Source organism: Eurytemora carolleeae, unplaced genomic scaffold, assembly GCF_000591075.1.
Source record: "Eurytemora carolleeae unplaced genomic scaffold, Eaff_2.0 scaffold566, whole genome shotgun sequence".
Lineage (NCBI taxonomy): Eukaryota > Metazoa > Arthropoda > Copepoda > Calanoida > Temoridae > Eurytemora > Eurytemora carolleeae.
In genome coordinates, this window is record NW_019396457.1 from 142,382 (window position 1) to 212,020 (window position 69,639).

Consider the following 69,639-nt stretch of genomic DNA (forward strand, 5'->3'; position numbering starts at 1 on the left):
GACATGTGCACTGTTTATAGAAAAGAAGAAGATACGAAGATGGAAAATACAGAAACGAAAGGTAAATTTTAGATTTAAAAAAAAATAAGAAAAGAGAAAATCTTGTTAACAAATAAATATCCAAATATGAATTTTTTGTCAGCATTTTTAGATTGATGTAAGTATTTTTAGATGAAATTGAGGATCCACTTCACCTAAGGAATAAGAAGAGGAAACATGATGGAGTAAGATATACCTGTTCTCAGTGCGAATACAGAGCAGCAAATCGAGGAAACCTTAAGATACACATACAGAGTATACATGAGGGAGTTGGGTATCCTTGTAATAAGTGTGAATACTCTGCCAAACGAGCATCTCGTCTTAAGAAGCACATGCAGAGTATACATGAGGGAGTTAGGTATCCTTGTAATAAGTGTGAATACTCTGCCAAACGAGCATCTCATCTTAAGAGGCACATACAGAGTATCCATGAGGAAGTAAAATATTCTTGTATTCAGTGTGAATACTCTGTCAAACGAGCATCTGATCTTAAGAAGCACATACAGAGTATTCATGAGGGAGTTAGGTATCCTTGTTATCAGTGTGAATACTCTACCAAACGAGCATCTGATCTTAAGAAGCACATACAGAGTATACATAAGGGAGTTAGGTATCCTTGTAATCAGTGTGAATACTCTGCAGCACAGCCAGGGAACCTTAAAACACACATACAGAGTATACATGCGAGAGTAAGAATTCCTTGTGCTAAGGAATATCATTGTGATCTATGTGAATACGCTGCAACAACAGTAGGAGATCTCACTGTACACATTAATTAACATTTCAAATAAAACTGAAATTTGAATTAGTGATCTTAGAAAGCTTCTGAAGAGTAAGCAAGGAGTTAGGAATCAATGTAATCTACGCAAATATACCGTACAAGATCATACACTCTTAATATACACATATGACTTATACTTATGACATATAAAACCCTGATTTGAAGAATTAACATTATATTTAAACTTGAAGATTATCTCCATGTGAAGATTAATTGTTTACTGACCCTCCCTTTTTATAATGTCATAACAAGAAATACTTATTATGGTAATCCTTTTCTTGTAAGATTAAAGTTCTGGTATACGGAATATAAATTATATTTTAGATATTGTTTTTAAATTTTGTTTAATAAAAAAAGAATTAATTGATTTTATGATCATTAATTTCAGATTTGATATCCACGAATTATTTGAAAAATTTGAATTTGTGAAAACAATATTTATTTTAATTTTTGATTACCCTAGATTGTAAGGTTCGTCATATTATTAACCTTTTTTTAATCAGATTATAATTCTTCTTAAAATTGAAAAAACTGATATCTTTTAATTGTATTTCTCAGCCAAAGTACTATAAACTCGTTTTTCTGAAAATTAAATTTTTGAAATTATAATTTTGTAATATATTCGAATTATTTTTAAATTAGAATGTGAAATTATGATTTTTTAAATATTTCAACTATATGAATAAATCTCAGAATGTATTTTTGCGTATATTTTTTAGTATTTTATAAAAATAATATTCTATTATTTTTGTATAATAATACTAATTTTGTTTTAATAGATAAAGGCTTATATTAAAATGGATGGAACCCCATTGGAAGGAGTAAACATGGAGTTAGAAGAAGACAAAGTTGCCATTAAAGAAGAAATATCTCCTGTAGAAGATATGTGTACTGTTTATATAAAGGAAGAAGACAAAGTTACCATTNGGTCCAAAAATCGTATACTATGAAATTACCAAAAAAGTGGTCATGTACAAAATTGTTGGACCCCCCACCCGGCGCGGCCCTCCTGTCAATTACCTAGATGTCAACTATTTTCAACAAAAAAAGATTGGTAATTTCCTAGTGAGCGATTTTTAGAGGAGGGGGGGGGGTCCAAAATTCTGTAGGACAGACCCAAAATATTAGGGCCGAGCGCTGCGGCCAGGACAGACCTTCACTTTTACAATTTTCAACAAAATTTGTATATATTTAGGGCTGAGCTAAGACTTTTTGGGCAGAGCGCTGCAGCTAGGACAGGTTATGGAGGGCCGATAGGCATCGGCTAGGACAGGCTATTGGGCCGGGCGCTGCGGCCACATGAATAACTTTATCCGAAATGTTTACAGTTAATGATAACATTGCTATTCAGATCTACAGCATTAACATTATTGTAAGTCCGTCCTAGTAATCGATTTTTAGACCCAGGCCTCCCCTCCCCTACTCGCTCCTTTTAAATTTGTACATGATCACTTATTTTTCATCAAAATCAATATTTTTTATTTTTTATTATTTTTAGGTTAGGTTAGGACAATTTCTGGACTGAGCGCTGCGACTAGGACAGGCTAGGGGGCCGAGCGCTGCGGCTAGGACATAATAGGGGCCGGGCGCTGCAGCCACATGACCAATTACGTTAATGTGTTACATATGAGGTCCACGTACCAAATTGATAGGAGGAGGGGGGTCCAAAAATCGTGTACTAGGAAATGACCCATTACTATTTTGATCTATATAAAACGTTTACAATTATTAACAATTCATTTTTATTTCAGATATATATCAAATGTGAAAGATAATGAAGTCCTCTGGACAAACCCTCCCCCCAGGTAAACCCTCCCCGCCTTTTCGAAAATTATTTATTTTTCAGAAATTTGGTACTTAGTCAGGATTTTTTCTTGCTGAAATGGGTAGCAAACGATAAATAAATAAATAATTAGATTGAAATAAACATTTAAAGAAAAACTTGAGATTTATTATTTTTTCCTTAGCTCTTCAAAATTCATTTCTTACAAGTATGCAACCCTGAATAAACCTGTAGAAAGCCCTTCTGGATGAAATATCTAAAGCGGAAACTGGGAATTTGTCAGATATAACTATTAGAATTCTTTTAAATTTCGACCAAACAGGATGTTTAGATAAAAGCCAGGAGTAGACTATTGAAGTTGATTGTTGCAAGAATAAGAGACGAGACTGAGCTTAATTTATTTCTAACATTAAGCTGTTAGCTATAAGCATTGACTTAATAGTAGTTATATAAAGCACTGGTTTGGGTACCCAGCTTTGCCTTGAAATTAATTCAATGAAGAACTATTAAACCTAGTTAATAAAATTCCCGTGGTTCTACCGAGTTCCCGAATCAAATTTTGATGCAAATTGGTCAAAGGGTTCATGAGTTATGATCGTACATACAAACAGACTGACATAAAGAGATTACTACTTTATATAGATGTATAATTATTTAGGATTGGATGGAGATGCAAAATGTTATTTGTTGGTAACAATTGATGAGATTCTCTGGGTATCTACCCCACAACCTGTCCAGGTTCGAACTTATGCTCAGGGTTCACTGGAAATTCCGAACTTATGCTCAGGGTTCACTGGAAATTCCAAGGGATTGAACTGGAGTAAACTTGTCATTTATTCTGAACTATTTTTATTGATTTGAGTTTTTCCCTTTTCTTAAGAGAACGTTTTTTATAATTTGTCATTGACCGAATTTAATGTATTTGAGCAACGTCGTTGAACTACTTGCTGCTGGCTCAAATTTTGTTCCACCGAATCGAAGTTAAAGAGTCGGAATGATTAAATTCGGTTCCAAAGATTTTTGTCAATGAGTTTTCTGTTTTTGATGTTTAATATAATTGAAGATTGTGAACCCCGGCTAAAATATTTTTTTAAATATTTGGACATAACATCTTTCACAAAGAAATAATTTCTTTTCTCTCTAGAACCAATTAAGCGAATTTTAAAAAATTTAACATTATTCAGAAATTTGGTGGGAATTTTTGTTATCAATTAACAATGTTTAATTTAAAACTTTTTCACTATTTTTGAGCGTCGACCTCTATTTCATTGAATGATGGGTTGTCTGTTAATAATGATAATACGTAGGTACAACTGCTGTGGTGGGGTGAGGAGGAATCCAATTCTAAAACCTTTACTCCGGTTGACGTGAAAAACTTCCACAAGAGCAGTATAGGAGACATCCTTTATGTTCGCTATGAAATCCGGACAAGTCTGCCAAAGTTTCGAAAATATCTTGAAGATGCAAGTCCGCTTAAGATAGACGTTGTTAGTTCAGATCTGACTCCGATAGCGTTTACTGTAGTTCAGAACCTGAATGGTGTCACTGAGAAGGGCGGATTGGAAGGATACTATCCTGTGATTGATCTTGAGACCAGAGAAACCGTAGCAAATCTCCGAGTAGAAATGAAGATTGAACCCCTAAAGAAGATCGGAGAAACAGAACCCCCGGAGAAAGCTAAACCCAAGATCACAATCAAATCCAAACCTAGAAAGTCTATTTCCGACGCTACGAAACCACAAAAAGTAACTTTCTCCGATCAAACCTTGGGTTCTGCGAGTTCCAGAAAAACGCCTCTCGCGGACTCACTCGTCTCAGAGCTTCTCAATCAGAGTCAACAACTGAGAGAGTCGATGCGGAGCAAGATCGAGTCAAGTTTTAAAATCTCCGAGCGTAGGGAATCAGAGCAGTATCATTTCCAACCCCAATCCAAACTTGAAGAGAGAGGAGAAAGTTCTGATGAATCTCTGTATACAGTTGAGTACTCGGAGAAGGAGGACGGATTATCTAAACCGGTTCCTGAGGAGCCAAGAGAAGCCGTTAAACCCGTTATTAGAGAATTTGTCCCTACCTGGAACCTACCAGTAGAGAGGATGAAACATTTAGTCAAGGTGACAAGACTGCTTTTATATGTTTCCTCCGTGCAGTTAAACCCCCTGGTTCTCAGAAAAATTATGCAGAAAGAGAATAAAAAACTTCTCCCGAAGTTTAGAATGAAAGATGTTTCTTTCTTCGTAAAGTTTAAATTCCCAGACGAAACTTCGGAGACAAGTCTTTGCTCCAGGAAACTAAAAGACAACTTTGTAGATTTCAATGAAAAGAAACTGTATCCGATACTTTTCAATTCACAATTGTTAGAGGACTGGTGGAACTACAAGCTAGAGTTTAAGGTGTACTCTAGAGAATTGAACCAACGTATCCCTTTTCTACTCGGAGAATCAAGTATAGGATTGAAACATCTTCTGTTGTTTGACAAGTACTCCTCGGGAGATTCATTATCTCTCCCTCTCTACTCTTCCACATCTTTATTCCGTGATCTCAAACTTCCGTTGGACAGCCATGAAATTATTGGAAACGTCCATGTTTCCTTAAAGTTTGAGTTTGGCCGATCGGCCGTAGGTTCTAGGATTGTTAATCATAAGAACATTGGTGAAAAACCTAGTAGTTCCAAGGACCCTGAGCAAACTCTTGAATCTAGCTCTAGTCCAGTTAATGAAGGACGGAATTCGGTTACAATCAACTCTCGAACGGAAAACGAAACAGGATTCACGGAACCGATCCTGCTCCAGCTCCGGGTTCAGTTACCTGACTCCAACAAGGACGAAAGGTTGATAATCAAGCATAGAAACCTTGAAGGGACTGTGTCCGAGGGTGAGGTCGGAGACGGACAGGAACTTGTTGTTACAACCTCTCTCTTTCTACCAGGTCAAGAAGGAAACATTCATAATAGGTAGTTATTCTATCATTTAAAGAAAATCAATGCTTAGGATCCGTTGGATCCAAAACATTTTGGCTTCCTGGATCCGGATCCGCAAAAATATGCGGATCCACGGATCCGGATCCATTAGGCAAAATATCAACAAAAAACTACAAAAAAATTTATTCTTAAAGTTTAAGCCTCTAATCTGAACTATTGAAAGAAGAGAGATTATAAAAGAAGTCAATTCGTAAAAAATATCCTTCGCAAAACGCACATACGCTTGCGGTACGGTTTTTGCGTATTTCGTCAATTTATACTTTTTTCTATACCATATACAGGGTCTTGAACAGTTGACAGAAAATTTAATATTTATGAAAATGATTTTTTATTAGGAATGTTTTAAGGTTGATGTTTTCACGGTTAAACAAGAACTATCTGGTTCTAGAGGTTTGGAAGGATGAATCGCTTCTCGGAGTTTCAAAGATTCAGACGGATATCCTTCATTCGGGGTTCAAACAGCTCAGGGTACCAGAGATCATAGAGGCGTTCAACGGTAGGGTTCCAATCATGGATTTGTTTACGAATACGTTAGTTGGAGAACTCCAGGTGTCGCTTAGAGCTGGTACAAGTAAATATATACTACCGGAGCAGGATAAGGTTGGAAACCTGAGAGGGACGGATGAGAAAACTGACAGCGGATCATTTAATCAGTCTAGTGTTGCCATCCAAACTTCATTCATAGGTAATACATTGTACAGAGTCATACCATCATAAAATTTTTCAGTATAAGTCCTGTGTAAGAAGATTGAAATCGTTTTTTTCAGGCATTGAAAAATTATCATAATCGAAATAATTAATTTACATTAATTTTATATTTACATTTTTAAAGGATTAATTTTTGATGATAAAACAGTGACAGCAAGTTGTTTTAAACTTTTAGTCCTCTATATCTACCAATTTATCATTAATTTTAAATGTAATTTATAATTTTATTCAGATTACGAGGTTCCCATTGAGGATGAAGAAAGTAAAGAAAAGATTTCGGAGAATGAAAACATGAAAACCCGGGACGCAGAGAACAAAATGGTTGATTCAATCGAGAAGGAGCAAGATAGATCCTTGGATGCAAACCCGGAGAAGTCCTCTGTTGAAGAGCCGTGTTTATCCGACCACCCGGAGAAGAGAACCGAACCAACATTCCAAGAGGACGGAGTAGAGAGAGTAGATGTAAACTCGAATGTTCTTCCTGGACTCCGGGTTCAGATTGTGGTAGAAGAAGCAAGAAATCTACCAAATGTTAAGTCTAAAGGTAAATATTTTATTCAAGCGACTTAACTATTTGAAAATACTTGCTGAAGTGACCGGCGTTGCAAGTGAAATAGAAAAAATATCGAATTTTGTTTTAAAAAAATCTATTTTTGAAAGAAAAAAAATTAAGTTTTAGTCTTTGTTACCTTAAGGGTACCCACGGTTTTTTTTCCAAAAATTACAGCCAATTCGGTCACAGCTGTTTAGCCAGCTATAGCTAACCTATAAAGATATGTATTGTATATGAGCGAAGAGCTTTATCTATATATAAATTTAGCTCTCTGTCTGTTTGTTTGTATCCAATAAATGACAAAACGGCTAAACCGATCAGGCCCAAATTTTGTGTGGGACCTCACGTTTCCCCAGGGAAGGTTTATGAATGATCAACATTTCAAATATTTGTCTCCATCAAAATTCGATTTTCATTAAATTTTTGAAAATTTTGAAAATCCATGAAACTTTCTGTTAAAATCCACGAACTTTTTTTCGTTTTGTTTTACGATGTACACAAAGAGAACATGTTCACAATTAAAATTGAAAGGCCAATTATATGTATATACTTTAATATGATGTTATTCGAGAAAAAATTAATTATTGATTTTTCTTTTTTTGTTTCAAAATTTTTGTATGTCGAATGGAATACAATAAACTCAGTTTGGAATCATTCCAGTCTGTATTATTAGAAAGATTTCACTAGAACTTTCGCGTAATGAATTGCATGCCTGATACCCAACATTTATTCCAGCTGGAGATTGATTTTTTAAATCCTTAATAATAGTGAAATTGGAATATTTGGAGCAGAGATACGAAAGGAATTGACAAATTTAAAGATTTTCAGGAAGAAAAACGACATTATTTTCTCTTCGGTATTCAGATAAAAGTTTCATGGACACTGTTGTGAATTGGACCATTCGATAAATGGATGATCACTCGAGATTACGTGAACAGTCCCTTTAATCCATCCCTGTTCTCTAGGAAGTCAAGTATATAGTCCCTGTAATCCATCCTTGTTCTCTAGGAAGTCTATTATTTAGTCCCTTTAATCCATCCCTGTTCTCTAGGAAGTCTAGTATATAGTCCCTTTAATCCATCCCTGTTCTCTAGGAAGCCGAGTATATAGTCCCTTTAATCCATCCTTGTTCTCTAGGAAGTCTAGTATATATTTCCTTTAATCCATCCCGGTTCGCTAGGAAGTCGAGTATTTTAGTCCCTTTAATCCATCCCTGTTCTCTAGGAAGTCTAGTATATAGTCCCTTTAATCCATCCCTGTTCTCTAGGAAGTCGAGTATACAGTCCCTTTAATCCATCCTTGTTCTCTAGGAAGTCGATTATATAATTCATTTAATCCATCTCTATTCTCTAGGAAGTCGAGTATAAAGTCCCTTTAATCCATCCTTGTTCTCTAGGAAGTCTAGTATATAGTCCCTTTAATCCATCCATGTTCTCTATGAGTCGAGTATATAGTCCCTTTAATCAATCTCGGTTCTCTAGGAAGTCTATTATATAGTCCCTTTAATCCATCCCTGTTCTCTAGGAAGCCGAGTATATAGTCCCTTTAATCCATCTCTGTTCTCTAGGAAGTAGAGTATATAGTCCCTCTAATCCATCCATGTTCTCTAGGAAGTCGAGTATCTCCGTGCTGCTACGTGACCCTACTAGAAGGACACCTGGAGTTGGAAACACAAATGGTAGAAGGGAACTCCCCAACCTGGAATTATTCAGTTGAAACCAGAATCCCGCAGTCATATGTCACAGATCCGAGGGAAAAATCGAGTTTTTTTTCTTAGTTTTTTTCAGGTTTTTTTCTTGAAAAATCGAAGATTTTTTCTACGCTAAATTATGAATAATATATCGATATTTTGGGGAAATATGTATATAAATTTTTTGGGGAAAAGAATAAATTTTTCAATTTTTGGGTAAAAAGCTTATAAAAGGTGTGTGTGGGGGGCTTTGCAGTTTTATTTCCCTCTAAATCTTTAAGATATCATTTTCTTTAACTGCGGGGGGGGGAAGGTAATTCCAAAAATAAAAACCTTCAGCGTACAATTTAAACTTGATTACTGAGTTACAGGAGGTACCTGATTTTCAAGGTCTGGCATCACAGGCCGGCTCCGGATGTTTCCGAGTCCGCCGAGCGGAAACGAAATTCTGAATTCGATCAGGTTCTAGGATTTATAGCAGTTGATCTCACCCCCCTCCTCTCCTGCTTCCCTAGTATCCGGGGCTGGTACAATATCACGGACTGGTTGGGGAAATGCCGGGGTCAGGTGAAACTCTCCGTGACCCCCCTTGAGGACGTGAGCAGAGAGAACATGCTGGACCAGGGGGATCTTAATGAGTCCCATCAGTCAAATTTTAATCCTGGCATTGAGTTTGTCACCAGCTCCGTGTATACACACTATCCCAGTCATCTTGTAAACCACCCGGAGCAAATTGTTAGGTCTCGGGACGGATCAAACTCGTCCTGCTCCTTTGTATCTGAGAATCAGGACGGAGAACAGTTCTGGAAAATTCCGGTTTTACCGAAAAACCAGGATAATCCTAACTTATCTACTCTGGAGAGGACCCTGAGTAGACACCTGTCCGATCTCAGTAACATTACCAAGAACCTTCTCCGGGGTGACACTAGCACTAGGAGTGATAAAACCTATGTGATCCAGGGTGGGAGAAACCAGGAGAACAAGGAGAACAGAACTGAAATATCTCTAGCTGAAGAACAGCTAAGATTAAACCTAGACGGCTTGAGAAGCATGAACCAACGAGGGTTGGGTGCGAACGAAAACGAAATGAATTCGTCCCGAACTTCCCTGCAGTCCTTGAGCGTGGAAGAACTTCCTCGGGACGATCTTCCGAACCTAGCTGATCTGGGACTCGTCCTTGAAGATCTCGGACAATATCTCGGCGTCTCGGAAACTGATAGATCCAAAATGGAGTCTCGCCAACAATTCCTTCCATAGAAACTATGCAAATTTTGCGTATTTATTAGTTTATCAATTCCTTCTTATGAGATTGCGCAAATATTGCGTAGGCATTAGTTAACAAATTACAAACCAACAGTCGATCTAGTTCAAGTAAAACCGTACCTGACACAAATCACTTAATGAATTTGTAAATATCTATGTAAATGTAAAACATCGTTCATTTTTGTTTTTACAGCTCCAGAAAACATTTAAATTATTTCGACACAACTTTAGTAACTTCGGCACAACCTTATTAACTTCAGCTGTTACATCTTTAAAAGGCTCCGAAAAAAACGTACCTTCTTCGGAAAACGGTGCTTTCTTTTAAGAAAGTTTTTTCATTTATATGAAGTTTTGTCTTTTATAAATTCTTGTTCCATTTGATCTTTGGATCTAGTTGATCTTGATCTTCTGAATGATACAGATAAGCTTGATCTTCTGAATGACATAGATAAGCTTGATCTTCTGAATGATATAGATAATCTTAATTCTCTAAATGATCTAGATAATCCTAATTTTCCCAATGATTTAGATAATTTTGACATTCTTTATGATGTAGATAATCTTGATTTTCTGGACGATGTAGATAATCTTGATCTTCTGAATGATATAGATAATCTTGATTTTCTGAATGATTTAGACAATCTTGATCTTCTGAATGATATAAATAATCTTGATCTTCTGAACGATGTAGATAAGCTCGATCTTCTGAATGATATAGATAATCTTGATTTTCTGAATGATTTAGACAACCTTGATCTTCTGAATGATATAAATAATCTTGATCTTCTGAATGATTTAGATAATGTTGACATTCTTAATGATGTAGATAAGCTCGATCTTCTGAATGATGGAGATAATCTTGATTTTCTGAATGATTTAGACAACCTTGATTTTCTGAATGATGGAGATAATCTTGATCTTCTGAATGATATAGATAATCTTGATCTTCTGAATGATATAGATAATCTTGATCTTCTGAATAATATAGATAATCATAACATTATCTTCTTCGAATGATCTTGGTCTAAATGTACCAGTTAATCTTATTCTCCAAGATTATTTAAATAATCTAAATATTCCAGATGATATAAATAATCTGAAAGATGGAAATACTAGAGAGTAAGCAGAGGCTAAGAAGGTTGGCGGAGGCCGCCGATATTTCAATAGATTCAAATATACCCATCAGGTCAAAATTAAATTGAACTACTGCTATACGTTTAGAAACATATGTAAGGATATTAAAAATAACCTAGTCCCTCCCCCCCTTGTGTCAAATCTCGAATTCAAGTTAGCAATTTATTTATTTTTGCAAATTAAGTTTAAAATATTAAACTTTTGTAGCTTATTATTTTTACACGTTTGATCAATTTCTTGATTGGAATTGGTTGGTTGGTTGAGATTGATTGATTGATAAATTAATTAAATGATATATTCATTGGTTGATTATTTCATTGTGTGAAGAAGAAAGAAGATTGACTTAAATTTCCAGAAGTGTCTCCTTGTTCAAATTAAATATGATCGATTGATTGGACGATCGATTGATAATTTTTTTAACTTATTTATTATTTGATTAATTAGACGATATTACCGGTCTGGTACAGAGATGCTGAGGATGGCCAAGGTTCACTTGAACGAGGGTAACCTCGAGGCTACTTATGTCCTCTACATGAAATATATTACTCTCTTCCTTGAGAAAATAATGACGCACAGGTTAAATCCAAATATGTCATGGCATTTTTAAAAACTCAAATTTATGTTTTTTTAAAAAATTTACTGAGCGAACCTCTTTTTTTTATAGTTTAGCTTTTGGATTACTCCAAGGACCCCTATAGAAGTGTAGTAGGAGTTACAGTGGTTAACATAATTAAACTGCATTAAAAGTATCCTGTTATTCTCCTGTTATCTTATCTTATCTCATCTCATCTCATCTCATCTCATCTCATCTCATCTCATCTCATCTCATCTCATCTCATCTCATCTCATCTTAAAAGAAAAGAAGGGGTTTCTGTTTTATAATCTAATTGTTAATTTTTTTTTTACAATTTTTTTGTGTGTTTTTTTTGATTGATTCTCAGCTATTTTGCCAATATTTTTTAGTTTTTATTTTATGACGGGGTTTTTCGTTTTTTTAGCCATATTCCATCTTATATACATGAAAATAGAGAAAAGGTGACTGTCGTCCTTACAATAATGGCAATAATGCATCTTTAATCCTAGAAGGAAGACTTCTTGTTTAATGCGTTACAGTATTTTTACGCTTTGTAAATTTTGTATGACGCATTTTCTAGAGATTTTGGCCAGGTTCTGCCAGCGGAGAAAAGGAAAACTAAAGAAACCTTGAAACTTGTTCTTTCATTAACAGAGGAAACCAAATCCAAACTTGACAGGTGGGTCAGTCAGGGGTGTGTATTTTTAAGAATCTCGCTGTCGAGGGGGGGGGGATGTTTTTTGGAGATCCGGGGGGGGGGGAGGAATTAAAAACCGGGCTTGAAAAGGCCAGTTTTTTCATCCTTTTTCATACTTTTAAAAAAAATGTGATTTATAAAATTATTTTCTCTCTTATTAACTACTAGATGAAGGGCCTAGCGTTGCCTGTGGTAAAAATAATATATAGATAAATTATTAAAAAAAAAATTTTTTAATTCAATCATTTTTAGCCTATGCTACTCCCATGCTACAAATGAGTGTCCACAAATAATGTCAGCCCATTCGTTCCAGCCGTTTGGCCGGCAATAGGGAACATATATACGAATGTCTTGTTTTAATATATAGGTGAACGAGATCAACCTAATTTATGTATGGTTTAAAAGGAAATTTGTCAAAAAAAAGTATATAATTAAATGTTTTACTTTTTAATATATTTTTTAGAATATTTCAAGAAGAACATGAAGATTGGTTGATCAGAGAGGAAGAAAGAATTAGAGACGAAGAAATAAGGAAACGAGAAGAAGAAGAACTGAACAGAAGACGGTAATGAACACAATGCACATTTGAACAAAATATTAATTATTAACATGAGTCAGAACTTGTGTGTGTTTAATCTCGGTATAAAGTATTGATCTCCATCCTATGCAGATCTCCGGATATTCAGGGTATTCAGAACCCTACAGGGATAGCGATCAAGCATTAATCCTTAAACTTTAAAGTGCCCAGATTGGATATCGAGATCAAGCATTCAAGATTAAGAATAATCTACACAAAATTTTCGATCTTTCCATGGTTTACGAAGGATTTCTTTTGAAATATTTTTTTTATACTCACTCATTTAAATTGATAGTATTTTACATTGATGTGTCGTAGGGCGGCGGAGAATTTGAAGCGATTAGAAATGATTGAGAAGGATCGTCAGTTCGCGATCCTAGCTCAGGAAGAGATAAATAGAGAGCTAGCTGGAGAAACATCGAAACCTGCAAAATACAATCCGGAAAATTATCTTCCCAGTCCTTCCCACGAGGCTCCGCCATCCTATGCTTCCGTGGCAGATCAATATTCGCCTCAACCCAGCTCAGCTCCGTCTTATGAAGAACCAAAGGAAGATTTTGCCTCAGCGCTGGACCGGTTTCGTTCAGATGCATCCGCCCCGGCTCTGCCCCCTGCCTTTGATAGATCCGCCAAACCTAGCTCCAGTATTCAGAATAATATCGTTTTCGACTCCGGGTCCCATATCCGTCCCGACTACGGGTCCCAAATCCGTCCCGACTCCGGGTCCCAAATCCGTCCCGTTATCCCGGATAGATCCAAGAAACCTGATTTTGCTCCGAAAGATCTGCACGGAGTAACAGTTCCGGAAAAATTAATTCAAAGATTTCTAGCTTTAGCCAAACCAAACTCAGATAAGAATATTGAAACTCTTGGAATGCTCGGCGGAAAATTGGCGAAAAATAGGTAAATAATTATTTGTTAAAATTTTGAAACCGCCCCCCCCCCCCAAAAAAAAAGAAAATAGTCTCCTGTGTTAGTTATCTGTCTGCAAACATTTTTCGCTCTATTTTCGACATTAGTTATTTTTGGACTATTTTGTGATTGGAAACGAAGTCTAGAATGTGTAAAAACGCACTTTTTTCCCACCTAAAGTATTTATTCTAGGTTTACGGTGACCCACCTACTGATCCCAAAGCAAACTGGAAAATCTGATAGATGTGATCTTGAAGGATATGAGGAACTATTTGATTTATACGACAAGTAAGTGACATACTCTCTTTTAAGACCTGCGACCCAGCTAACATGACATCTTCGCCAGAGTTGGCTGTCTGCCGTCGTACAATGTACCGCTGTAATATCACAGTCCAATATTATGTTGTACGTCATAAGATAAGGTAAGTTAAGAACATTTTCAAGTGTTAACAATAAGTTAAAAAATAACTGATTACTATCTTTTAAAACCTGCACGGTCCAATTATGATGTTATACGTCTTAAGATAAGGTAAGGAAGAACATTTGCAATAAGTGTTAATATTAAGTGAAGAGAGAGACTGGTTACTTTTTCTATAAACCTGTGTCCAACTTAAGTCTTAAGATAAGGTAAGAACGTTTGCAACAAGTGTTAATATTAAGTTAAAAAAGAGCTTGATAACTATATCTATAAACCTGCACGGTCCAATATAATGTTATGTGTCTTAAAAGGTAAAAAGAGACATGTGCAGTGTGCAATGTCCATATTTTATTATTTTTTATTGTAATTACTCCCGAAGCTTATAGATGTGCAATGAAATCGTTAAAATGTGGATTCTTTGCAGAAGTGACTTGCGCATTTCTACCGCAGGCTCAATGGGAGGAAAATTATCATAAGTAAACACATTTAAAGCTAGATAAATAACGATACCTTCCAAAATATTGATCAAATGAGATTATACACATTAGTAAAAATTGAGTAGCTTTACTTTTAGAAATAAGTATTACTATAGTTTATCTTAAATGAAATATAAGTTGTGCAGTGCTGTTAAAAGGACTGTAAGCTTAATTTCAATTGAGCCTCCATACAAACATGGCAATGCCCGATTTTTAACTGTATCCTTAAATGTGTGTCTGATCAAAAATGAATTATGAATATCCATGTTTCTTTAAACGGTGAATTAATTTGCGGTTTCTCTGCAAACGAGACTTGCGCATTTCTTGCGCTTCAGGTAAAGGTTTCAAAAGTACCATTGTAAAACAGGCATTCCATCTTAAAGGGGCAATTGAAGTCTTTTTAAATGATAGATTAGAATTAAAGTAAAATGGTTTTCTAATAAACTTCAGAAAAACAAATTAGATTTTTTCCTCGGCCAAATTTCTTTCTCGGTCAGGAGAGAGCGAAGGCAGGTCTCAGCTAAATTCTTTCCGAACCACAAATGACGTCACAAATTCAACAGAAGGAGAAATTAGTGAGCGCCATGTCGTGATGTTGATCTTGTGACGTCATTTGTGGTTCGGAAGAAAAACTGATGTGGTTGCCTTCCCTTCCTTGGGTCAATGAAGATTGCAAAACAATCGGGGAAACATTTCTCAACTCGGAATTTTGATCGAATTAAATTCTTCTTCATTTTTACCTTCTAGTTTTCAAGATCAAAACTTGAAAGGCTTATAAACTCGTAAACTAATTGAACTAAACACTTTCATTATCAAACTCTTATAAATCCTTTTATCTTTGCAACCTGATTAAGACATTTGATATCTAAATTTGTTCAAAAACAATTTGGTTATATTTTCACTTTTTTTACTGAATGTTTTCTTGTGAATTGTCTTTGAATGATTTACTGCCACTTTAATATTTGACTGAATTAAGACACCTTGGTTTTAAAATAATTTCTTTTTTTTTTCGCACAACTGCATTTTCGCTAAGAAACTGAAAATGAAAATAAACAGTTTAAACAAACTAAAATATGGAAATCTAATTTATACTTGATCAGAAAAAGCTTTTAATGGCATTTGTTGTGAATCGGGCATTGTCATCTTTGCATAGAAATTACGCTTACAGTCCCTTTAAGAGGTTGCTTAATTAGTTTAGTGAACTATGAAGGTTTACAATATTTAAAGATCTGAAAAAATTCTTATATCTCCTGAATGAATGTTGGAACAATTGAACTGGAAAGAATTGAACCCAACCTGATAAAAATCTACTTTTCATTCTTCCAACTTTTCTATATTGTATTTGCAGTGCCAACTTGTTTTGCTCCGTCTAACAAAGTTGAGTTGAAACTTTTTCAAATTCCGACTCCAGCTGGAAAAAGATGAGAAATCATTTTATTTCTATCAATTTTAAAACTATCCTTTGTGAAGGGAAAAACTTTTGAATGAAATTTATTTAATTTGGAGGGGGGGGGGGGAGTTTTTAAGCAAGGGTCATTTTGCAAAACGAATTTTTTGTTTGTAAGTAAGTATACGAAGCTTTTTTTTCTACAATGAAAAAAATTATTGGGAAAATGTTATTGTCTTTGAAAAGTATTTAATTTTTTTCTTCTTCAATGTTTAGACAGTCCTTATTATTACGTTACCGTTCCAAGTAAAAACTTTTCTAAAATATGTCAAAAAATATCAAAATTACGAGTTCAGACAATTTCAATAATTTTGATAATAATATTTTTAATTGATGTAAACATAATTAATGATATTTATAATAATTATAGTAATAATTATAATGAAAATGATAGTAATTATAATAAAACAAATCTTCACTGTCTAGGGAGGATATTATAATGGTTGGTTGGATTCACACCCACCCGGCCTACGACGTGTTTCTCTCCAGTGTGGATATGCACAACCAGTATGAGTACCAGAAGATGCTGAAGGAGTTCATCGCTATCGTCTGTAGTATCAAGTAATTCATTTTATTCGAACTTCGTAAATAGTTGAAATTGAGTTTGTTTTACCTAACCTAACCTAACCTAACCTAACCTAACCTAACCTAAATTAACTAAATTTCCACAATTTTGTGTTAAATAAGCCTAAAAAGCAGGTTCGGAGAAACTGGATACCTATCATTAACCAGTTGATATTCAGGTTCGGAGAAACTGGATACCTATCATTAACCAGTTGATATTTAGGTTCGGAGAAACTGGATACCTATCATTAACCAGTTGATCTTGTTCGGAGATACCTATCATTAACCAGTTGATCTTTAGGTTCGGAGAAACTGGATACCTATCATTAACCAGTTGATCTTAAGGTTCGGAGAAACTGGATACCTATCATTAACCAGTTGATTATTAGGTTCGGAGAAACTGGATACCTATCATTAACCGGTTGATCTTTAGGTTCGAAGAAACTGGATACCTATCATTAATCAGTTGATATTTAGTTCCGGAGAAACTGGATACCTATCATTAACCAGTTGATCTTTAGGTTCGGAGAAACAGGATACCTATCATTAACAGAACAAGGACTCCAGGAAATAGGAAACTGCAACCTGGAGAACTTTCATCCACACTCAAAGGAATAATATTCTTTCAATTCTAAAGATATATACCCCCCCCCCCTACACACACACACACTATAGTGAAATACTTGTAAAAATAAATACATCGAAGTATTTATTTTTATATCTAAGATTTGTAACCAATATTTTTATTTTGAACTTAAAATTTAATTTTTTTTTTAATCCCTTTGCAAATTTTAAATTTTCATAAAATACAAGAATGTATATTTACTTGAAATTCACCCCCCCCCTGTAAAGGGTGTGGGAAAAATTTAGTTTTTTCCTGGTGTGGAGTGGAATATATTCACCACTGTAAGACGATTATTTATGACAGGATCCTCCGCTGTTCTCCGAAGCTTCCCACGTTACTGTAGATCCTACACTGGAGATTCAAGTCACAGATCTCAGATGAAATATTTATAGTTTCAGGTTTCACAATTTTAAAGGGACTGTAAGCGTAATTTCAAGCGAAACTGTGCAAAGAAAGGCATGTCCGATTTACAACGGTACCCTTGCAAACTTGATTTGATAAAAGTGGAAGATAACGTCGTTTATCTCGTTTATCTCGTTTATCTGACTCGAAAAGTTTTTATTTCTGTGAATTCACTTATGCATAGAAACTGCAAATGAAAGTTAACAAAAACATGGATACCTAATTCATTCTTGATCAGACAACGTTTTTTAGGGTACCTTTGCGAATCGGGTATTGCCAACTTTGCATGGAGGGTCACTTAAAATTACGCTTACAGTTCCTTTAAGTGTTCGGTATCCTGAACAATCCGGTTTCGAACATTTTACCTTTTTTTTTGGCTGTCAGGTAGATTCATCATGTCAAATATTTACTTTAAGAGAAGATATAGGCGTGAAAAAAGAAAATCAATATAATAACTTTTATGCAGACATCTTTTGTCAGAGTCGAAAGCCATAAAAAACCGAAATGTTTTTAAGCTGGATCAACTTCATTAATAAGTTTTTCAACTAATTAAGCACGAGATATTTTCAATTTTTGTATTTTCAAAATTCTATTGATTGCATATTTTTAACAGCACAAGAAGTTTTTAGGGTATATCATCTACCAAAAATAGGATGAAAAAAAATCGACCAAAAATAAATCTTCAAACCTTTTGTAAAGGAATCTGTTATAATCGTTTTCATCTAGTCAAAAAATTTTCATTTTCCTAAAGTTGCCAAATTTAACTTATTACGACATTTTTAATTTGATTTTTCATGCTCGCTTTTTTAAAGTGCTAAATCTAAATTTCTCGGTGATATAATAAAACTACTTATACTCATATTCTTCATGTTTATCTTTTTTTTTTTTTTGATAATTTACACGCATTTACTGTAGACGAGATTTATATATTATTATTATTCGAACATTGTTATATTGATAATCAGAGCTTTATTATCATTGAAATTATTTGAAATTACAGATTAAAAATGGCTGCCAGTCTAAGCGGAGTTGTTAACAAGTTCTATGATGAGTACGCGAATAATACGCCCAAGAAACTCAAGATTATCGATGCGTACCTTGTCTACGTCTTCTTCACCGGGGTGTTCCAGGTTAGTCGGAGAGAAAATACTGGAACTGTTCTATTTGATACTTTTTATCCAAAAATTAATATATCTTCCTCAAAAACCGAATACAATCTTATAAAACGTATGTAAATTCCTGCCTAAGGGGGAAAATGAGTTTTCAAATGGAACATGAACTGAACACAAAAGACAATGAATGAAAAATTGAATTTTAATGTTTTTTTTTTAAAAATGGGATTTTTTTCGAAAATTGTGCTGATTGTACAGATTTTTAAAAAAAATGTACGGATCTTTAAAAAAATGTACGGATTGGTTTAAAAAAATGTACGGATTGTACGGATTTTTAAAAAAAAATTGTACGGATTGTACGGATTGTTTTTCAAAAATTGTACGGATTTCTTCTGAAAATGTACGGATTTTTGTACGGATGGGTTCAAAAAAGTTTTGGCCACCCTGCGACTGCTGAGATTAATTTGAATTATTTGTCCGTTGGTGGTAGTACCGAAGTAAATGAATTGGAAGTCTAGTCCCAAATTTAATTTCTCTTATATTTTAAAAGTTAAAGTACATGTCTGCGATTGATTGATTTATGTTTTAGTTTGTGTACTGCTGTCTCGTGGGAACCTTTCCCTTCAACGCATTCCTCAGCGGATTCATCTCATGCGTTGCATCATTTGTCCTGGGAGTTTGCCTTCGGCTCCAGGTAGATATTATCTGGTCATTTTGATCCGGGTTAAAGGTCTCCAGGTAGTTATCCGGTGAACCTGTCCCGGGTTAAAGATCTCCAGGTAGATATCCGGTCAACCTGTCCCGGGTTAAAGATCTCAAAATAGATATCCGGGCAACCTGATCCGACTCAAAGGTCTCCAGGTAGATATCCGGTCAACCTGTCCCGGGTTAAAGATCTCCAGGTAGATATCCGGTCAACCTGGTCCAGATCAAAGGTCTTCAGGGAGATATCCGGTCTGTACCGGGTTAAAATCTCCAGGTAGATATCCGGACAACCTGTCCCGGGTTAAAGTTGTCCAGGTAGACATCCGGTCAACCGGGTCCAGTTCAAAGGTCTCCAGGTTGATATCTGTTCAACCTGTCCCGGGTTTAAGGTAGATATCTGGTCAACCTGTTCCGGGGTTAAGTTAGATATCTGGTCAACCAGTCCCGGGTTTAAGGTAGATATCTGGTCAACCAGTCCCGGGTTTAAGGTCTGGTCAACCTGTCCCTGATTTATGGTAGATATCCGGTCAACCTGTCCTGGATTTAAGTTAGATATCCAGTCTAAAAAGTCTTTGGTTAGGCAAGCTTTATTTTCTTAGTGAATAGTCTGGATTTTTTTCACATTTTGAAAAATGTTAACATTTTTATTTATTTAAAAAAAAAATATTTTTGAAAATTTTCCGGTAGAAATGTTCTCTTTAGCTTCCTTGCAATTTTGTAAATTAGTTCGTTCAAATCTTAGAAATACTGATTAATTATAAAATTAAACTTTTTAAACCTTAATTTATCAGAATTACTCTCAAACGTAGATCCACTGAAGTTGCATTTTAGCCTTTTTTATACAATAAATGAATTTGAATTATATGTTTGTTCAGGTAAACCCGGCAAACAAAGTACAGTTTGGTTCAATATCAGCTGAACGTGGATTCGCGGATTTTATCTTTGCTCACGTCATCCTTCATCTCATCGTCGTCAACTTCCTGGGCTAGAGATAGGAAGATGGGACAACTCCGCATATTTTGCATTTATTGTTTTGTTTTATTGAAATAATTAAGTTTTTCAGTTTTCAAGTTTGATATTCTGTTTTGCACCCCCCAATGTGATGATTTTTTTATGGTTTCAGAAAAAATGTTGAGTTTACGAAATATAAAAATGATGCCCATACACAATCATCCGCTTGGAGACAAAGCAAACCTTCATACAAGTTTTGTGCTGGAGCGAAGGATGGGTAAAAGACAGAGAACCGTCCCTCTGTGGAAACAGGAAAATTTTGCGAAAGGGCCGTGGTGGAAGAAACCGGATATAATTATGACGGCACCTATCGCTAAAACTTTTCACCCAACTAATCAGGAAACTACTTAACAAATAATGTTTTAATAAGAATATATTTCAACTGACACGTGACAAGTCAAAACAGAAAAGTTTAATTCATAATTTAAAAAGGGTGTTTATTTTGAAAACTAAGTGTTCACGAAATTAGAGTCTCTAGTTAAGAGGTGCATGGAATAGAATTTGTAGTGGTCAAGGGGGTGGGGCGTATGGGGGCTCAGGCCCTCCTGGACCAGTGAAATCTATGGATTTCAGGGGGTTTTTAGGCCCCAACAGGGGCTAAACCCACACCCCTGGAAAGAAAAATGCAACCCCCCCCCCCTAGACAAATTCCTGAATACGCCCCTGAATAGAATGGGTCGCAATTTTTTAATGTCAATCCTTGGAAGGCAATAATCCGTTTTCCGTGTTTTACGAAGTATTAAGAAAGCTTAATGAGAATTCGTAAGATACATTGTCTGTTTTTAAATAATTAAACATGGGAACCCTGATCACTTCAAATCATGCCGCAGGGGTGTTAAGAATTTTAAAGATCTAAATTAAAGATTGGACTATCATAAGTTTTTCAACCTTTTCATACTTTAAAAAAAAATATTTATTTCCTCCAATTCAGTGAAAGAAACCCTTTAAAAATGATTTTCCCAGAAATTTTTCACCCCTTAATATTTATCTTGCTGAAGGCTGAATATGAAAGATAATCCTGTTGTTAAGTTTGTTTATGTTTAGTTTAAAGATTTAGAAAATAAATTTCTTGAAGAAGTGGCGAGTGCTGCTAAACCAGATCTTCCAGTAGATATTGATGATCCGTATAAAAAGGTAAGTAAGAAACAAAAGAATAAATCTTCATGGTACTTAACGTGATTTAAAGTTACTCTTTATGTCTTCAAAGGAGAATTTAAAGAATTTGAGCCGCGGCTTAAATTTAAGCCGTGGCTCAAATATGGTTGGTTCCACTTAAATTGTATTCAGTTTTTCAAGAATTAAGCCGGTGCTTAATTGAAACCGGTTTTTGGGTGATTTGAGACGCGGCTTGAATTAATTAAATTCCGACACAGTACTGAAAATTATGAAATAAAATAAGTATTTACGAGAATGCTTAATTACGCATGATTACATTAAATTAAATAGCACAACTATTTGAATGAGTAGGTCTAGGAAAAGGAAACCTATATCTGGATCCCTATCTTGTGTTAGCAAATTAAATTAAATAGCACACCATTTGAATGAGTAGGTCTAGGAAAAGGAAACCTATATCTGGATCGGTATCTTGTGTTAGCAAATTAAATTAAATAGCATAACTATTTGAATGAGTAGGTCTAGGAAAAGGAAACCTATATCTGGATCCCTATCTTTTGTTAGCAAATTAAATTAAATAGAATAACTATTTGAATGAGTAGGTCTAGGAAAATGAAACCTTTATCTAGATCGGTATCTTTTGTTAGCAAATTAAATTAAATAGCATAACTATTTGAATGAGTAGGTCTAGATTGGTATCTTGTGTTAGCAAATTAAATTAAATAGCATAACTATTTGAATGAGTAGGTCTATGAAAAGGAAACCTATATCTGGATCTTAGAAAATCTATAAATGTTTTAAGTTCTTTTTGCTCTTCCCGTAATTTTCTTGAGTGACACATTTTTTATTTATAATTAAAAAGTGCTGAATTTATCCGGCGGTGTCCTGTGAACTCAATCTCCAAGATTGATGGGGGGGGGCAAATCTTATACTTTATAGCTCGTTATATAACCTAAGATATGTTTAGGAACCTAAGATGTGTATCCTGTGTCCTCGAAGGTATGAGGAGAAACTGGTTCCTAATTATAAAAACCCTAAACTCTTATCCCAGTTTATATCCCCGCATACTGGCAGGGTATATCAGTCACATATTACAGGGCTTTGTGCTTATATGCAGGTAGCTATGAACGTTTTAACTATTATTTCATAATCAAACCCCCCCNTTTAAGAGAGATCTTTTATTGAATAATAAATTCCATGCGAATTTTGAGTTTTTGAAGCTAAATGTATTTTTACCCCATCTTGAGGGTTAAAAATATTAATAAATTTCAAAGAATTTATAAGATTTATTAACAAATTCTTGTGCAAACAAAAACTATTTTTGTACAGGGAGAAGGAGGTGGGGGGGGGGGGATATTTTTTAGCAGTTTTTTCCTTGAGATTTTTTTTAACATCACATTTAAGTTCTTTCTTCATGTGTTTTTTATTTTTTTATATTTTGCTCTTTTCGTCCTTTTTTGTTTTGTTTGTAAAACTGAAAGTTAATGTACACACTCCTGTGGGTAAAGTTAGGTTGAGATTTTGTTAAATCCTTTCATAAACTCTGTTAACTCTTTAAACTTGATTATCTTCTGGTTTCTCACAATTTAGAATCTTCACTGTTTGTGTCTGTTTGATTAGTTGTATTTTTTCCTCAAAATCATTGGAACATTTCATAAATTTAATAGTTTTGTAAATTCTAGAAGATAGGAGCTGTGTTTTTCTTATCAAATCTGAGGGTAAAAATTTCCAAAAAAAGGGGGGGGGGAATTTTGCCAGTTGATGTTGAGTTTTTCACTTTGTTTTCTTAGTAAAATTTTCGTATATCAAATCTTGTTCCTAAATTTTTCGAGAAAAAGCCTGAGACTTTGTTTGTACGATTTATTTTTATTTTAGTTTTTAACAATATGTATGAAATAAATTGATGATGGTCAAATTAATTAAACAGGGTGCTCACACGTCTGCACACACCCTGTTACAGTTCTTGTACGTCATTTACTGCACTACAATGTTCTTTCCTGTGTTCAAGTTTTCATCATGTTCTTGGTTAAATTTTAAATTAGAAGTTTTTTGGACGTCCCGATAATCACCAATAAATTATCTGTTCTAGAATTTTGTTGTAGACACCCTGTTCCTACATTCTATGATTTATGATTTTTGTTTAGATTCTACAGAAAAAAATACTTTTAATTTATTAATTTTGTTCAGAGGTTGGTGGAAATTGAAGTTAGGCGCTCTCAGGACGCAGGCAACGGGTTCAGTTTAAATCTAATTATTCAAACTTTCAAATATCAAAAGCACAACTTTTCATTTATTAATTAATCATCATCAGAGTCAGACTAAAATTTAATTTTAATCCTTCCTAATTTTAAAGATTTGTCTGATCTTTTATGAATGAGATATCCTTGCTTTTTGTGGTGGAAAACTGATCTTTTTCATTTGTGGTTTTCTTTAAAGCTTTCTTGCTTCAGAAATAATTAAGAAAATATCAGAATTAAGCGCTTGTACAGTTAGAAAACACATTGATTGTTCAGTTAAAGTTTGCAAGGTTACCGTTATGCATCGGACATACCATTTTTGAAATAGAGGGTCGCTTAAAACTACGCTAACAGTCCCTTAGGAGTAATGTTTAAACTGTATCCGGTGTTTAGGGTTTCTATCTACTCGTGTACGGAATCCTTTATATCTGCAGGACCCCTCACTCTTCAACCCTAGTCGTCCTATTCGACCTAATTCATACTAAAATATAATATTTTATAATTTATAGTTTTCAGATCAACTATGCCGGAGAAAAGATCTGGAGACATGATGGCCATGGTTCCCGTGGCTAAAAAGCCAAGAGGAGAAATGGTAAGATTGTTTAATGAGAAGTTTTACTAACATCATTTTCGCGGATTTTCTTCATTTTTAGAGGATTTAAGGATTTTATAAAGATGATGAATCAAAACGTTGTTTCTTTTCTTAACAATTGTGATTTTGAGAGAAGAGATATTTGTGAATTATTCTTGACCCCCCCCCCCCTACACCCACCTCCTTTTCACAACGTCAACGTTCACCCTATTCAATGCTAATACTTATTTTCTCTTCGTTTAATTACTCTTTAATTTCACTTTTATAACTTATATGTGAAAACATTATTTTGGAACTTGAAGTCAGATGCGTATATTGTATCCATGGTCATTGCGGTTTCATAATTAGGGCCAATATCAAAGTAAGACCACTCAATCCAACTAAATGAAATTAGGACATTTCTTAATTAAAAAATGGGTTTTAAGGGACAAAGTAACTTCAAGTGATTCTCCATTTGTAGAATTTGACATCAAAAGGCAACGCTGTTAAGTTTTAAAAACATTTTACCTAAAAATGTATTGATTTTCCCCTTTAAATCACTTCAACGCTCCAATTTAACGAATAAAACCCTAAAAAAATTCGCTCCGCGCAAACATAAATAACCTCAGGGGAAGAAGATGATCTCGAGGGGGAGAAAAATTATTATTCCAGAAAATATACACCCCTGCTTGGGATTTATTAATGCGGAACCAAATATGTTACCCCGGGGGACTTTTATATTCCGATTTATTAAAGTTCATTTTCAGACTTTCTTGGATATCTTATAAATGTGTATATTAACTACCTTCCATGCGACATATTTAATATTAAATTACTGATCCTATTGGGAACATGATCGGGGGGGGGGGGGGGGGCTTCCATGCGACATATTTAATATTAAATTACTGAACATTTATAATAATTATCTTCCTTCGCGTTCCTGGCGAGAAAGTGTTTTAAGTCGGATTAAAAAATATTCACCACTTTTAAAAATTTATTTTCATGATAAACCCATTGCTTTATTTTTTATCACGTCTTTTCCACAAAGAATTGTCTTAAAGTGATTTTCCACAAAGAATTTTCCTAAAGTGATTTTCCACAAAGAATTGTCTGAAAGTGATTTTCCACGAAGAATTGTCTTAACGTGATTTTCCACAAAGAATTGTCTTAGAATGATTATCCACGAAGAATTGTCTTAAAATGATTTTCCACAAAGAATTGTCATAAAATGATTTTCCACAAAGAATTGTCTCAAAGTGATTTTCCACAACGAATTGTCTTAAAGTGATTTTCCACAAAGAATTGTCTTTAAGTGATGTTCCACAAAGAATTGTCTTTAAGTGATTTTCCACAAAGAATTGTCTTTAAGTGATTTTCCTTAAAGTGATTTTCTACAAAGAATTCTGAGATTATTCCTATGGACCGTTGTAAATCGGGCTTTCTATCTTTGCATGGAGGGTCACTTGAAATTACGCTTACAGTCCACATTTAGCATCGATAACTTTCTTTTTTGAACAATGTTGTTTTGCCCTTGGGGTCTCAATTTCTTGGTTTTAACTTTGAAATAGTCCTGCGCCTGATTTGTCCATTTTTTCGTGATTCAGATTATTGGAACTAATCGTATATCGCATATGTCTCGGATTTTAATTTCTGCCTTGTCGATTTGATTGTTCTACATTTATAGGCATAATCTTTTATTGGCATTTGCCTCATATGCCTCTTGATGCCTTCATTTTGACTCTCTTGCAAAACAATTTGTTTGTCTTCACCAACAGCTTTTCTCTTGGTAGTACAGTGAGATTCTTGAAACCAGTGCTTAGGATCCATTTAATTTTGATGATCCTGGTTCCGCACTGAAAATAAATGGATCCGGATCCAGGTTATTTCCATAAAATTTACTGAGTTTTTTAAACAAAGCAAACTTTTCAAATTTTTTGTCTTATTTTTTGCTAAAACTTGATGAACCATTCAGAAATCAGAAAATTTTTATAATCCCTCTTTTTTTAAAGTAAGTTCAGATTTGGGTTTGAGAGTAATTTTTTTGTGGTTTTTTGTTGATATTTTGCCCCTTAGATCCGGATCCGTGGATCCGAATATTTGACGTATTCTATAGAAAGTAGATTGATACAGTATAGGTTTGTGTAAGTCTATTCTCTGTATTCTATAGAAAGTAGATTGATACAGTGTAGGTTTGTGTGAGTCTATTCTCTGTATTCTATAGAAAGTAGATTGATACAGTGTAGGTTTGTGTGAGTCTATTCTCTGTATTCTATAGAAAGTAGATTGATCCAATAAATCAAAATCACTTGTGAATTCTATGTGGGAGAAATCTCTAAGGATTGGTCCAATAAAGTGTTAAATAATTCTACAGGCGTTTGTTTACAGCTCTATTGGAACCTGGCAAGAAATTCAAAAGACTGGATTTAAAACCTTGAAAATAAGAATCTTAAATTTGTATTTTACTAAATCATCTTAAAGGGACTGTTCACTAGTTAAGAACAAAAAGCGCTGTAGGTGGAATTGGGAAAGTTTATCTTAGGAAATCCCTCGTGGAAATACATTTGAGGAGATACATACGTAAATTTGGAAATAAAAATAAAATCTATTTTTTTTTTATAATTTAGGTTATTATTGGGAACCGATCCAGGGCCATAATGGAAGCTGGCCCTGCCAGAACATCCAACATGGAGGCCCCAATCATGCTACTCACGTAAGTTTTAATTACTTAACTATGTCAAATTCCCCTCTCCCCTCCCCCCAAGACGCCAGTGTTTATCATTAGTTTGCTGTGGGACTGAATTTAAGGAATTTAAGCTTAACTATACCTTCTCCCGGTTCAAATTTGAACCACTGATTTAAAGTTAAAGATTCAGAAATGATTCAGGAAGTTCAAATTCATTAAATTTGGTCTCTGGCGAAAAAAAATTAAACATTATTTTTAACATTTTCTAAAAATTGTCTTTACTTGGCAAAGTAAAATATTTATATTCTAAGAATGAACGAAATAAATTCCATGAAAGAAGTCTGAAAGTTGTAAGTCTAAGAACCATTTTCCTTGGAAAAGATAAGGAAGAAAATATTATGTTATTGTTCTTGGCTGGCGTATATTTCCTGTAAACAAGTAGGCAATAAGGAAAAGTGTACAGTTGGGAGCCATTTTCATCCTTAACGGGATTGTCGATATAATTTTAAGCACCCCTTTAATTTTATTTACTTTCATTCTGAACATTGATCATTTTCAAATGCGGTTTTCTTTTAAGTAACTTTTGGATTTATGCACTTGTGCAGCGGAGGTGAAATTTATCTCTTTAAGTTAGAACAACAAACCATACCTAAATCTTTCAGGAGAGCTCTCGTTAATAAATATAAGTTATGAAAACCATGTATGCCGCTAAACATTTTTTGAATTTCTCATAATTCGGTGTGAATTGAAAACTTAAGGCGTTATCAGGTAACACTGTTGGACCAGTAATAATTTGGTTTTTAAACTATTTATTTTCTTAAAATGTGCTGAGATCTGTTAATTTCCTGCTTAATAAAGTTTAAAGAACAACCACAGTTGAACATTTTCTTTAGAAAAATAAGAATATCTTTTGTAGAGGGCACAAGAGTGAGATATACACTGGAAAGTTCCATCCAAGCGGGAACTGGGTGGCTAGCGGAGGCATGGAACGTCTGCTCTACCTTTGGAACGTTTACGGGGAATGTGAGAATGTTAGCATTATGTCGGGACATACGGGACCCATACTTCAGCTAGCTTTTTCAGAGGTAGGGATACAATAGTTATAGATTCCTAGTATGTTCGCTGTGAATACAGGGATACCCACAGATGACTGTACGGAACTTAAATTCATGATTCCCTGCTGAAATCATGAAAATAGCCATTAAAAGACTGTAATTAGCTTAACTTGTCGTATTCACGGTCTCATACTTTCGGTAATTTAGATTAAATTAATAATACATGGTGTCTCACATCATATTAGATCGTCAATCGGTCTAAATTACGATTTTCGGGACTAATGAGAAAATTTAAGAAGAATGAATCATTTTTAAAATTAATTAAGGCTAATATAAGAATTTTCTTGTTGAGAATGCTAGGTTTTTGGAGTATTATGGGTTTATTTTGGCGTTAAAACTTGGAGATAATCTAATATGATATGGGACGCTCTGTATATAATTAAATCAAGGTTTTTTTTCAAGAAACAAGATTAATTTCGTGGATTTTTTTCTATGTTCTAAAAAGCATTTTTGCAATTGTTAAAAACATTTCAATATCTATAGACCAAAACACGAACCCTGAAAAAAAATGATTTGTGTCAAAAAAGCGACTCATTTATATATTAATTTTGTTCAGAGGTTGGTGGAAATTGAAGTTAGGCGCTCACAGGACGCAGGCAACGGGTTCAGTTTAAAGCTAATTATTCAAACTTTCAAAAATCAAAAGCACAACTTTTCATTTATTAATTAATCATCATCAGAGTCAGACTAAAATTTAATTTTAATCCTTCCTAATTTTAAAGATTTGTCTGATCTTTTATACCAGTTCCATTTTGTAAATTTTGATTTTTATGTATCCCATGTACTCCACTTCCTTTTTGTAGAATTTGGTTTTTATGTTTCCCATGTACTCCCATTCCTTTTTGTAGATTTGATTTTTATGTATCCCATGTACTCCAGTTCCTTGTTTGTAGATTTTGATTTTTATGTATCCCATGTACTCCAGTTCCTTTTTGTAGATTTTGATTTTTATGTATCCCATGTACTCCAGTTCCTTTTTGTAAATTTTGATTTTTATGTATCCCATGTACTCCAGTTCCTTTTTGTAGAATTTGGTTTTTATGTTTCCCATGTACTCCCATTCCTTTTTGTAGATTTGATTTTTATGTATCCCATGTACTCCAGTTCCTTTTTGTAGATTTTGGTTTTTATGTATCCCATGTACTCCAGTTCCTTTTTGTAGATTTTGGTTTTTATGTATCCCATGTACTCCAGTTCCTTTTTGTAGATATTTGATTTTTATGTATCCCATTTACACTATTTTTTGTTATTTTTATGTATCCCATGTACTCCAGTTCCTTTTTTGTAGATGTTTGATTTTTATATATCCCATTTACACTATTTCTTTTTTTGTGTTGATTTTTATGTATCCCATGTACGTACTCCACTTCATTTTTGTAAATTTTGATTTTTATCCATCCCATATACTTCATTTCCAGTTTTGTAGATATTTGATTTTTATTTATCCCATGTACTCCAGTTCCTTTTATGTATCTCATGTACTCCAGTTCCTTTTTTGTAAATTTTGATTTTTATGTATCCCATGTACTCCAGTTCCATTTTTGTAGATTTTGATTTAAGATAATAGATAACAAAAAGAGAATAACAAGAAACCAATAAGACCATATTTAAGACCATTTTTATAACAAAAACATTTTTAGCTACATAACTGTCAACCCCCATTTATGAAACCGGAGCTGGGAACTTTAGAATGGTGGATATCGAGATTAATGCTATATCATCTCTATTTGCTAATCTCGAGACTAACATAATCTCGAGATTATGATTATGTTAGTCTCGAAATTAAATATTTAGATCAACAAATTTGATTCTAGGATTGCCAGATTTGTTCGTTTTTTTGACTGGAAGGGCCTTCACTTAATTTCTCACCCCTGTATTTATTAATAAATTAGTTAAAATTGGTAAAAAAAGAAGAATCTAAACGTAATTAAATATTTTTCTACCGATTAATTTACAAAATGGCCGACAACATATTCTTTATTTGTTAGAAATTGCGGTTTTCTCTCATTTCAAAGGCTTGTCATAGGTCAATACAATTTACGAACTTTATTCCTGCACTCTCATTGGAGAAAACAATGTACGGATATCCAAATAGAGAGAAAAAGAGTGGATTGAGCTAAAATGGAAAGTTTCCACAGTGGATATTCGGATTAAGAAGTTCAGATTTAAGGTTATCCATTCTAAAGTTCCCAGCTCGGGTTTCCGATACTGGGTTTCATAACGATACTATGTCTTAAGTTTCCAGTGGCTGAATTTAAAGAATTTCAGCGGCGGTTTAAATTCAAGCCGCGGTTTTGGTTCCACTTAGAATTGTATCAAAAGTTTCAAGATTTAATCCGGCGCTGAATTTAAACCGGGTTTTGGCAGATTTAAACCGCGGCTCAAATTCTTTAAATTCCATCTCAGGTTTCAAATCACTACACAAATATCGAAAATATTACATACCAACTTTAAATAGATATCTTAACTCCCTGGATTAAAATTAAAGAAGGTGGGGTAATGGGTGGGTATTGTATAAACTGTAATTAAGAGTATGAATGAAAGAAATGTTTCGTTGAATAAACTTCGATAAAAACCCATTCTGAGAATTTATAAAACTTCCCTGGGGTCATTTGAGGTCCCACACAAAATTTGGGCCAAATGGTTCAGCCGTTGCCGTTTATTGGATACAAATAGGCAAACAGATAGAGAAGCAAAGTATATGTTTAGATTATTAATATATTTGTACAGGTGAGCGTATAAAGCGGATGAAAGGACACACTGGAATGGTTAACAGTGTAGCTGTGGCTAGGAACGATAAACCTCTTCTTGTATCTGGGGGAGACGATTGTCATGTTAGAGTCTGGGATAGGTTAGTAAATATCTATATCTGGGATATGTTAGTAAATATCTATATCTGGGATAGGTTAGTAAATATCTATATCTGGGATAGGTTAGAAAACATCTTGTATATGGGATATACGTTAGTAAATATCTTTTATCTGGGATAGGTTTGTAAACATTTTGTATATGGGATAGGTTAGTAAATATCTTGTATCTGGGCTAGGTTTGTAAACATCTTGTTTATGGGATAGGCTAGTAAACATCTTGTATCTGGGATAGGTTAGTAAACATCTTGTATCTGGGCTAGGTTAGTAAACATCTTGTATCTGGGATAGGGTAGTAAACATCTTGTATCTTGGATAGGTTAGTAAACATCTTGTATCTGGGATAGGTTAGTAAACATCTTGTATCTGGGATAGGCTAGTAAACATCTTGTATCTGGGATAGGTTAGTAACAATCTTATGTCTGGGATATGTTAGAAAATATCTTGTATATGGGATAGGTTAGTAAATATCTTGTATCTGGAATAGGTTAGTAAACATCTTGTATCTGGGATAGGTTAGTAAAAATCTTATGTCTGGGATATGTTGGTAAATATCTTGTATCTTGGGGAGACGATTGTCATGTTAGAGTCTGGGAAATGTTAGTAAATATCTTGTTTCTGGGATAGGTTAGTAAACATCTTGTATCTGGGATAGGTTAGTAAATATCTTGTATCTGGGATAGGTTAGTAAATATAATATCTATCTAGGAAGGTTAGTAAACATCTTGTATCTGGAATAGGTTAGTAAACATCTTGTATCTGGGATAGGTTAGTAAACATCTTGTATCTGGGATAGGCTAGTAAATATCTTGTATCTGGGATAGGTTAGTAAATATCTTGTATTTGGGATAGGTTAGTAAATATCTTGTATCTGGGATAGGTTAGTAAATATCTTGTATCTGGGATAGGTTAGTAAATATCTTGCATCCGGGATAGGTTTGTTAACATCTTGTATATGGGATAAAGGTTAGTAAACATCTTGTATCTGGGATAGGTTAGCAATCTGAAAGAGGATATCGTGAAATCTAATATAACTAAGAAGGAAGACTACTATTGGACTCGAATTATGACTAAAGTTACTGTCCATAACGATCGGTTTCGGGGATGAATAAAATACTTACTTACTTACAAAATTATTTTTATGTGAAAAAAAAAACATAATTAACTTTCAGCTCTCATTTTCTTTATTGTACATTTAAAACATTAATCAAGTCCAGACACATTTATTTTAAATATTAAACCTGAAATTAACCTTCCATGCTAGATATATAGAAATTAAGTTTTCGAGAAATTTCTGTTTCTAAACTTAGATTTTTAAGATTTTAATGCCAAGTTGTTTGTTTAATATCAAATAATCCCTCATTTACATAGTTTAAAGGCAGATTCACAACCGCTATCTTTAACCACTTCTCTGACTAGTAATGATGAAGGCATCGTCTTTTTTGAGAGAAAAACAAGGATATCTCTTCACCTTTTTTGTTAAGACGAAGGTTTAACGGGTGCTGTTGTGAATCGGTTTGTAACTCCAAAATTTGTGGATAAGTTATAATTTTATTGCTTTCACTTTAGCCTGTAGCCTTTGGAACGTGCATTTCTAAGAATTCCCCCCCCTTTAATTTCGAGTTTGGGTAAAGGGGAACAATAAGGCTTGAATTTGTAATTTTTTTTCGTTTTCTTAAAATAGTATTCTTTTTTTGTCAGAAAAAAAATTAGTTCTAAAGCTCTGAAAGAATAAATTTATGTTGGTATGAAAATGATATTTTGATAAACCCGTGTTTATGAATGTTATAAGTTAAGCATCGGACGTCATATGATCTTTAAATTGGGAGATTTTCTATATATTAAGGATCGGACGTCATATGATCTTTAAATTGGGAGATTTTCTATACATTAAGGATCGGACGTCATATTATCTTTAAATTGGGAGATTTTCTATATATTAAGGATTGGACGTCATATGATCTTTAAATTGGGAGATTACTCAAGAAAGTTTATGTTAAAAGAATTGCAATTGTAATCCTCCAATGCAAAGATGCCAATGACTGACGCACAAAAAGCTTTGTATAAGAATGAATGAGATATCACTGTTGAGAAAATTAAAATGATAATTTTCAATTGTGGTTTCTGTACAGAAGGGCATTTCAACTACAGAAAATATATTAATTTTAATAATTGGAATTAGCACTAAACCTAGAAAAAATACCACATCTTCCACATTATTGAGTAGTTTCAAGGGCACCGTTGTGAATCCGGGATTGCAATTTTTGTATGGAAGGCCAATTGAAATAACTCCAACAGTCCCTTGAAGAAATATTGATGATTTCCCAGTAGACGGGATTAATCAGTAATCCCTGAATTTGATTACATTGGTTAAATTAAATTGAAACCAGATCTAATTTCTATATTTGATACATCCTAGATTTCAGATTTTTTTCCTAGGTTTCTTCTTAAAATCTTTAATATTATTTATCTTTTTGATTACCAATTTCTCTCCGATCCCACCTTATTTTTCTAGTATGCTAAATAAACAATATCTATATGTCATTTTAATGGGTATTATTAAGTGCGAAAAAGTTTTTGCCGGGATTTTTATTTTTTCTAGTTTATTTAAGATCAAAATGAAAGTTTTTACATAACGAACGTTGTGAGGTGTGAAAGTACTTTTATTTTGAACGAAAACAAACTAGAAAAATTAAAAATCATAGCAAAAACCTTTTAACACGCATGATACCCATTTCAATAACATATGTAGTTTTATTCAGTTTTACTCAAATCATTTAAAAGCATGTCGATAAAGTTACTTAATGACCCTGTTGTAGGGTGATTAAGTAACTTTATCACCCTACAATGAGACAAATTAGGTGTGTGAAATTTGAAATTTTATTAGCAAAGTTACTTTTTCACCCTGTTGTAGGGCGATAAAGTCGACGGGAAATATTAGGTGTGATAAATTTCATCAAAATTGAATAAAAACATTAGGTTATGTTCGCTGAGTCGGGGAAAATATATGATTTTTGGTGAAAAATTTACCAAGTTGATGTCAAATTTTTCATTTGTTTCTCCATATTTTCGTAATCATCACCCCCCCCCCTCTCATTCTTCAAATAATCTTGATATTTTAAAACGAGAAGTTTTTTGATCTCTTGATCTGTACAATCTTTTGATTATCTCTTAATAATCTTGTTATTTTTATATTTATAAGTTTTCAGATCTCTTGATTGTATCCAGTTATCTCTTCATTCTTTTGATTATCTCTTAATAATCTTGATATTTTTATATTTACAAGTTTTCAGATCTCATTATTATATCTAGTTATCTCTTCATTCTTTTGATTATCTCTTAATGATCTTGATATTTTTATATTTACAAGTTTTCAGATCTCATTATTATATCTAGTTATCTCTTCATTCTTTTGATTATCTCTTAATGATCTTGATATTTTTATATTTACAAGTTTTCAGATCTCTTGATTGTATCCAGTTATCTCTTCATTCTTTTGATTATCTCTTAATAATCTTGATAATTTTGTATTTATAAGTTTTCAGATCTCTTGACAATATCTAGTTATCTCTTCATTCTTTTGATTATCTCTTAATAGTCTTGATATTTTTATATTGATAAGTTTATTGATCTCTTGATCTGTTTAAACTTTTGATTATCTCTTAATAATCATATTTTTAAATTTATAAGTTTTCAGATCTCTTGACAATATCTAGTTATCTCTTAATTCTTTTGATTATCTCTTAATAATCTTGATATTTTTATATTTATAAGTTTTTAGATCTTTTTATTATATCTAGTTATCTTCTTCATTCTTTTGATTATCTTTTAATAATCTTGATATTTTTATAATTATAAGTTTTCAGATCTCTTGACAATATCCAGTTATCTCTTCATATTTTTGATTATTTCTTGATAATCTTGATATTTTTATATTTATAAGTTTTCAGATCTCATTATTATATCTAGTTATCTCTTCATTCTTTTGATTATCTCTTAATAATCTTGATATTTTTATATTTATAAGTTTTCAGATCTCTTGACAATATGTAGTTATCTCTTTAAACGTTAATTATATTGAAAGTTTTTTTAATTATCTCTTGATTATCTAGGAGACAAAGATTGCCAGTTCACAATCTGAATTCAGATTTCCAGGTTACAGCGGTCAGCTTCAATGGAGATTCAACTCAGGTACTAGATTTACCCTGGATGTACAGGTTTACTCTCAAAGGATGAGTCTGTAAAGACGACCTGAAACACGATTTCAAGGTCAATTTAACTCTTCTGTCTTTAATATAGTCTTTAATTGCCTTTTTGTTAAATGGGAAAAGAAAGTTTATAGTATCAGGGAATCATGAATATAACAAATTAGGCAGTATAAATTCGGTACAGTCATCTCAGTAACCCTGTGTGTATGTCACATTTGTGTACGTTCTCAATTAGCATCCATAATGTGCCTCATCAAAATGCGTCCTGGATATTATTGATGGGCAACGTTTTCTTTTTGAACGAAAGACATTTTTCGTGAAAAATGAACAAAACGAACGATGGAGGAACGAAATGATCGTTCAGAGAAAGGTATAAATAATCGATTTTTAAAAACATCCGAAAAAAATACAAAAACGAAATTGAAAAAACGTTCGTTTTTTACCGAACGAACAATTTTTCCAAAGAATTGGAAAAAATATCGTTTTTTAAATGAACGAATGATTTTTTGGAACAAACTTTTTAAAAAACGATAGCTTTTTACTGTTCAAACGATTTTTTTGGAACAAACATTTGAAAATCGATAGTTTTTTCATATTGAACGAACAATTTATTGAATTAACGATTGTACGATTCACAACGGTACCTAAGGCTTTATGATCTATCTGATAAATGATGTGGAAGATATTGACGTTTTTCTAGCTTGTAAACTGTTAAATCGGACATTTTCTGCTATTGTTTCTGCAGCAGAAATCCGCAAGTTACTTGTATAGAGAAACACAATTAGTTAGATAATAATGATAAACAAAGCTTAGTTCAAATAATTGAAAATGCCATTAATGATATTACAAAGAAATAAACCATCCTCGGCACGGGACCTTTGTCTTAATAGGGGATGGGTGGGTTGGTGGATGTCAACCTAGGGACTAGGCTTCCCGTTCATCCCAACACCCGGTGCGCTTACATCCAGGGTTCAATATGATACACGTATCTTTAGGCGAAGTACTGATGGGTGTGGCTTCATAGGGGACCAGAATATCCCCAGAAGTTTTTTTTAATAATAATAATAAAAAGGGTCAGTTTAAATTGAGTATTACTTGGAATCGCACCGACAGTCCATTTCTTTGACATTGTGCGTTATTTTTGTAATTATAAATATTCCTAACAATAGCTCCAGATGTTAAGTTAATTATATCTACCATTATTTCTTCCTTGATATGGTAATTGCATTATATATTCATCTAGCTCTGGTAATAATTGTCTTATTAGGTTCTTCAATAAATGCTTTTCTATGTTGTCGTCTCTCAAGCTTTTTTTTATCAAATTGTCCTCCTTTTGTACACTTAAAGAACAGAAAACGTATTTAAAGGACCGTGAAAACTTTAAAAGTACTCTTGAAGGCTTTGTATGATCAAAAATGATTACTATATCCTTATATTTAGCTTTATTAGTTTTTTTTCTTAAAATACGACGGATTATTGCCCAAGAAACAATGGAGGAATTTGTCTTTTCAAAAGCGTGGTAAGGGTCGTAATCTTCCATATTGATCAGAAAAAAATGTGATGGTCACTTAAAATTGCTTGGAAAGTTCTTTTAATGGTTATCGCGTATAAAAGATCCATACTCCATTCCATAGCTAATATTAGTCCTACATAATTCAACTCGGTAAATTTACAAATAATTATTCATCATTTTCTTACTCCCAAGGCCTTACATTAATTAATTGGAGCAATAAAGGGACTGAAAGCATAGCTTCAATTGACCCGCCGTGCAAAGATGGCAATGTCCGATTCACCTCGGAACATTTGAAACTTTTCTCTGAAAAATATTGTAGAAGAATTTGTTGTTTTCTAGGTTTAAAAATGTTTAATTCTGATAATTCCTTCATGTTTTCCTGGAGCATGAAAAAAAAAATTTTAAATTTTTAACCTATTTTTTGCTTTATAAATATTCCAAGGCAATTTTTAATAAAACTTAAATTAGAATTAATGTTATAACTAGGATATCTCCATCACTTTTTTAGAAAAAGGTGTCACGAGTACCGTTGTGAATCTGGCAAATAAATCGAGAAATTTCTTACAGATTATTATCTAGGTTATTTCTGGGGGGATTGATAATGATATCAAGATTTGGGATCTACGTAAAGCTGAACTGCAGACCAGTATTGCTGGGCATATGGATACTGTTACAGGTAAGAGGCCGGGCTGGTTTAGCAGTAAGGGTCGGATACAGCAGTAGGCGGTCTGGATTACCTAATCGGGGGTTTCTTGCAGATTTAATTCTCGTATATGAATTGTTAATTGTGTGTAGTACCCCCCCCCCCCACATCCTATATAACAAAACACCTTCTGTTAAATCATTGAAAATATATTTTACTTAAATCTAATTGTGCAATACTCTGTACTCAGGATCGTATTGATAGTATGGTTTGAATATCAAATATTTTTATATTTTTTATTTTCTAATTCATTTTTTTCTTTATTGTGTTGAGCAACATTTTGATCTACCCAAAAGATATAAGGTCAAAATTATAAGCGATTGGTTAAATCTTTTTGGTGTCATGTTTTTTCCTCAGATTGATATTTGCGCTTTTTTTGGCCCCTTCAAACTAAAAAAAAAAAAAAATTTTGAAACAATTTTAAAACAAATTGAAACAAATTGAAAACAAATTGAAAACAAATTGAAAACAAATTGAAAACAAATTGAAAACAAATTGAAAACAAATTGAAAACGAATTAAAAACAAATTTTAGACGAATTGAAAACAAATTGAAAACAAATAAATAACAAATTAAAAACAAATTGAATTATAGAAATAAATGAAAACAAATTGAAAACAAATTGAAAACAAATTGAAAACAAATTGAAAACAAATTGAAAACAAATTGAAAACAAATTGAAAACAAATTGAAAACGAATTAAAAACAAATTTTAGACGAATTGAAAACAAATTGAAAACAAATAAATAACAAATTAAAAACAAATTGAATTATAGAAATAAATGAAACTTAAACGAAATTTAAAACGAAATAAAAAATAAATTAAAAACAAATTGAAAATGAGGAGAAAACGAACTTTAAACAATCTATATTAATATTAAGGATTATCCCTGAGTCCTGATGGAAATACTGTTCTCTCCAACGCTATGGACAGCACAGCTAGAATATGGGTCAGTTCACATCCTTTATATTATTTTTAAATCTTAATATTATAGGAAAAATCTCTTACAACAATAAGGGGTTGGCCAATTTTGAATTTAACAACACTTATCTAGCTCTGTATGTTCAAAGGTAAAACTGGTCCTAAAGGTAAACCTCCCCTAAAGCTACGTGATTGTGAATGACTTCCATGTAAAGATAAACATATCTGATTCAATCATAACACCCAGCCTTGTACGATTAAACATTAATCAATAAGGATTTGTTGCCATTATTTTATTAAATACAAGCTAAAAGGACGGCGTTGCCCGTACAATTTTTTTTTTAAATAATCGAATTTTTTAGTCTTTGTCACAGGCTACCTTTGAGTTCCTACATAAAAATTCAGCTCATTCGGTCTAGCCGTTTGACCGGCCAGAGGGAACATAAATACGAATGTCTTGTTATTATATAGATTCTCAATTGTGGTCGCGAGTTTTTTATGCAGAAACATTTGTCAAAGCTAGAAAAATAACTTTAGTTTCCACATAATTCCACATTGGAAGATTAAATGAAAGTAAAGAATATAATTTTTAAACTTGCATTTTTATTTCTTATCTTTTAGTTAGACTATCATAGTAACTGACAAGAAAAAGAATGTGCACAAAGTTTATATAGCCAGGCTGTGTGCGCGCAGATTTCAAGGTTTGCACACAGGGCAATATATGTTTAAAGGGGTAAACCTCCAATAATATGTAGATGCGTATTGATCAGATAAAGGTTTACAGTGACCCTTGTGAACCGGCAGGTCCCTTTTTATATATGGGGAGCACATGAAATTCCTTCAATAACCTCTTTACTTCCTCTGAAGTAAATATAAAAAAACTATTTCAAATTCGGTGATGGTGATGGACCAAACCTCGGTAGAGTAAAAAAGGAGATGTTACTTCCACATTTGTTGAAAATATATTTCGTTTTGGGTTGACCCTCGTCAGTTCTTGGGATTGTTTCTGTCAGGAAAATTAAAAACAAATTAAATCTCTTTCATCGTGTAATAGTACAACCTGGGGAACAAAGATTTGTATTTGCTGTTGATACAAGCAATTCTGAGAAAATTGTTTGTAACCGCGTTGGTTTTTTTCATTTCAAGAAAACTAAAAGTTATGGAAATGGATGATATTACATAATATTTAACATAAAATTTAATTTTCATTACGTGACATTTTAGTTTGAATAAATTAAGTTTGATTCCTTGGATTTTAGGGAAATCACTCGATTAGAAAATGTTTTAAAGAAAAGGTAGTAGGGCCAGTCGGATTTAATTATAGGAACTATAAGTGTAATTTCATGGAACCCTCCTTGGAAATATCTCAATTTCCGATTTACAACGGAACCCTTAAAATCTTTGTCTGATCAAGTATGAAATGTATATCAATGTTTTTGTTTATTTCCATTCAAAAGTGACTGGCACATTTCTTGCTTGTTAGAAACAATAGAGAAATATCTCGAGTCTGAAAAACGAAAGTATCTTCTTATTTTTGATCAGATTAATGCTACGGCTAAGGAGGAGATGAACCGACTTAGCGCGATAAAATCAGATTTAAAAGTTTTGATTTCAGGATATCCGTCCTTTCTGTGTCGGTGAGAGATGTGTCAAGGTGTTTAAGGGACACACTCATAACTTCGAGAAGAACCTCCTCCACTGCGCCTGGTCTCCCGACGGCAGCATGGTGTCGGCCGGCAGCTCAGACAGGAATGTCTACGTGTGGGAAGTCGCGTCTAGGTAACATTTTGGTTCTTCATCTATTTTAGGAAATCTGTAAATCTTAAGGAAATTTTCATTCCAGGGCTGAATCCTGATCCGGTTTCAAATCCGGATCCCTATTTTTTACAGGTCGGATCAAGGTCCGGATCCGCATCAAAATGAAATGGATCCTAAACACTGTTCTAAAAGATAGTTTTGAAATTGTTTGAGATAATTATAAATTTATGTTACTTTCGAGAGTAGTTTTTCTTATTTAAATATTAAGCTATTTTTAGTAGAGCCTATGAATAATATATATATTTTCTCTCTCCCCCCCCCCCCCCCCCCCTCCCTCTTCCAAAATTCTCCACAAACTTTGAAAATAACTTAAAGTATCCAAAGTGTAGTTTATGTGCTAAGAGGCTGGAAGTTTAATACAAAGTACACACAGATTAGATATAGTAGTATCTAATTGACGTAGGGTATAGCTCTTAAACTGGTTTTATTGTAAACAAACACTTAATAATGAGTAGGCCTCCTACCAACAAGTCTTGTTTACTATCTTTGTATTGCTTACATAGAAACTAGTTAGTTAGCAATAAGCAAACCAGTTACCGTTCTGATTTTCCTCTAGTTCTCTAGATTTTTCATTCTTCTTCCTTATAATGCCTATCTCCGGATTAACTTGTATTTGGTTTCCCTATCTCTGGGTTGCCCTGTATCTGATTCTCCTATCTCCGGGTTGCCTTGTATCTAGATCCCTTATCTCCTGGACCCTGGTTGCCCTATCCGCTTTCTCTGGGTCCCCTAGTACCTTGATCCCCTTTATCCAGGTTCCTTTGATCTCTGGGCTCTTCTTGCTCCCCTTTCTACTGGTAATCCTATCTCCTGGTTACCCTTTCTCTGGGTCCCCTTGTAACTGGATTCCCTATCTCAAGGTCCCTTCATATCCTAGTTCATCTAATTTCTAGGTTCCCCTATCTCTGGGTCCCCTTGTAACTGGATTCCTCATCTCAAGGTCCCTCCATCTCCTAGTTCATCTAATTTCTGGGTTCCCCTATCTACTGGTAATCCTATCTCCTGGTTGCCCTATCTCTGGGTCTCCTTGTAACTGGATTCCCTATCTCAAGGTCCCTTCATCTCCTAGTTTCTCTCATTTCGGGGTTCCTCTATCTCCGGGTTGTCCTATCTCTGGATCTCCTTGTAACTGGATTCCCTATCTCAAGGTCCCTCCATCTCCTAGTTCATCTAATTTCTGGGTTGTCCTATCTCTGGGTCTCCTTGTAACTGGATTCCCTATCTCTAGTCCTCCTATCCTTGTGTTTCCCTGTTTCCTTGTCCTAGTTTTAAACAGTAGACCAACTTCTGGTGGAATTTACAGTTTGTGCTATCTGCTCTATTCCTAGTTGCTTAAACTTCATACTATGAGAGGGTGGGGGGNTAAGAATATACCTTTTAAAATATTTTAACCGAAGTTATTAAATGAAAGATATCCAGGGGTCCAAATAATTTCATTTCTGATCCCAAATGGGATCCGGGTTGAAAGTACACTTGGGCGCGTGAAAATACACTCTGTGTGTCCTTGTGAACGCGTGTACGTGTACTACACTATAGAAATTTAAACTGCAGTTGGGTCGGGTGTTGAAAGATGTAAACAAGGTTGTAATGCAAGGAAAGTTAATTGGAGTTGGGAATACTCTGCGTTCATATTAAAACCAGTTCTCATTGGGCGGAATTTGTAAACAAGAATAGATGCATCAGTGTTCGTTTAGTATCCGAGGAGGTTAAACGCATTCAGTTTTGATAATTTTGATAAATCACATAATAGTTTCCTGTGAGCAGAATATTTCATTGTTTTTTTTATGTGAAATATGGATCCCATGTCAGTCTTCGACATCCGTATTGTGTTTACATTACCGCTCAGAGACAGTACACTGCAGAACAAAAAATGCGCACACCTGTTGAAATAACTTTCCTTGCATTACAACCTTGGATGTAAATATCAGTAATCAAAATCAGAAATAAAATAAGATATACCGAAAAATAAACACTCACTTGCAGTATACATTTTGCAGTATGGAATTTTTTCTTCAACTTGATATCATACTTCCAATTGTTCACAATAACAACATGGCTAATTTCTGCACCTAATATCAATCAATCAACATTTGGTATCGTATTGGATGGAATAATATGGAGCCCTGAAAATATCTTAACAATTTCTCTTGTTAAAAAAAAATGTTGTAACATACTCTTGTATGAAATATTTTGTCTGAACAATTTCTCTTATGAAAATTCTAGCGCGTTCCAAGTTTTTGTTGGGTAAACTTTAATAATGAAAACATTTGGAAAAGAGCGAATCCAGCTTTTTTCCTAGGATTTAGAATTTATTAAACCTGACAGTAGCAGACGAAAACAACACATTTCTATTTCCCTCATCAGATCAGGAATAATATTTATTTTCTCAACTTCTTATCAAATATATATTTCTTTCCTAGTTCTGAAGCAATACTGAGACTGCGATATAACTAATTAAGAAAACAATTGTCTTAAAGCAAGGTTATCATGCAAGGAAAGTTATTTCAGAGGTGTACGCATTTTTTGTACTGCAGTGTACTGTCGGGGCGGTAATGTAAACACAAGTCGGATGTCACAGCCTGACATGGGATCCATCTTTCACATAAAAAAATCGATGAAATATTCTTGTCAAAGGAAACTATTATGTGAATTATCAAAATTATCAAAATTAAATGCTTTTATCCTCCACGGATACTAAACGAACACTGATGCATCTTTTCTTCATAACAAATTCCGCCTAGAGAGAACTGTTTTCAATATGTACGCAGAGTATACGCAGCTGCAATTAACTTTCCTTGTATTATAACCTTGTCATAAAGAGACTCTAAGCGTAATTTCGAGTGACCCTCTTTTTTAGATTGACATATCTAATTCACAACGGAAACCCTAAAAGGTTTGTTTCATCGAGACTAATGAGATATCCATCATTAATTGTTTATTTTTCATTGTGGGTTAAAATGACCAAAAATTCTTTAAATGCAGTGCTTAGGATCCATTTAATTTTGATGCGGATCCTGGATCCGCACTGAAAAAAAAATGGATCCGGATCCAGGATTTTTCTTTAAAATTTACTGAATTTCTTTAACAAAGCAGAATGTTCAAATTTGTCTATTTTTTCGCTTATTTTTATGCTTCATCTTGATGAACCATTCAGAAATCAGGACATTTTTATAATCTCTCTTATTTCAATAGTTCAGATTTGGGTTTTAAGTTTAAACAATTTTTTTGCAGTTTTTGGTTGATATTTTGCCCCTTGGATTTGGATCCGTGGATCCGCATATTTTTGCGGATCTGGATCCAGGAAGCCAAAGTCTTACGGATCCAATTGATCCGGATCCTAAGCACTGTTTAAATGGAAGTGCACTAAAAAGTTTTCATTAACATTACAGTAAAGCTTTAGTCTTAAAGATATGTAGAGACTAATTTTTCTTGATCTAGGATTTAGAAATCACTTGGACTAAACACACCAAGTCGGGTCAAACTTGAAACACTAGAAATTGAGACCAAGGAAATTAGAGTCGGGACTAAGAAATAAGAAATTTAGACTCGAGACTAATAAATTTAGACTTGAGACTAAGTATCTTAGACTCGAGTCTAAGAAATTTAGACTCGTGATTAAGAAATTTAGACTTGAAACTAAGTAATTTAGACTCGAGTCTAAGAAATTTTTATTCGAGACTAAGAAATTTAGACTCGAGTTTAAGGAATTTAGACTTAAGACTAAGAAATTAAGACTCCAGACTAAGAAATTAAGACTCGAGACTAAGAAATTTAGACTCGAAACTAAGAAATTTAGACTCGAGAATGAGTAATATAGACTAGGGTTTTAAATCGTGGTCTCTGTTATTTAGAATTAAATCTTGATTGCTTGTGTTTAGGAAGATACTGTATAAGCTCCCTGGCCACCTTGGATCAGTGAACGATGTGGATTTCCACAAGATTGAACCTATCATCCTCTCCGTCGGCTCTGACAAACAGATTTATCTAGGAGAGTTCGAACCTTAATCGGAACACAAGCTTGGTTTCAAACTCAGAGTGGTGAAAGATTAAATCCTATTAAAATCATAATTTTGATGATGTGTAATTCACTATATGGATGTACATTGTACCACAAAGTATATAGCGTAAAATGTGTAGTGTAACAGTATACAAATGTATACTGTACTCCGTACATTTCACTATACTGTGTACAATGTGTACTGCATATGTACACTGTACACTGTACAAACACTAGTAAATAAATCCAAAAACTAAAAACAATGTTACCATTTAAGCAGAAGTTTCTTTGTTTTCCTAAACCAAATTCAAACATTGGATTTTGCAGTTAAACAAATATTGACATTTATATGTTGCGTCAATATTTGGAATCTTACTCTTTTTGTTTGAATAAATTTTTTTGTTGAAAATGCTTTGTATATTGTATTTTTGTTATTTTCGCAATTTCTATTTCTTACATTTGAATTTTAAATACATCAAGGAATGGAGTTAGCTCTAGAATTTGCAAGGAAAAGGGGGGGGTATTTCCTAAGTTCAATTTAAAAAGAAAGTTCATTTGGTCCGCGACCGCAACCCACCTTTAAGAGCAAAAATGACGATTTTTTACCATTTCTGTTGAAAATCGAATATATTTTTGTGTAAATATGGGCAATGTTTAGTTTAAATGATAATGAAGAGTGGANCAATGTGTCGCATATAATTTATGTATGAATGAGGGAATATAGACGAGGGAAATATTTATTAATGGATGAATATATGCATCAAAGAATTATATTTTCTCCAATTCTAAATATTGTGTAAATTCTAGCTTCAAAATAAATATGTACATTGTTCAGTAAGTGTAATGAGTGTAATGAATGAGTGTAAAAAAGAGTTTGAACTCCGTAAAAATTGCGTAAAGGATATAACGACTCACTAACGAGTTTAGAAGGACTATATTTCGTGGATGCTATGGGAACGCCTCACCACGGAAATGCCTCAAAAATGACTTGAAGAATTTCCGCAATATTTCTGGAAATCTCGAAAAGTTTGAGGGATTTCCGAATATTATTGAGTCGTTTCCCAATATTTATGGTTGCGTTGTTTCCTCTAATGCTCTTCTCAAACATATTTAATTTATTGGGGGGGGGGGGGGGGACTTGAACGAGGGAAAGATGTTCAAGAAAGGAACTAAGTTTTTGCCACAAACTCAAATTATCTAATCCCTATTTCTTTGAAACTTGATGGTGTAAACCTTAATCAAATGTATGCTTTTTCCTAGTTCATAGAATTAATAGTTAAAAAATATCAAAGATCGACGACATCGGGTTGCACAGATATAGAGATTAAAATTTTTGAGTTTGGAAACGCCTAAAATTAAAAGGAAATACCTCAACTAAAAATGGGGTTCCAAAAAATACGGAAACGCCTCTGAATTATTGGAAGATCCCTTAAAAATATGTGTCAGCCAAAAAGCGGACACGCCTTTAAAATGCTAGGAAACGCCTCTAAAACTAAGTTTTGAGGGATTTACGAAAAAATCGCGGAAGCAACTCAAAAATGTGGACATTTGAGTGGTTCCGTTTTTTTTGAGACATTTCCGTGGCGAGGCGATTCCATAACACTATTTCGTGGTAGTGAAGGATGAGTAAAATGGCGGGGGTATAGAAATAGTAAAATTGGCCGGAAGTTAAGAAATATTGAAAACGGTAGATTAAGAAATATTGAAAAAGGTAGATATAGTTCAGAAAAAAACATGCCGTTAATTTAGAAAGAGTAAAAATGGCTGGAGTCGATAAATAGTAAAATTATCGCAAGTTTGTTTTGGAGGGAATGTAGAAGAAGTAAAAATATCGCAAGTTTGTTTTGGAGGGAGTGAGAAGAAGTAAAATATCGCAAGTTTGTTTTGGAGGGAGTGTAGAATGAGTAAAAATATCGCGAGTTTGTTTTGGAGGGAGTGTAGAATGAGTAAAAATATCGCAAGTTTGTTTTGGAGGGAGTGTAGAATGATTAAAAATATCGCGAGTTTGTTCTGGAGGGAGTGTAGAATGGGTAAAAATGGCTGAAACTCGTCAATATATTGTTTTGATGATATTGAGAGAGTGCAGAGGGTAATTTTATAATTATATAATGGGTAGGGAGTAGTAGTAGGAGGAGGATTAGTTCATGGAGTATAAAATATAATAGAGCTCTCACGTAAACCAAACAAAATATTATGAATTAGAATCAACCAGAGTTAGTCTTTGTGTAGTATTTTTAATGTTCTTGAAAAGTTACTAAAGAAGTTTCACTGAAAGTTCTGTAAGTTTATATTCAAGATGTTTATAGGCAATTAAATCTAATCACTCAGAGAGAGATAAATAGATAAAAGTAACTCGTCTGGGATTGTACTGGAAGAATTGGAACTGACCAATAAACATTTTTTTTATTTCAGATAAAATGTTTAAGTTGACCAGAATATTGATGTTAGGTTTGTTCAATGTTTTCTTATGTGCAGTTTCCTTTTTTAACTTTTAAGAAAATCCACCATTCCTAGATAAAGTTTAAAACTTTAGTCGCTGTCGTATATATCAATACAATGACGACAACTTTCTATCAATCTTTTGAAGAGCAGTACATAAAGCTTCTCATTTGTTTATTTGTAAACTTGTAATTTGAAAATTGCTTCTTAGGAATCAAAGCATTCTTCATTAAAAGTGTCATCATTAATTGATATAATGGCCCACCACTGTAGGAAAAGGGCAGTTCTGCAATGTAGTTTTTCTTCATCACGGGTCACAAATTATTTTTTTTTTATAGCAAAAAGTGTTATAATAAAGTTTTGTTAGTCATTACGGAAAATTAAGCCATGGCCTCGTTGGCATGGATTTTGTAAATTTCATGCATATTTAATTTTATTAATTTGCCATAATTACGACTAATTTAAATAGCGAGATCAATAGATGAAAAAACTTAATTTAGTTTTGTTAAGAGAAAGATTGACTAAGGTTGAGAGAGAATGATGATGAAGGGATACCCACAAAGAATGAAACTTCAGTGACGACTGTACTGAGCTTATATCGTCTGTTTTCTTATATTTACGCTTTTCTTCAGCTGTAAACCTTGTTTCTTTCTTTACGAAATTATTTTTTATTTACATTTTTTTTCTAAATTTTAACATTATTCTTTAAATAATAATAAAATAGCAGATGCAAATATTTTGACTTTTCTATATTTCTTGTTCTTCTTTTTCTTCTTGTTCGTACATCTTTACGAAATCAGAATAGGCAGAAGTCTCAATTCAACTATGAGATAGTCATGTGTTTAAGTTTCAGGTCGTCTTTACTGTCTCATTCTTTGTGGGTAACTCTGAAGCACCCATCCTCAATAAGCTGACAGAAGGGATAAGAGATCTTAGAAAATGGCAATCAAATCTGAATGTAAATCACTTTTCATTGTTTAACATGTATTATAGAATGTTCTTGATGAAAATGAAAAAAGCCGCAAAAGGCCGATATTTTTAAACTCATTTTTAAAAGGCACCCTGATAACGAAAAAGGGACGTGGTTACTTAAACAATATTTCACTTTAAATAAAAATAGAATGTAACCCTTGATGAAAAAGAAGTCCTATATTTTCCAAGACTTGAGGTTTGGAAAATTGAATATCTTTATAGATTTAATTGGGGCGTGGTGGATAGGGTGGGTTTACTTCTTCATTTTATCTTAAAGAATAAAGGATTAGTCCTGGTGGGAGGGGTAGGATTACCTTACCTTGATTGAAGTATGTAGGATCAGTCCTGGAGTCAAAATAGGTGTTACATTCCTTATTTTCATCCTCAAGTGTATAGGATCCGTCCTAAATATAGAAGGTTTGTATTGTCAGGAATATCAAGAAAGGAAAGTAACCCCCCCCCCTTTTCCAAGTTGGAGACCATCATCAGAAGAAGGGGGGGGGGGGTGTTTACCCCCCTATTTTATCTTAAAGCTAATATAGGATCAGTCCTGGTATTGGTAGCGACAGGAGAGAAGAATTATTATAAAATCCTGAATATCGATGAGAAATCCACCACAAAGGATATAAAAAAAGTAAGCATAAAACGTTTTTTTTGTTGTTTATTTTAATATTTCAAATAGTCAACCATACAATTTACTATAAAAGTGTTCCAAGCATTCAATTTGGGATTTTTTTCCGATGTGTTATATTAACGATTCAGAACGATTTCTTTTTAACCTTTTTCTTTCAAAAGATAATTCCTAATTTTTATCTGGATTTAAAAAATATTTATCTATATTTTTCTCGGCTGAGGTCTAGAAATCCACGAGTTTGGTTTATTTCCTGGTTTATATAGTGATTTAACAGAGATATTCCCTGGTTAATATACTGATATAACAGAGAAATTCCCTGGTTTATATACTGATATAACAGAGATATTCCCTGGTTTATATACTGATTTAACAGAGATATTCCCTGGTTAATATACTGATATAACAGAGATATTCCCTGGTTAATATACTGATATAACAGAGATATTTCCTGGTTTATATACTGATATAACAAAGATATTCCCTGGTTTATATACTGATTCAACAGAGATATTTCCTGGTTTATATACTGATATAACAGAGATATTCCCTGGTTCATATACTGATTTAACAGAGATATTCCCTGGTTTATATACTGATTTAACAGAGATATTCCCTGGTTCATATACTGATCCGGAAACGAGCAATAAATTCCAGAAATCAAAATGTGCCCGAGAAAATAGAACTAGTATCTAAAATCAATATTTCAACAAGGGTAAAAACATACTTATTTCTATCATCTTTAAAAGCTTTTCACTACATTTTCCGGATATTTTCACAACAGTAAAATATTTTTGTTTTTAAATGTTTTTATTCTAAAGCAAGGAATTTAAGTATTTCGAAAATTTTTCTAATTTTACTTGGAATTTTTTTAAACTGGGACCATATGAGTTTCCATCAATAAAAAGTTTATTTGGGTCATTTGCAGTTTTGACGGGTATATAAGAAGAAGTTGTTAAAAAGAAACCAGTCAGGTTAGGGCATAAAAAGAATATTGAATTTAAAATATCAAAATATTAACGTTGTCTGATTTTTTAAAAACAGCCAGAATTTCCCAGATTTTAAGAGAATAAACGCATGGATGAGGTGAGGTTTTGGAGACGGTTCAGATGAGAAAATAACGAGAATGTGGTTCGGATGTAGAAATGATGTTGGCCTTTTTTTACTTTTTATTGGAACCCTAACTGCTGAATAAGTGTTTCGCAAAAAAATGATTTTAACATGATATAGGCATTCCGTGACCTGGCGCGAAAATACCATCCTGATAAGAACAGTGCTCCTGGAGCTTACTCAAGGTCAGGGGCGTATGCAGGAATTTGACATTCAAGGGGGGGGGAGTTCAGCTAATGTTTGGGACTTAATTTCCCCTTGAAATCTAACGTTTCACTTTTCCTAGGAGAGGCTTAGCCCCCCCCCCCCCCCCCCCCCCCCCCCCCCCCCCGTCTGTATACGCCTCTACTTAGGTTTACCCAGATACAGGAAGCATATGATGTACTCAAAAGGAAGAATACGAGAAATCTTAGTAATTCTAAACTTTCATTTTAATCTTAAAGATTCATAACAACTTCAAAAACAAATTTAATGATAATATTTCAAAGATATGTTTTTCTTTTCTATAGCTTGCTGGGAACTTGAACGACTTTTAGACTGGTAAATTTTGTAGAAAACATAATTCAATTAATAAATATTGCTTGAGAAGGCAAATTTTTTTCTGATTTTGGTAAGATTGCAAGGGAGTTACTTCGGGCACCTCCCGTTTTGAGAACCTATGGGATAATTATTTTAACTTAAAATTATTGATTTATTACCTTGACAGAAAGTTTTGATTATTTCGAACAAACATCTTTTAAGAGATTATGTGTTTTATTATTTATTTGTAATTTTTTATAAGCGGAAAATCCTTTTATCTTTCATAAGTAAGACTTCGAATTTGATTATCTCAAAATTAATGTAGTCCAGAGTCCCGACGTCGGTATGATATGTCCCGACTAGGTCATCTTGGAGGTCGCGGTCGTGGTCCTAATGCTGGTGGTGGTGGTGGGGCGTACGGGCACCCGCCTGGCTACAAGATGAACAACGCCATGAAGAATAAACCGTTCAAGTTCAACTTTGACAGCATGTTTGACGACGACGACATTTTCAAGGTCTACTAGAATTTAAATGTTTTAAATAAAAATCCTGTTTGAAATGGTTGTTTTTTATTTCAGGATTTTGGACAACATTTTGGAAACTTCTTTAAGTTTTCCGACGATGATTTTTTTGGACAGGCAGTTCCTTCTAAAGGCAGAGAATGGCGTGTAGGGCGTGGAATGAAATGCAAGACTGTTGTCTCAAATGTCGGAGGGTTTAAATCCTCTGTTACGAAATGCTCCTGAATCAAGGAGTCAAATCAAACTATTCATCCAAATACAAGGGGTATGGGTAATGGGGGCTCAAATCCCTTTCTTTAAAAATGAAAACTATGATATTCAGGGGGTTTAACAAATCTGAGCCCCCCCCCCCCCTAAATGGTAAAAAAATTGTTCAGATATTCATTTTGTCCGTCCAAATTCTTGTTTTATTCTGTTTATATAATTTATAATTTATCCTTTATTTTGTGTAATTTTGGTGTGCTGTGTTTAAATCATTTGATTTCATGTATTCAAGGAATTAGTAACTTAATTTTAATGCTCCTTTGGTGATTCAAGGAATTATTAACTTCATTTTAATGTTCCTTTGGTGATGAGTGATAAAAAGTAAATAAATTTTTTTTCCTATAAACAGTTAGGTATAACTGGCAGTTTTCCAAGTCTTAAAAATCTAGTTTCGATAAATTTCGTTTTACAAAACTCCTAGTCATTCTCTGGGAAGGATAACTGAGTGCTTCAAGGCAACTGAAACATACTGATTCTTATTTTCTCATCACTAAATCGTTTATTAAAATCATTTATTTCTTAAGACTTTACCGAATGACGGCTAATGAGGGGGGTTTACATTTTACTCCTTTGTACAGGGTGTCCCAATAAACATGGTAATAAAGAGACGACATGAAAATCTTCATTGATGTCCGATAATTGATTATTTGGAAATCCCAATACTTAGTAGTTTTAGTGTTGAATGTTTCAACTAAGATACTAGTAAGTGTCACCCAAATAATGCCGCGTGGAGCAAAGACGATATGGAAATCGTCACTTAATTTCCATGTTTATTGAGACACCCTGTATGATTTAGTTATGGCTTAAAACCTTTACTGGAATTATACAATCTGAAAGCTCTTAAGGACATTTTTCATTAGGCCAGTAATAAAAAAACAATATATTTTTATATAAAGACAATCAAATATTGCAAGAGTTAACAAATTAATAATACTCCGACAGCCTCAAATTTCTTTACTTGTCCCAATATTCGGTTACAAATAGTAATAAAGTAGTTGCCACATAACTCAAATTTTCTAATCTCTACATCATTGCAACTTGATGGTGTTTCAGACTTATATTATTTGATCTAACAGAATCAATAGTTTGAAATATCTAATGAAATTGGGTTGAAATGATAAAGGGATTAGAAAAACTGAGTTTGTGACAAAGACTTAATTCCTTTGATACCTAGATTAATAATAACAACCTGAGATGAGATTCTAAAAACTTAAACCTGAGTAAAACCCGGTCTTTACGTCTACTTAGACCCAAGTAAAGCTCAAGTCAAGACTCGGGTTTTGGATGGCCTTGAGTTTAGTAAAAACCAACCACCTTGGGTTTTTCGCTTTTTAAGGCTCAGGTCTTCAACAGCTGATGATCGTAAGTTTCGTAAAAACTATTATATTTGTACATTTAAAATCTCGCGAACTATTTTTAGTGTCAAATTTGATCAAAGGTATGAAATCAACATACTATGCAAATAATGTATCTACGTTAAGTTCGAATTTTCGAATTCACATCTCCTTGTCACAGCTGATCTGCCGGCAATCTTTCTGCTACGGAGAGAAAGCTTTCTGGGCAATCTCTAATTGGTCGAATCAGAACCAATTCAGACTTGGGTTCTATCTGAGCCCGAGTCCGGGTTTTACTCGGGTTCAAATAGATTCTAGTACAATTTAGATGGCAACGTAGAATTTTTACACTCTGAGTACACCTGTATTCTGACGTCACAAGTGTCAACTTAGTTTTTGTGACCGAAAAATTATTAATAATAGCGATCATTTTAGAATAAAGTGCTTATCTTACAGTAAAATAAGTGCAATTTTATGTGTTCTTTATTTTCTGTTTTTACACTTTGGTTTTCCCTGTTATATTTGCTCGGGTTTAAGTTTTTAAAATCTCAGCTCTGGATTCCTGCCGTAAAATATCGTTTGATGGATTTAAGAGTTGTAACACTTCTAAGGTTCAAGATTTTTCAACATTGTAAAAAGATAGTTTATTCTATTTTTAATATAGATGTCGTCTGTGATTCCGTTGTTGATAAAATTATCTTGATTCTGTATTCAGGGGCGTATTCAAGAATTTATTCAGAGGGGAGCATACTTTTTTTCGGTTTAAAAGGGGGGGGGGATGCAACCTTTGTTGGGGCCCCAAAACCCCTGGAAATCATAGATTTCACAGATCCAGGGATGGGGGGGGGGGCTGAGCACCCAAAGCCCCCTTACCCAAATACGCCCCTGTCTGTATTTTAAGTTCAGTTCTTTCTTGACATTCGTCACGCTACAATAGTAATATTTCTCTGTTTCTTTTCAGACTGCTGTTTCATAAAAATGGCAGAAACAACTCCTGTATCAACTCTATTCAGGAAAAAATCAGATTAGATCCATCTTATCGATCATTTCAAACCTTATTAGAAACTAGCAAATGTATAATTTCTCACTTTTAGTTTAAGGTTGGTATAACAAGTTTAGGGCGTAAAAGGGATTTTCTGTATGGTTACAAATTGATTTCATGGACTCAGGGAGTTCTGGGATTGGAGATTAAAGAGAAGTCCAGAATTCAGTACAATGGTTGGAAACATGGAGCATAATCATATTTTGGAGCAGTTTACAGAAACCAGGTAAACATGGAGCATAACCATATTTTGGAGCAGTTTACAGAAACCAGGTAAACTTGGAGCATATTCATATATTGGAGCATATTCAAATATTGGAGTATATTCATGTATTCGAGAATATTCATTTATTGGAGCATATTCATATATCGGAGCATATTCATATATATTGGAGTATATTCATATATTGGAGCATATTCATATATTCGAGCATATTCATATATTGGAGCATATTCATATATTGGAGCATATTCATATATATGGAGTATATTCATATATTGGAGCATATTCATATATTGGAGCATATTCATGTATTGGGGCATATTCTTATATTGGAGCATATTCATATATTGGAGCATATTCATGTATTGGAGCATATTCTTATATTGGGGCATATTCTTATATTAGAGTATATTCATATATTGGAGCTTATTCTTATATTGGAGCATATTCATATATTGGAGCATATTCATATATTGGAGCAGAAAACAGTACCGCTTAACAGTTTTTGCAAAGATATAATAGCACAGTTACAACTTCAAAAATTTTTTCAGCTTTTCCTAGTAAACCCAAGAAGAAGAAACTAGGTGTTTTATAAAAATGGAAATCAAAACCTTATTCAACGGACTGTAAGCGTAATGTCAAATGACCCTCCATACAAAGATGACAAAGCCAGATTTACAATGATGCCCTTTGTTTGATCAAACATGAATTATATATCAATTTTTTTTTTGCGAATTTGCGATGTTTCAGTAAGTTACTTGCGCATTTATTGCTAATCAGAAACATTTAAGAAACATAAATAAGCACTTAAGAGTCAGGAAAACGAAGTTATCTTCCACATTTTTAATCAGGTTAAGATTTTAAGAGTAACGTTGTAAATTGGGTGTTGCCATCTTTGCATTTGGGGTCACTTAAAATTAGGCTTACAGTCCCTTTAAAAGATTTACTTCTTCCTTGTCTCTAGGTTTAATGAAGATCTAAAGTCCTGTGAGGAGTTCAAGGGTAGAGCAGAGAAACTGCTCAGTTCTACTGCAGATCCGGAGCAGAACTTGAACCTTAGATTTCTCATCGCGGAACTGGATACATTCATATCCGGGTTTCCCTTTACTGGTAAAGATTTGTATTATTTTTTCGTTTGCTTTAACATAGTACTTATATCTGGATCCGTTGGATACGTAATATTTTGGCTCCTTGGATCTTTTAAGATATAAATACTTTACTTATACATTTAAAGATTTCAACGGGTTCACATTAAATGACAAAGTATAGGATTACATGTTTTTAAGTTAAAGTTTCAAAGCAAAAGCTAGGTTCTCCTCCGGCTGGGGGTTATAAGGAACCTCAGTGCAGGCTGGATGGTTCTCAGGTACCTCTCCTCTGGCTGGGGGGTTCTAAGGAACCTCTCCCCAAGCTGGATGGTTCTCAGGGACCTCTCCTCTGGCTGGGGGGTTCTAAGGAACCTCTCCCCAGGCTGGATGGTTCTCAGGGACCTCTCCTCCGGCTGGGGGGTTCTAAGGAACCTCTCCCCAGGCTGGATGATTCTCAGGGACCTCTCCTCCGGCTGGGGGGTTCTAAGGAACCTCTCTTCAGACTGGATGGTTCTCAGGGACCTCTCCTCATGCTGGATGGTTCTTAGGGACCTTTCCTTAGATTTGGGGGGGATCTTAGGGACCTCTCCTCTGGCTGGGAGTATGGGGGGTTCTTGGGGACCTCTCCTTAAACTTTCTTTGATAAAAGCGATCTCAGATTTATTTAAAAACTTGAATGTAAAAACATACCTTGAGCTCCATTTACAGTTTTCTATCTACATGTTCCAGTTTGAAGGATATTTAAAAGAATGCCTGATTCACAAGAGTACCCTTTTACACCGTTCTCTGAGTAACAAAGTAGAAGATATCGTCGTTAACATGTGATGTATTATATCCTAGTTGTCCATTAACAGTTGTCTATCTACATGTTACAGTTTGAAGGATATTTAAAAGAATGTCTGATTCACAAGAGTACCCCTTTACACCGTTCTCTGAGTAGCAAAGTAGAAGATATTGTCGTTAACACGTGATGTATTAATATCCTAGTTGTCGTTGTTGCATTCGCAAGTAACACACCTGTGTATCTGCTCCGGTCTGAGTGGTCCTCCTAGTCCCGTCCAGGCGAGGGTCGCCTGGCTACGTCTAGGGAAGGAACAGAGAAGGAGGAAAGGAGTAGATGAACCGCCTGGTCTGTCTTGGACTGCAGGAGAACGAGAACGCTCAGGATCGGTATCCAGGAGATCGAGAGAGAGAGATGGATCCACAATCCGGAATCCAGGAATCAATTCAATAATAACACAGGAAGGCCTTTAGGATCTTCTTGGCATTTATCTGGAATATAAACACCACTATAGATATGACACAAGAAAGGACAAGAGACATGGACAATACAAAGATCACAATTTAAAGACATATAGTGGTGCCATCCTGGAGGGTTGGAGGAGATGAGACAGCAGCCGTGAGTAGAACCTAGATAAGGTTCTATGAGTGGGGTGGCGATTTGTCGTCAATTTTTTAGAGAAACCTCATTTAAAAAATTGTAGTTTTATGATAGAAAAACAAGAATATCTTCGTTGTTTTTGCTCAGTCGAATGGTTATGTTGTAAATCGGGGGCATTAATTTTTTTAAAAGAGCCGGGCACCCGTGAAATTACTCCGACAACCCGTTATTTCTTCAAAAATGTTCTGGAAAAAAATATTCTTTGCTTGTTTCATTTATCTAATACTCGAATAATCATTTTTTTGTACAACACAAACTTCAGTTGTGTTTATTTATATTTTGAGAAGTTGAGAGAAACTTATTTTGTTAGAATGTTGGGAAGAAACTAATATTAGAAACTTTTAATACATTTTCTTAAACTTATCTGGGGAAGGTTTGCTTTAACTTTAGAATCAGGTTTCTAGTTTCTTTTTACTATCATAACAGGGGACATTAGTTCCAAAACTAACACTTGGCCCATTTCTAACACTGAGTGTTAGAAATGGGCACAAATTGAAAGATTGGGTTTTTGGGATCCCGGCTCATATCCAGAGTAAAAGTCGATAATAAAACTATAACCAACATTTTATTAAACATGACGAGGACAATAATTCCCAATTTTAAACTTATAATATATTATTAAATTATATTAAAATTATATTATATAATTATATCAATAAATTATAATAGGCGTTCATTTTTATAAACCTCTTGACCGTTTTCAAGACAATGTTAGGCTTTCCATTTTTGAACATATCCTGAATTTGAAACATTGTCTCGTTTTCGAGACAAAACCCACTTTCCCGTTTTTGAGTATAATCCTCAATTCAGAACAAAACTCACTTTCATAACACAAAAATAAATCACTGAAAACAAAAATTATCTTATGAAGACTAAATTAGCTTCTGAATTATTTCTAGAATTTAAGTTTTCACATTTTATCTGTTAATCTAGAGAATATTGATGATTTGTTTAAATTGACAAATGAATGTCACAATTTATTTTAAATTTCACAGACGATCTTCAGGTTATTCCGCTGCTATAAGAATATAACTGTTACTGTAAGCGTAATTTCAAGTGACCCTCCATGGAAATATGGCAATGTCCGATTCACAGCATTATACCCTCAAATGCTTTTGTCAGAACAAATTTGAATTAAATATCCATCTTTATAGTTTTGAAACCTGATTATTTTTAATTTTGGTTTTTACTACTTGCGCACTTATTCTACACTAACATTTAGTCCCATTATCAAAAGTAAAAACTTTTAAACCTTGAAAAGCGACAATATCTTCCACATTATTCATTAGATAAAGGTTTCAAGGTTACCGTTGTGAATCGGGCATTGTCATCTTTAAACGACGGGTCACTTGAAATTTCACTTACAGTTCTTTAATATAGGTTTCTATTACCCCATGAACTATATGGAGGGGGTGCAGGTTGATTTTGAAAAGCTTTTAGAGTGGAGTCCACCAGAATCTGTTAAGGACTATGAAAACATCATTGCAAGGTATAGTCTTTTTAATTTGAAACATGAGGGTTGGGATATAGCTTAGCCACATCGACATATCCACGTGTAAACTTTTTAGTTAAAGGATTTTAGTTTAATCCGGGTTATCCCATGACCCATTTTCTTGAATTTAGGTTTCGACCTCCAAAAGTAACCTATCTTGCGGTCAACGACCTTCAGAATATTCTAAGGTCTGAAAGGAGGCCTCGGAATTAAATTAGAACATTAAAAAATCTATGATTCGAAACCTAACATGACCCATTATTAGTGATTCTAAATTTTTACCTGCGGAGGTCATGAATATTTGGAGGTCAATTTTATTCGTGCTCTATGTAGATGACCACCATTAGTGGCTGAATGAAATTGTTAGGACCAAACGCATCCTAAAAAATGGGGCCCCTAAGTGTTGAATTGCACCCCGCCACCTTTACGACAGTGGGTGAGGGAACGGACTTCCTAATAAACGGATTAAAATTCATAAGTTTTGGCCTCTATCCTTGTATAGATACTCCAAGTTCTCTACCCTGGCTGATCAGATAGTTGGGATGATGAGGAAAGGAATTGAAATGAAGCGAACCAACCATGCAGTTTCCATGCAGGGGGTGGAGGAACAGTGCAGATCTCACCTAGGAGAACCCAGGTAATGAAGCGAACCAACCATGTAGTTTCCATGCAGGGGGTGGAGGAACAGTGCAGATCTCATCTAGGAGAACCCAGGTAATGAAACGAACGGCTCAGCTACATTTTGCCTAGTCACAATTTGCCTAGTCAAATTTTGCCTAGTCACATTTTGCCTAGTCACATTTTGCCTAGTCACATTTTGCCTAGGTAACAGTTTGCCTAAGTAACATTTTGCCTAGTAACATTTTGCCTAGGGTAACATTTTGCCTAGAGTAACAAAAGAGCGAATTTTTTGCCTAGTCAATAATTTTTTCACAAAGAAATTTTCATCAATCCGAGATTTTTTTTCAATGATCCGAGATTTCTTTTTAAAAATCCGCAAATTTTTTGGCAAAAACTTTGCAAATTTTTGAAAATCATTCAGTTTCCTTTAACCCAATCAGAAGGAGAGACACATTGAAAATGGCTCCCATGATAACTGCAGGGCTTACAAGGCGGGTAAAGCCAAACTACAGAGATAAGCATAACTTCTATTATGTTTTCAATGGGGAGAGGGCAGAGATCAAGAATTGGCGCTGTTCCCAGAGATCATGCACTGCAACCCTAACAACGAGGATATCTACTGGAATCCTGGTAGGGGATGTACTCCCAACTCATGGCCATACCAACAAGCTGCTGAAGACGAAAGCTAAGACCACAGAAAAGGCTGTGATTGAGAAGTATGCCAATGTTCAAGGAAAGCAGAGATCAAAGGACTCCAGACAGAGGGTGAAATTTGTTGTAGAAGCTTTCCATACCATGCCGAAAGCTGATTATATCCAAACCCTTGCACATGACCAGCAGAAGATAAAAAATGATAAATAAAGATCACCTGTGTATTCCTATGTGTATTCCTATGTATACTCCATGATTATGTAAAATGTATTTAAAAAATATATATATATATATATATCTGATGCATAACCATATTTTATCTTTTGTAGAGTGACAGGAATGTTAAAATTGCTGTACAGAATACAATTCAATTCATTAATTTTAATTCATTAAAATTTATCTGGTTAAACTTTTAAAAAAATGTTTAATTCTTGACAAAATTTGTTTTTTATAAAAGATTATTGACTAGGCAAAAAACATGCTCTTGCGTTACCTAGGCAAAATGTTACCCTAGGCAAAATGTTACTAGGCAAACTTGAACTAGGCAAAAAGTTACATAGGCAAAATGTTACCTAGGCAAAAGTGAACTAGGCAAAATGTGACTAGGCAAAATGTGACTAGGCAAATTGTGACTAGGCAAAATGTAGCTGAGCCAAACGAACCTACCGTGCAGTTTCCATGCATGGGGTGGAGGAACAGTACTTTTAACTGACAAATATTAATTTAAAAAGAAGATTTGGTCTTCAATTTCTGGAACCCCTATCTCTCTGAAAAAAAAACATTTAAAAATATTTTTTTAGTCGGTCCTAGCCTTAGAGATTCCGCCAAAAAATTGTTTCGCCTTTATCTAAGTAAAGTATCATTTTTGAATGTTTTTTAATGGTGGGGGGGGGGGTATGATCTTGTGCTAGGATTGGGCTCAAATATTAACTTTTATTCATGATCTAGACAGAAGATTCTTTCTGACGTTATTCTGCAAACATTTCAATTTTAGATTAATAAAGATAATTATTTCAATATTTTAGAGGAAATCTCTCAGCTGCTCTTAGTTTTTTAGTATTACATTAGATGTCTAAAATTTAAAATATAAAAAATTTGGTAGCAATTACAAAATTATACTATATTTGTTTGTTTTTAGGGAAACTGTTTTCTATAAACCCTTTCAGACTTTAAACTTCACGGACCAGGAAAACAAGCGACTACAGGTATCCTTGTAAAAACTTTTTATTGAAATAATATTTTTACTAAAGCACCAAGTGTAGTAGCTTGAATATTATTTTCTCCAAGTTTTATTTGATGTATGATGTGAATAGTATTTTTATTCTTTTAGTATTTTACCAGAATATATTAGGTAGAAGGTTTTTATAGTCCTGCTCACATTTAGCTTTGAGGTCAGAACTATAATGTGAAGTTGATCCCTTCAGTAATCCCTAATCCTCTGCAAACCAACTAATTAAAAACATTAGAGATTGGGAAAATAATTCTTAAAAGAGACTGTTCACTATTAAGTATTTGTTAATGGAAAATTGATTATTTAAAATCTTAAATGTGACCTGTGCATTTCTTGCTTCAAGCACACTGAAGAAATTATCAGAATTCAACACTCGGAAATCTTACACAATATTTATCAGATTAAGGTTTTAAGGTATCGCTGTGAATCATGGACATATGTCTCTTTATGCCTAGAGGGTCATATAGACTAACATAGACTGACCTTTTATGCCGAGAGGGTCATATAGACTAACATAGACTGACCTTTTATGCACTTCAAATTCACCTGTCCATTGCGGAGTTAAGATTTATTAAAAAAAAATGTGATAACTTGTTTAAAGTCGGCTTGTTTCAAGAAAGTTTTCCAATCAATCTTAATTTTTTTTTCAACACAAATGCATAAAGCTTAAATCAAGATTATTTTTGTAATATAATTTTCATTTTCAGCTATTTGCTTGTTTTGTGTGCGTTACATTAAATATGTAAATGTTTTTTTCACATTCGAATATTATTTTCTTCCTAATTGTTTCAGTGCATTATTTATAAATAGATAAATGGAATTATGTGGTTTCATTCAGAATTCATGAAGTCTTTTTTGGGATATTAAATTTCTATCGTAAAGGAAAAAAATAGAAATAAAAAATATTTCTAGGCTGAAGCTCTCTCTGCCATTGAATCCTCCGTGCAAGCTGGATTTCTGACATTGGCCAACTTTGTGTCGACTGAGTACGCTTCTGCAACCCGACCAGAGATAGGAGCTTCTAGCATTTCAGGTAATACACTTTTGTTTACCGATCAACGTGTCGAGTGTCGAGATCATTTTTATTTTTATTTTTATCTTTTATCCTGATCCTCCCCTGCTCCTGATCCTGATCCTGATCATTAATCTTGTTCTTAAAGTATTGTTTTCAGCTGAGTATTACAAGGCATGCTTGGCCTTCCACACCTCGACCAACCTGACCGCCGAGGAGATCCATCAGAAGGGGTTGGACGAGGTTGGGAAGATTGAGGAGGAGATGAGGGAAGTAATCAAGGAAATGGGACTCAACCTCACCTTGCCTCAGTTCATGGAGAAGCTTAGGTACTGACAGAGGGACTGATTTTTTGTCCTTAACTATAATTTTGTAATCCTTATAACATTGCCACCAGGTACTGGAAATAGGACTGATAACTAGTCTCATACTATACTTTTCTAATTTTATTTATGTTACCACCGATACTGATAAAGGAACTGATTACTCATCTCAACTAGTTAAATTGGTCACCTGAAATCTTCTAATCCTATTAATGTTACCACAGATACTGAAAAAGGGACTGATTTCTCATCTCAACCAGTAATTTTGTAATTCTTATAACGATGCCACCAGATACTGGAAATAGAACTGATAATTAGTCTCTAACTATAAATTTCTACTCTTATTTATGTTTCCACCGATACTGATAAAGGAACTGATTACTCATCTCAGCTAGTAATTTTCTAATCCTATTAACTTTACAACCAGATACTGATAAAGGAACTGATTACTCATCTCAACTAGTAATTTTCTAATCCTTTTAACGTTGCCACCATATACTGATAAAGGAACTGATTACTCATCTCAACTAGTAATTTTCTAATCCTTTTAACGTTGCCACCATATACTGATAAATGAACTGATTACTCATCTCAGCTAGTAATTTTCTAATCCTATTAACTTTACAACCAGATACTGATAAAGGAACTGATTACTCATCTCAACTAGTAATTTTCTAATCCTTTTAACGTTGCAACCAGATACTGATAAAGGAACTGATTACTCATCCCAAACTATAATTTTCTAATCCTTTTAACGTTGCCACCATATACTGATAAAGGAACTGATTACTCATCTCAACTAGTAATTTTCTAATCCTTTTAACGTTGCAACCTGATACTGATAAAGGAGCTGATTACTCATCTCAACTAGTAATTTTCTAATCCTATTTATGTTGCAACCAGATACTAAAAATGGGACTAATTACTCTAATGTTGCCACCATTATTTAAGTTGAAAATTTAAGGATTAGAAAATTAGAAATTTGAGTAAGAGGAGAGGGTTTAGTTAATTCCGCAGGAATTTAAAGATGCAGAGCTGACTGGATAAATTTATTCCTTTAACGAAAGTCAATTAGGATTAGTGTGAAGAGGGTATTGCTACTGGTAAGTTGTAAGGAAAAATGTGTTGATTAATTTCTATAGCATTTTTAGGCACATTCAGTTTTCATATCTGCAGGTTCATATGATTACAGGGGTTTCTCAGAACCCATTGGGGCCTATAAAAACCCTGGAAACCATAGATTTAATGATAAGATTATTTAATTAATATTAAATATTTAAATAGTTAATATTTATGTTAATGTTCATGTTTAAAGGTTTGTTATGTTCATGTTCATGTTCATGTTCATGTTCATGTTCATGCTCATGCTCATGCTCATGCTCATGCTCATGCTCATGCTCATGCTCATGCTCATGCTCATGCTCATGTTCATGTTCATGCTCATGCTCATGCTCATGTTCGTGCTAGTGTTAGTGTTAGTGTTAGTGTTCGTGTTCGTGTTCGTGATCATGGTCGTTATCATGGTCGTTATCACGGTCATGTTCATGGTCATGATCATGATCATGATCATGGTCATGGTCATGGTCATGGTCATGGTCATGGTCATGGTCATGGTCATGGTCATGGTCATGGTCATGGTCATGGTCATGGTCATGGTCATGGTCATGTTCATGTTCATGTTCATGTTCATGTTCATGTTCATGTTCATGTTCATGTTCATGTTCATGTTCATGTTCATGTTCATGTTCATGTTCATGTTCGTGTTCGTGTTCATGTTCGTGTTCATGTTCATGCTCATGCTCGTGTTCGTGTTCGTGTTCGTGTTCGTGTTCGTGATCATGGTCATGTTCATGGTCATGATCATGTTCATGTTCATGTTCGTGTTCCGTGTTCCGTGTTCCGTGTTCCGTGTTCCGTGTTCCGTGTTCGTGTTCGTGTTCGTGTTCGTGATCATAGTCGTGATCATGGTCATGATCATGGTCATGTTCATGGTCATGGTCATGTTCATGTTCCGTGTTCGTGTTCGTGTTCGTGTTCGTGTTCGTGTTCGTGTTCATGCTCGTGTTCGTGTTCGTGTTCGTGTTCGTGTTCGTGTTCGTGTTCGTGATCATGGTCGTGATCATGGTCGTGATCATGGTCATGTTCATGGTCATGTTCATGGTCATGTTTGTGTTCGTGTTCGTGTTCGTGTTATCATAGTCATGTTCATGGTCATGTTCATGGTCATAATCATGGTCATGTTCATGGTCATGTTCATGTTCATGGTCATGTTCATGGTCATATTCATGGTCATGTTCATGGACATGGTTATGTTCATGTTCATGGCCATGTTCGCGGTCATCTTCATGGTCATGGTCATTGTCATGCTCATGCTCATGCTCATGCTCAAAGGTTAAGAACTGCATACGTGGGGTCACGTGAGGTCCCACACAAAACTTGGGCCTTATCGGTTCAGCCGTTTTAACATTTATTGGAAACAAACTAACAGATAGACAAGCCAAATTTATATTTAGATATGTAATTCCGAGCAGTGTTTAGGATCCATTTCATTTTGCCCCTTTGATCCGGATTTGGGAAGCCATAATGTTGCGGATCCTATGCACTGCATCCATGATTGTAGGACAGATAAGAGCAACTTCTTCAACTCTCCCCAGGAGCTGCTTGACACCTTCAAGGATATTATCGAGAACAAGATTGATAAACATATTCTTCTACTCTTCCATTCTAAACCTAAAACTAAGATGGAGATAAGAGAGGTCAGTCTTCTTGGGAAATTATGCATTTGGTTTCAGTTGAAAAATAATCCCGTTTTGATGCCTTTTTTTAAGAGAATTTTATTTTTTCTTGATTAAACGAAATGAAAGATAGAAACATGAGTGGAAATTCCATTTTCCCATTCATTTACCTTTTATTCCTTAAAGGACAGTTGAAATTATATATGTGATCTCCACAAGGACATTTAAGAAGTTACACGCCTAATCCATCTCTAAAATATTTTATCTGTGAACTGACGAAAAAGATATCAAATCTTGAACCCAGTTTAATAAAAAACAGCAAGCATTAGGTTTTAGATAAATAACCAAGGATATCTTCATCATTTTTTCAAAGGTTGCAATTTGACGGGCGGCATGTAATTCTTTCAATGAAATTACATCTTACATCCTTTAAGCTTTAAAATATTACTAAAAGAGATTGTAACCGTAATTCTAAATGATCTCCCATGCAAAGATAGCAAAGCCAGATTCACAATAATACTCTTAAATGCCTTGTCTGAGCAAGTATGACAAATATATCTATGGTTTGCGCATTTCTCCAGCAGTTAAACATAAAGGAATTATCAGAATTAAACACTTAGCAAAGGGACAATATCTTCCACATTATTGATCAGATAAAAGCTGTTATGAATCTGGCATTGCTATCTTTACACGGAGGGTGACATGAATATACGCTTACAGTCCCTTTAAACCATGTTTCTAGACTCCAGCAAGTACCCCTGATGCCCCTGCTGCCTATTATATAGCAGGTAGAAGTGCAAATGTTAAAATCATTTTCTAGTCTAAGGGCGATAAGTAATTAAAAGAAGTGGGATTTTTTTGCAAAGAAAGCTGGTTTGGGAATGGTAAAATGGTCGAATGAAGCTAAGGTTTAATGGTTAAGAGGGATGCAGAAGAAAAGAAATATGTTAGAGAAATTGGGAACAGTTAGAGAAGGTGGGAAAAGGTTAGAGAAGGTGGGGAAAGGTTAGAGAAGGTGGGAAAAGGTTAGAGAAGGTGGGGAAAGGTTAGAGAAGGTGGGGAAAGGTTAGAGAAGGTGGGGAAAAGGTTAGAGAAGGTGGAGAAAAGGTTAGAGAAGGTGGGGAAAGGTTAGAGAAGGTGGGAAAGGTTAGAGAAGGTGGGTAAAAAGGTTAGAGAAGGTGGGTAAAAAGGTTAGAGAAGGTGGGAAAAAGGTTAGAGAAGGTGGGGAAAAGGTTAAAGAAGGTGGAAAAGGTTAGAGAAGGTGGGGAAAAGGTTAGAGAAGGTGGGAAAGGTTAGAGAAGTTGGCAAAAGGTTAAAGAAGGTAGGAAAAGGTTAGAAAAGGTAAGAAAAAGGATAGAGACATGTTGTGAAAGGTTAGATAAAAATTCAGATCAGTTAAATTAAACCATAAATAAGAAAAAACGAAATGCCCAATAGAAGATTGAAATGTTCTGAAGAAAAGTAAAACTATAGTATTTTCTACTGTTTAAACATTTTATTCTTTTTATTTAAACTATATTCTGAAAGAAACTTGAAACCATTTTTGTAAATTAAAATTGATGAATTCAAGATTTAACTTTATTCTGTTTGTAAATTTGACGTTTCAACTAACTGAAACATTTTTACTAACAAATTATTCCGGCTGGGATTTAATCATTTTTTTCTTGAAATTCTAAAATTTACATTGAATTTACATTTATAGCTTGTTTACATTCTACTGTGACGTATTAGGACAGTTTCATTGTAAACAAACAAAATTTAGTAAACATTAATTTGCCAGGCCTCTCCTGCTCTAATCAGGAAGGCCAAGCTTTATTTACAATCTTTGTTATTGTTTACAATAAAACCTGTTCCTGAGCAGTCCTAAAAATAAGCAGTAGAATATTGGTAAACCCTGTCCCTCTCTCCAAGTAGTTTTATTCTAATTGTGTCGGACTATATGTTAGAGTGTGAGAATGGGTTCTAATAATTCAATTTCAATCTTTTCAAATCCAAATTTAATTAAATTCAGACATTGTTTCGTTTGATATCCTATCTCAGTTTGTATAAATATAGAATCCATTTTTAATATTCACATTTCACAATCCCAGTCAATCATGTTAAAAGAAATATCCTCCCAGATCGGAACTATTTATATAAAGTTGATTTCTCCATGTAAGCGGGAATTCGTATGTTTGGTTTGGTAGTCCGAAGCGGACTTAATTTAATGAATTTGAAATTTGAACCACCGATTCAAAGGTTTTGATTCAGGAAGGATTTGAATTGGTTATTCAAATAGGCAGTTCAGCTTGAGTTCAGCGACCCCGCAAATTTATTAAATTCAGTTGGTGCTTATCCCTCTCTTAAAATCCGACCAATCAGACGCCAGAAATCGTCTCTCCAACCAATCACAGATCGTGAAATAGCAAGTCAGCTGATTTTACAGTATTGATTGAAAAAAGGGACTGAAGACAGTAGGAAAACATTTCGGAAAAAAAAACAATGTTTTTTATTCTACTTTAAAATGATAGGCACTGTTGATGGTTCCAGGCCCGGACGTCTTTACGTGAACACTCATAAGTACCAGAGCCAACCTAGATATGAGATGATCAGTCTCAGCCTTCATGAATCCAACCCAGGACACCATCTCCAGGTATAGTCGTATACTCTAGTATCAGAGCTAACCTAGATATGAGATGATCAGTCTCAGCCTTCATGAATCTAACCCAGGACACCATCTCCAGGTATAGTCCTATACACTAGTATCAGCGCTTACCTAGATATGAGATGATCAGTCTCAGCCTTCATGAATCCAACCCAGGACATCATCTACAGGTATAGTCGTATACGCTAGTATCAGAGCTAACCTTGATATGAGATGATCAGTCTCAGCCTTCATGAATCCAACCCAGGACACCATCTCCAGGTATAGTCCTATACACTAGTATCAGCGCTTACCTAGATATGAGATGATCAGTCTCAGCCTTCATGAATCTAACCCAGGACACCATCTCCAGGTATAGTCGTATACGCTAGTATCAGAGCTAACCTAGATATGAGATGATCAGTCTCAGCCTTAATGAATCCAACCCAGGACACCATCTCCAGGTATAGTCCTATACACTAGTATCAGAGCTTACCTAGATATGAGATGATCAGTCTCAGCCTTCATGAATCTAACCCAGGACAAAATCTCCAGGTATAGTCCTATACACTAGTATCAGAACTGGAAAGGTTTCTCTCTGGGTATTTTTCTTATCTATAAATCTCTAGGTACGATTCTAAACTGGACACTGGAAAGGTTTCTCTCTAGGTATTATTCTAAACTGGGGAAAAGCTGTGTTTTGAGGAAATACATTTAACCTAAAAACTTATTTAATTGAAAACTGAATTGAGAATAAAGTTTGGGCATATTTGAACTTTGTTTAGGGTTCGTATACGCTTGAGAGAGCTGGGTGGCCTGAATTCCGTAAATCCATGGAGGATAGAGTATATTCACAAACTCCAACAAGATTTCCCATCAACACTGCATACGTAGAGGTAGATATTTAGAGAGAAAGAGGGGTGGGAGAAGGGAGGTGAAGAGGAATACAGTACCAGTCCCTTTCAACCACACTGGAAAGAAAAAAGAGTAAAAGTATGAAAAATTATTAAATCTCTCGGAGAATGGATTAAAATGCTTGATGTGTAAAAGCTGTTTGTTGTTGACTTCTTTAGTTTTGCGTTATTTTATGCCATGCTGATTCGTCTTATTCGATACTCTTACAGTGTGTCACAATAAATTGACCATTCAAAATTGGAAAATACATAATATTTTTGAAAAAAGGCAAAATACCTTGAAAACAGTGAAGAAAACTAGTTCATTTGCAAACCTCTTAACTCATGTTCTATACTTTATTTGTTATTCTTAAAATTGTCATGTATTTAGGGACACACTGTAACTCCACTTAAAAGGTTTAATCCATAAATTAAATTCATTTTAGGGTTGGGGTTTGTACTGCGAGACTCTGGGATTTGATATGGGATTGTATTCTAACCCATTAGACAGGTGCCATCCCACCAAACAAAACTGGACTTTTTCACGACAAAATTTGTTCACGTTGTCTTTTTGTCCAAATCACGACATTTTTAGTTCACCTTTTGACAGACTCGAATATTTGACCATATTTGTATGCAATTGTTCGGGATGGATGGGAGGAAATGGTCGATATATACTCGAGAAAAATCCGATTTTCTTAGTTGAGAGTTTGAATAAGTTTTTAACTAGTATGTCAATCCAGTTTTGTTTGCTGGGATAAGTTTAATGTTTATGGAAGAAGATAAATAAAGAGAACTAAGGACCCTGGATAGGGGGTTTTGTTTGTTGGGATAAGTTTGATGTTTATATAAATATAGATAAATAAAGAGAACTAAGGACGCTGGATAGGGGTTTTGTTGGCATTCTACACTCTACAGCCCGGTGGGGGTGTGCGGACTACCGACTCACCGACCCTTGCTATTGTATTTAATAAAAGTATTACAAAGTTGTCATAATGTGTCACAGTAAAATGTAAGCAAAATCTTTCCTTAGTTCTATTGAGTTTGTTCTTATTTATTTAAATTTTTGCAATTTTGTTTTTTCATATTAGGTATGGGCATCTTAGTGAGGAGATATTTCGTGCATGTCGACTTGTTGTTGATACGGGTCAGTACTTTAATCAATTATCATTATCCTTATTATTATTGTTGTTGTTGTTCCTGTTGGACCGAATGGGCCAACATTTTTTCAGGGAACTCTTGAGTACCCCGGTGGGTAACAAAGGCTAAAAAAAATCGAATTTTTTTTCTAATATCGATTTTTTTTTACATCGAAATTTCTTTTTAAAATTAGATTTTTTTATTATTATTATTATTATTGTTATTATTTTTATAGATATTGTTATTGTTATTGTTATTGTTATTGTTTTTGTTATTGTTATTGTTTTTGTTATTGTTTTTGTTTTTGTTTTTGTTTTTGTTTTTGTCTTTGTCATTGTCATTGTCTATTTTTTATTATTCTCATTCTCAGTATTATGATTGCCAGGTATGCATGCTCTGGGTTGGAGTCAGGAGAAGGCAGTAGAGTATATGCTGACCCATTCAGCAGCTACACTAGACAATATCAAGGGAGAGGTACATTTATTCTTCTACACACTTAAAGGGATTCTCCTCTAAAAGAGTTGAATTCCTGATTCTAAACAGAACTCTTTAAACTTTTGTTTGAGACAAAACTTTGGAGATATCCTTGTTTTCTAATCTATAAATTAATAAATTTAAATTTTGGTATTTCTAGAAATGTGATTTGTATCAAAATTATGTCCCTTTAAGACAGGAAACGACAATGTATTCCGCATTGTGACCCAGAAACGAGTTTAAACAGTACCTGTTTCAATCGGATATGCCTTTGTGTTTGCACAGTTTTGAATTGTTCCTCCGCTGTCATAATTAGTGAACAGTCCCTTTAAGGTTTTATTTATACTGTTTATATTTTCATTTACCATGAAAAAGTTTGTTCTGCATTTAGTTGGAAATTACTTTTCACTGTTCTTCAGTAAGATAAACTCATGCTAACTAAGTTTAACTAGAAGATTACTGCAGAAACCTTCGTATTTGTTTTCATAAAGAACTTGTTTTAAACCTTTCTGGCCTGGGGGAGGGGTGGGGGTCAATTTGACCCCCCCCCCCCCCTTCCTATCGTTTTTTAAGCGATAACTCAAAAAGTATTTGAGCTAGGAAGCTGCCTTAATGCCTTTATTGTACCAGACTAAATCTATATTTAGACCTTTATCCAGTTAATG

At 34.1% G+C, this 69,639-nt stretch overlaps 8 protein-coding genes across 22 annotated transcripts in view; all 8 read left to right on the top strand.

Moving 5' to 3' along the window:
• The window catches only part of LOC111703635 (zinc finger protein 271), a 1,535-nt gene extending 161 nt beyond the window's left edge, over positions 1–1,374 (top strand). The window contains exons 1-2 of the mRNA XM_023475638.1: positions 1–61; positions 172–1,374. The exon at positions 1–61 is cut by the window's left edge and continues 161 nt beyond it. Coding sequence (XP_023331406.1) covers positions 1–61; positions 172–818 — 708 coding nt within the window. The 3' untranslated portion in view covers positions 819–1,374. The remainder of the gene's footprint in view (positions 62–171) is intronic.
• A 1,154-nt stretch (positions 1,375–2,528) lies between these two features.
• On the top strand, positions 2,529–9,959 carry LOC111703636 (C2 domain-containing protein 3). Of its 2 annotated transcripts, none has more exons than XM_023475639.1 (7): positions 2,529–2,625; positions 3,262–3,341; positions 3,911–5,553; positions 5,928–6,265; positions 6,521–6,832; positions 8,452–8,593; positions 8,903–9,959. In XM_023475639.1, the coding sequence occupies exons 1-7, from the start codon at positions 2,595–2,597 to the stop codon at positions 9,786–9,788; spliced, it is 3,432 nt and encodes a 1,143-aa protein (XP_023331407.1). In that variant the 5' UTR covers positions 2,529–2,594; the 3' UTR covers positions 9,789–9,959. The 2 variants fall into 2 exon arrangements, with proteins under 2 accessions (XP_023331407.1, XP_023331408.1); XM_023475640.1 differs by having other exon boundaries at positions 8,452–8,590; positions 8,900–9,959.
• A 915-nt stretch (positions 9,960–10,874) lies between these two features.
• Positions 10,875–18,421, top strand: LOC111703637 (STAM-binding protein-like A). 11 transcript variants are annotated; one of them, XR_002765652.1, is made up of 11 exons: positions 10,875–10,980; positions 11,373–11,504; positions 12,083–12,181; positions 12,663–12,764; positions 13,095–13,679; positions 13,881–13,976; positions 16,456–16,590; positions 17,115–17,205; positions 17,522–17,638; positions 17,937–18,004; positions 18,136–18,421. XR_002765652.1 is itself a non-coding variant. In XM_023475647.1 (10 exons), the coding sequence occupies exons 1-9, from the start codon at positions 10,898–10,900 to the stop codon at positions 17,597–17,599; spliced, it is 1,401 nt and encodes a 466-aa protein (XP_023331415.1). In that variant the 5' UTR covers positions 10,875–10,897; the 3' UTR covers positions 17,600–17,616; positions 18,136–18,421. The 11 variants fall into 11 exon arrangements, 8 of the variants coding, with proteins under 8 accessions (XP_023331415.1, XP_023331409.1, XP_023331412.1 ...); XR_002765653.1 differs by having other exon boundaries at positions 17,947–18,004; XR_002765654.1 differs by having other exon boundaries at positions 17,522–17,616; positions 17,947–18,004.
• A 173-nt stretch (positions 18,422–18,594) lies between these two features.
• LOC111703640 (dolichyl-diphosphooligosaccharide--protein glycosyltransferase subunit DAD1) lies at positions 18,595–20,513 on the top strand. The gene is made up of 3 exons (XM_023475650.1): positions 18,595–18,750; positions 19,322–19,426; positions 20,313–20,513. The coding sequence occupies exons 1-3, from the start codon at positions 18,628–18,630 to the stop codon at positions 20,424–20,426; spliced, it is 342 nt and encodes a 113-aa protein (XP_023331418.1). The 5' UTR covers positions 18,595–18,627; the 3' UTR covers positions 20,427–20,513.
• Positions 20,514–20,535: 22 nt separating this feature from the next.
• Positions 20,536–24,315, top strand: LOC111703639 (28S ribosomal protein S18c, mitochondrial). The gene is made up of 5 exons (XM_023475649.1): positions 20,536–20,787; positions 21,493–21,582; positions 22,529–22,678; positions 23,749–23,788; positions 24,192–24,315. The coding sequence occupies exons 1-5, from the start codon at positions 20,551–20,553 to the stop codon at positions 24,281–24,283; spliced, it is 609 nt and encodes a 202-aa protein (XP_023331417.1). The 5' UTR covers positions 20,536–20,550; the 3' UTR covers positions 24,284–24,315.
• LOC111703642 (U5 small nuclear ribonucleoprotein 40 kDa protein-like) lies at positions 24,287–44,606 on the top strand. The gene is given in 10 exon segments (XM_023475651.1): positions 24,287–24,390; positions 26,994–27,079; positions 27,969–28,125; positions 30,428–30,440; positions 30,877–31,018; positions 35,147–35,225; positions 37,335–37,431; positions 38,341–38,408; positions 39,996–40,159; positions 44,077–44,606. Coding segments are annotated over 10 exon segments (1,002 nt in total). The 5' UTR covers positions 24,287–24,321; the 3' UTR covers positions 44,204–44,606.
• Positions 44,607–46,602: 1,996 nt separating this feature from the next.
• Positions 46,603–50,763, top strand: LOC111703644 (dnaJ homolog subfamily B member 9). The gene is made up of 6 exons (XM_023475657.1): positions 46,603–46,643; positions 48,149–48,240; positions 49,468–49,532; positions 49,701–49,739; positions 50,192–50,381; positions 50,445–50,763. Exons 1-6 carry the CDS (start codon positions 46,613–46,615, stop codon positions 50,610–50,612), a joined length of 585 nt encoding a protein of 194 aa, XP_023331425.1. The 5' UTR covers positions 46,603–46,612; the 3' UTR covers positions 50,613–50,763.
• A 997-nt stretch (positions 50,764–51,760) lies between these two features.
• The window catches only part of LOC111703643 (uncharacterized), a 21,796-nt gene continuing 3,917 nt past the window's right edge, over positions 51,761–69,639 (top strand). Inside the window, exons 1-16 of one of the 4 annotated variants that reach the window (XM_023475653.1) lie at positions 51,761–52,013; positions 52,538–52,998; positions 53,155–53,253; positions 54,215–54,360; positions 57,160–57,268; positions 57,774–57,908; positions 59,682–59,748; positions 60,687–60,807; positions 60,947–61,115; positions 63,730–63,865; positions 64,587–64,632; positions 66,355–66,476; positions 67,253–67,363; positions 67,807–67,871; positions 68,452–68,507; positions 68,886–68,974. In XM_023475653.1, the coding sequence (XP_023331421.1) occupies positions 52,964–52,998; positions 53,155–53,253; positions 54,215–54,360; positions 57,160–57,268; positions 57,774–57,908; positions 59,682–59,748; positions 60,687–60,807; positions 60,947–61,115; positions 63,730–63,865; positions 64,587–64,632; positions 66,355–66,476; positions 67,253–67,363; positions 67,807–67,871; positions 68,452–68,507; positions 68,886–68,974 (1,506 nt within the window). In that variant the 5' untranslated portion in view covers positions 51,761–52,013; positions 52,538–52,963. Of the gene's footprint in view, positions 52,014–52,537; positions 52,999–53,154; positions 53,301–54,214; positions 54,361–57,159; positions 57,269–57,773; positions 57,986–59,681; positions 59,749–60,686; positions 60,808–60,946; positions 61,116–63,729; positions 63,866–64,586; positions 64,633–66,354; positions 66,477–67,252; positions 67,364–67,806; positions 67,872–68,451; positions 68,508–68,885; positions 68,975–69,639 lie in introns of those variants that run through there. The other 3 variants (XM_023475652.1, XM_023475654.1, XM_023475656.1) reach the window with 3 other exon arrangements.

What these genes read in the sequence shown, in the direction of transcription:
- LOC111703636 (XM_023475639.1), top strand. Translation starts at nt 2,595, where the DNA reads ATGAAGTCCTCTGGACAAACCCTCCCCCCAG. An exon ending in TGGACAAACCCTCCCCCCAG is followed by an intron (nt 2,626 to 3,261) that starts GTAAACCCTCCC and finishes ATAATTATTTAG; the next exon opens with GATTGGATGGAGATGCAAAA. An exon ending in ACCAAATGTTAAGTCTAAAG is followed by an intron (nt 6,833 to 8,451) that starts GTAAATATTTTA and finishes CATGTTCTCTAG; the next exon opens with GAAGTCGAGTATCTCCGTGC.
- LOC111703637 (XM_023475647.1), top strand. Translation starts at nt 10,898, where the DNA reads ATGGAAATACTAGAGAGTAAGCAGAGGCTAAGAAGGTTGGCGGAGGCC. An exon ending in GAAGAACTGAACAGAAGACG is followed by an intron (nt 12,765 to 13,094) that starts GTAATGAACACA and finishes GATGTGTCGTAG; the next exon opens with GGCGGCGGAGAATTTGAAGC. An exon ending in ACTTTCATCCACACTCAAAG is followed by an intron (nt 17,206 to 17,521) that starts GAATAATATTCT and finishes TATTTATGACAG; the next exon opens with GATCCTCCGCTGTTCTCCGA.
- LOC111703640 (XM_023475650.1), top strand. Translation starts at nt 18,628, where the DNA reads ATGGCTGCCAGTCTAAGCGGAGTTGTTAACAAGTTCTATGATGAGTAC. An exon ending in TCTTCACCGGGGTGTTCCAG is followed by an intron (nt 18,751 to 19,321) that starts GTTAGTCGGAGA and finishes TTTATGTTTTAG; the next exon opens with TTTGTGTACTGCTGTCTCGT. An exon ending in GAGTTTGCCTTCGGCTCCAG is followed by an intron (nt 19,427 to 20,312) that starts GTAGATATTATC and finishes ATGTTTGTTCAG; the next exon opens with GTAAACCCGGCAAACAAAGT.
- LOC111703639 (XM_023475649.1), top strand. Translation starts at nt 20,551, where the DNA reads ATGGTTTCAGAAAAAATGTTGAGTTTACGAAATATAAAAATGATGCCC. An exon ending in CTTTTCACCCAACTAATCAG is followed by an intron (nt 20,788 to 21,492) that starts GAAACTACTTAA and finishes GTTTATGTTTAG; the next exon opens with TTTAAAGATTTAGAAAATAA. An exon ending in GGCTTTGTGCTTATATGCAG is followed by an intron (nt 22,679 to 23,748) that starts GTAGCTATGAAC and finishes AATTTTGTTCAG; the next exon opens with AGGTTGGTGGAAATTGAAGT.
- LOC111703644 (XM_023475657.1), top strand. Translation starts at nt 46,613, where the DNA reads ATGTTTAAGTTGACCAGAATATTGATGTTAG. An exon ending in GACCAGAATATTGATGTTAG is followed by an intron (nt 46,644 to 48,148) that starts GTTTGTTCAATG and finishes AAGCTAATATAG; the next exon opens with GATCAGTCCTGGTATTGGTA. An exon ending in GCTCCTGGAGCTTACTCAAG is followed by an intron (nt 49,533 to 49,700) that starts GTCAGGGGCGTA and finishes GCCTCTACTTAG; the next exon opens with GTTTACCCAGATACAGGAAG.